This window comes from Leuciscus leuciscus (genome assembly GCF_965113295.1).
Source record: "Leuciscus leuciscus genome assembly, chromosome: 9".
Lineage (NCBI taxonomy): Eukaryota > Metazoa > Chordata > Actinopteri > Cypriniformes > Leuciscidae > Leuciscus > Leuciscus leuciscus.
In genome coordinates this window covers 44,007,725-44,079,813 of record NC_138733.1, presented here as the reverse complement: position 1 = coordinate 44,079,813, position 72,089 = coordinate 44,007,725, and the positions used below count along the sequence as shown (strand labels likewise).

The window sequence follows — 72,089 nt, the reverse complement described above, 5'->3', positions numbered from 1 at the left end:
GATTTGAAACTAGGCTCTGGCTCCGAACCAGCACCAGCTCTGCCTTGGTGGAAAAGGGGTATTAGATGTGCCCCTAATTATGACGAGTTCATGGAGGTTGTAACGCGAGCTGTGGCCAAACTTAACATTAGTTGGCCACAGGAAAGACAGGAAACGCGAGTCAGGAGTAAACTTGAACGTTTTCTGCAGCATCGCGCACAACCTTCACACCGGTCTCTTCCGTTATTCCCGGATTTACACAATGAGTTGTGTAAATCCTGGACCAGGCCTTTTTCAGCACGCCTGTCTAACCCTCCAATGTTAAATTACAGCAACATTGTGGGGGAGATAGACCAGGGAGATTAAGGGAGATAGTTAAGGGAGATAGACCAGGGTGAGGGTCCCGACGTCGACGATATCGCTGAGCTTCGCAAAGCCACAGATTTGTCTCTCCGTGTTACCAAGGAGACGGCCCGAGCCATCGGCCGCTCCATGTCAGCACTGGTAGCCACGGAGAGGCATCTGTGGCTTAATTTATCAGGCATTAAGGAAAAGGACAGGGCCTTTCTCCTTGACGCGCCTGTTTGTACCACTGGTCTGTTCGGCGAAGCTGTTAATGCAGTCGTCGACAGATTTCAGGAGACTAAAAAGCAGAGCGAAGCCTTCAAGCAATATCTCCCTCGTCGATCAAGGTCTAGGAGGTCTGCTAGGGAGAAGCAGCCTCAGCCCGCATCGAGCTCCTCCTACCGCCAAAGCCAGAGGGAGAGAGTCGCTTCTAGAGGTCCCCCTCAAAGAGCTTGGGACTCTAGACAGCGCTCTCACCCACAGCCTCCTGAAAAGGCGGATCTGAGGACCGTCATCCAGTCTAGGAAGGCGAAGGGAAAGAGGTCCTAACTCCTATTCTTCCTTTCTACCTAGCACTCTCCCCTCGCACATTCACCAAGTGTATGGATGCAGCTTTGGCCCCGCTGGGGCTCCAGGGCATCCGTGTGCTGAATTACATCGACGACTGGCTAGTCCTGGCCCAGTCTCGAGAGTTGGCAGTTCGGCATCGAGATGTCGTCCTTGGCCATATTCAGCGCTTGGGGTTGAGGCTCAACACGAAAAAGAGCGTGTTGACACCCGCCCAATGGACTTGGGGGTGGTATGGGACTCGACGACGATGCGGGCACAAATGTCTCCTGCACGTATCGAGTCCATACTGACCGCAGTAACCAGAGTGAAGCTAGGCCAAGCCATCACAGTGAAACACTTCCAGAGAGTGTTGGGTTTCATGGCAGCAGCGTCCATCGTGATACCTTCTGGCCTGCTGCACATGAGGGCCCTGCAGTGGTAGTTGAAAGCCAAGGGGTTTTCCCCAAGGGGAAATCCATTCCGCATGATAAGGGTTACGCGCAGATGCCTTCGTTCCCTATCAATATGGAAGAAGCCTTGGTTTCTGTCCCAAGGTCCCAAGTTAGGAGCGTCATGTCGCCGAATTACGATTTCGACAGACGCCTCCCTCACGGGCTGGGGCGCGGTCATGGACGGCTGCTTTACGAGAGGTCTCTGGCAGGACCATCATTCCTCATGGCACATAAATTGCCTGGAAATGTTGGCGGTGTTCCGAGCTCTGAGGAGTTTTCTGCCAAACCTCCATGGTCACCATGTTCTCGTGAGAACCGACAATACATCAGTGGTGTCCTATTTAAACCACCAGGGGGGTTTGAGGTCGCGTCCTCTGTGCAGACTGGCGCATCAAATCCTCCTGTGGTCCCAGCGGAGACTGTCGTCTGTCAGGGCGATGTATGTCCCGGGGGACCAGGACCAGGGAGCAGACATGCTGTCGAGGCAGGGGCTGAGGCCCGGGGAATGGAGACTCCACCCCGAGACGGTGGAGTTGATATGCGAGAGGTTCGGCCCAGTGGATGTGGACCTGTTTGCGTCTCGAGAGACGACTCACTGTCCACTGTGGTTCTCCCTCACGCATCCAGCCCCGCTATGGTACAGTCGTGGCTGAGGCTACGTCTGTATGCCTTTCCCCCTATTACTCTGCTCCCAGGAGTTCTGGAAAGGGTCCTTCGAGACGGGGTCAGCCTACTGTTAGTAGCCCCGTTGTGGCCGGCCCGAGTGTGGTTCTCGGATATCATATCACTCCTGGCAGGCCCGCCATGGCAGATCCCTCTGAGGAGGGACCTGCTGTCCCAGGCAGAGGGCTTAGTTCTCCACCCTCGGCCCGAGCTGTGGAAACTGTGGGTTTGGCCCCTGAGGGGGCACAGTACCTAGAAGCCGGCCTGTCAGCAGGAGTGGTTGAGACTATACTTACTTCCAGAGCTCCCTCCACGAGGAAATTGTACGGCCTGAAGTGGAATGTATTTTCCATTTGGTGCAGAGGGCGTGAATTGGACCCAGTTAACTGCCTGGTTGCTTCAGTACTGGAGTTTCTCCAAGACCGCTTCTCTGCTGGGCTTACCCCGTCCACGCTCAAGGTTTATGTGGCTGCCATTGCGGCTTTCCATGCTCCTCTGAGTGATGGGCCTCTGGGGAGGCATCAGCTGGTTGTACGCTTCCTACGTGGAGCCTGGAGGATGAGACCTGCGATTCGCACCAGGGTTCCCACCTGGGACCTGGCAGTGGTCCTCGAAGCATTGGTTGAGGCCCCCTTCGAGCCGCTGGAGTCGGCTGAGGCCAAGAACCTGACTCTCAAGATGGCTTTTCTCCTTGCCATCACCTCTCTTAAGAGGGTGGGGAGATCTCCAGGCACTCTCGGTATCTCCTCAGTGCCTGGAGTTTGCTCCTGGGAGAGTCAAGGCCATTCTGCACCCCAGTTTGGGCTACGTCCCTAAGGTGCCAGCTATTATGGCTAGGTCTACAGTTCTGCAGGCGTTTCATCCCCCACCTCATGTGACGGCAGAAGACCGAAGACTTCATCTGCTCTGCCCTGTCAGAGCACTGAGCGTCTACGTTCAGAGGTTTTCACAGTGGAGGAAGGCAGACCAGTTGCTGGTGTGTTTTGGGTCCCCCAAGAAAGGGCTCCCCACCTCTAAGCAAACCATCAGCAACTGGATCGTTCAGACTATTTCCCTGGCCTATCAGGTGCGCAATCTGCCTTCACCTATGGCCGTGAGGGCTCACTCTACTAGAGGCATGGCGTCCTCCAAAGCCCTCCTTTCAGGGGCTCCTATCCATGACATATGTGAGGCGGTTGGCTGGGCCACTCCACACACATTCATGAGATTCTACAGTCTGGACCTTCCCTCTACTCCCAGCGCACGAGTGCTCTCGTCCTAAGTGTGCCTGGAGACAGCTTCACACTGGGGCAGGCGGGTTTCGTTGTGGCATAGTGGGTATCTCGTTCCCTTAGTGTCGTCACCGACGCAGTTAGAGTTCCCTCGAAAGGGAACGTCTCGGGTTACGTATGTAACCCTTGTTCCCTGAGATAGGGAACGAGACACTGCGTCGGTTCGCCACGCCTCACCCCGCCTGGAGCGACTTGCTTCATAGCAAAGCTGATTTTTCTGTGTGCCGGCGTGCTTTTGTACACATCCGTATATGCCGTCACACGCTACGTCATCACGCAACGCCAATAGGATTGGACTAGTTTCATTCATAAATTCAGACGCGCTACGCTGAAGGGCGTTCCCTTAGTGTCGTCACCGACGCAGTGTCTCGTTCCCTATCTCAGGGAACAAGGGTTACATACGTAACCCGAGACGTTCTCTTTAGGCACAGGTTCTTCGCTGTTGTCATTTTCCTCACTTGTCTCTACTCCCGCCATTAGTTTTTATTTTCCACTCTCTGCTCTGAGCCACTAGGTTCCCCTTTGGGCCCGATCATAATAGCACCTACTGGGGAGGCGGGTATAAAGATAGTAAGGCCCCATTTGATTGGTCGAATTTGGATAAACAACCTATGCATGCATGCATTACACAAATGCTTGGCACATAAAATAAATGCAATTTATCGCACCTCTCTGCGATATGGATATCGCATATACTATTATCACGATAATGATAATTTTTCGATATATTGTGCAGCCCTAACCACTACCATTCTCCTATTAGGCCGGGAGGAGATATATACGTGGCATTACTACTTGGAAAGGATGCTCAAACTGCTCGCAACCCTCCCGCCCTCACCCATATAAGTATCAAGCATATTACTGTGCACCTTTTGGCTGTTATCATCTTTTGTTTCAGATTACCAAGGCTTTCAAGTCCTAGCTGTCATGGACATCATTGCTGAGAAACACTCCTCACAGCCAAGCTACAGTATTGACGTCCCGGGATTTACTGCCACCTCAACATATTAACACTGTTCTGCTTTAAAAACATAACTAAAGTCCCGTAATCATCTGCATATCACTCAAGCTGATGGTTCTATGGGGAGTTAATGCTTAAGCTCTGTATGCCACTAATTATGGAGCAAGAACCCCCATAAGGAACCATACCGCCAAAGATAAATGCACCCTCTCTTTCTTTTAACAGCACATTGATTGATTTAGTTATCCATGGCTTGTTATTTGGATGTAACTTTACAGACCTTTCAGGAATTATGTTATCAACACAATAGGACACATAACAGCTAACAACATCAGTAAGTTCATCTATGTGTCAGCACATGACTCTTTAAACATTTCCCAGTCAGTACATTCATAACACCCTTGTACAGTCGAAATGGAATCTTCAGTCCAGTTCTTAGACAGTCTGAATAAAGTTTTTCCCCTCCTTAGGGCTATACGATACACTGGGATACGCCCCGCCTAACGGGGGAAGAGGGAGAGATTTATATGCACCCTTTACAGAACCATAACACAAATCTAGAGTCTTATTATGTCTGGTTGGACGTGACGCATTGATAAAAGTCTCTCAAAGTCTTATCCAGCAAACAGTGGTTAAAATCATCCATTATTAACATTGGTGCATCGGGAGAAATAAGTAGCAATCTCTGGGTTACTGTAGTATACTCTCTGAGGCTCTTTCCGCATTTGCTCTCGGGTGAATATAAACAACAGTAACGAATATTTGAGGAAAGTCGTGTGGCAAATATGGAGGGCGTAATGATACTGACAGCAGTTCAACATCTTGAGTACAGTCTTTCTCTCACAATAACATTCTTACAATTCCTTTGGTTTACATTTAGGCAATTTGTATTTTAATTTTTTCTGGATAATAACAACAACAAAAAATACATTTATCAACCGATTTCAGTGGTTTGTATGTGGTGTACAAAAAGTTCCATCTCTAGTTATTAAAAATCTCGATAGTTAGACTTATAAAATATTTTTTTAATAAGGAATTGTCAAAGCTCAGGCTTGTCATGTATTTTAGTATTTTTATTCTTGGATGAGAATTGTGAACACCCCCATACTGAGATATAATTTAACTTTCACATTAAATGAAATAAAGTTTTCTTATTGTGGAAAAAGCATTTTCTGTCATTGACCCGATTTTAGCAATAACAAAGATAACTGATGGATCCTTTATGGTAATACATATGATATGTTAAAACTACAGTGCAATGCAAATATAAAGTGTAAAGTATAAAATAAAATATTATAATATAAGATAAAGATAAAGTGAGAAGTAATAGTAAATAGTTTAGTGTCAATAAAATAAACAAACAGTATACAGCAAATAAAATATTAATGAATAGTATATTATATAATATCATAAGTACAATAATATAATAATAATATATTGATAATAGCATATAGTTTATGTATAATACTATAATAATAGCAATAGAATGACATTACAGAATATAGACAATAAAAAATAATAAGTTAAATAGTAACAGCATAACTATAATTGATTGATCGCAAGTGGTATAATATTATAATAACAATAATAATAAGCAAATACAATGTAATATAAATTGCAGAATAATAGAGACAATATGAAAAAAAAATTGAAACATAATGTTGATCATTAAACTGACATTTAACAAAAAGAGATTTGTGTCATTTTATTTTATGTAGGCCTAATTTATACATTTTAAAATATTCTTACATAGGCTAATGTTATATAAAATAAAATGACACAACCCTGTCTCTTTTTGTTAAATTTCAGTTTTATTGATCAATAATAGCCATTAACAGTAAAATAGCCTAAAAGGTATAAGAAGCTATACAAGTCAAGAAATAAAGCAAACGATTCAGTCAAACATTCAGTCAAACACACTGCAGGCTACAACGTTAAAGTTAAATAGCCTTAAATTTGTTCCCTGGCAAATCGTTTTGGCTGAGGGCAAAGTGAAGTTTCATAACTTTATATATATAAAGTTATGAAACTTCACTTTGCCCTCAGCCAAAACGATTTGCCAGGGAACAAATTATAGATTAATGAGACCAAAGATCGCCCGTTAGATATACACAAGACGAATTATACCTCATGTTAAACCACTAGACTAGAGACGTCAGAGTCAGCGGCACACGTCAGAAGCACTAGCCGAGGTAAGGCTGTTCTCTGCGGGGTACATGAGCGCTGAGCGCCCGGTGATCGCCTCGATCTCACAACTCCGAAAACGTCTGATCAAATTTTTAAATAGGCGCCATCTTTATATATAAACCACAGATTTGAGCTTTAAACAACTACATTGTTGACTGAAAAACTCTTCGCGGCCTTTCTCCTCTGAAAATAAAAATAGTAAATGAAACAGTGACTAGCACCTACCCGAAACGAGTACTTGTCATAAAAGTCGGTTTTAAGAAAATATAGATGAATATTTAGATTTCAGGAAATTTACTTTATAATACAAAATATATTGTAAGCTAAAACTAAAATATATATCATGTCAACTCATGTTTCAACTTTCACAGCTAAGTTAACTAGCGACATCGCTAGCTATTTAAGTCTGATTGACTCCGGTGGCCAACTAATGTTACTATTACTAATTATTTCATGACCAAATACAACCAGAAACAAATGTTCAGTCTTGCTTGTGAAAGGTATTTCCCCGAGAGCTGTATTCAGTTGTGTGGTGATTTGCACAGCCCCAAGCAGCACACAAAGCTGGCATTTTTCTCAATTCCCGTTATGAGAGGTATGGGAAAGGTGCCCTCCGCAATATGGCGGCGCCGTTGACGTACGATCCAGCAGCCAATGGGGCGTTTATGTTTTTATTATGTCTATGGTTGTAACGGTCACCAGCTGGAGTGCCCTAGAGAGCCACCAGAGGGCACTCCACAACAGACTATTGTCATTCCCTCACAAACTACATCTCCCATAATTCTCAACCTGGACTCATCAGCACTCATTGTTTTCACCTGTGTCTCATCTTCTTGTTTGCTCACCCTATATAAGCCTGGGGCACGTTCAAGTTCAAAACGGTGCGCAACGTTTTGCTACGGTTTCCGGGTTGAAGGGGGGAGCCAGGGAGGGGAGCCAGGGAGGGGAGCCAGGGAGGGGAGCCAGGGAGGGGAGCCAGGGAGGGGAGCCAGGGAGGGATGGGAGGGTCCAGACTCCTGGCTGAAGACCAGGGTGGCTCAGACAGTCCATCGGGTGGCCAGGGCGGATCCGACTGTGCAGGCGACCAGGGCAGATCTGGCTGTGCAGGTGACCAGAGCGGAACAGGCGGCCAGGGCGGTGAAGCCCGTTCAGACGGTCATGGCGGAGAGAACCCTTCGGGCGGCCATGGCGGAGACGACCAGGGCGGAGACAACCCTTTGGGCAACCATGCCGCAGGAACCAACACAGGCTCAGGAACAGACACAGGCGCAGGAACAGACACAGGCGCAGGAACAGACACAGGCTCGGCGGCGGCCATCTTGTCCGGAGACACAGGCTCGGCAGACGTGCCGAGCAGCTCGGGCGGGGCCGGCAGGGCGAGCTGCTCGGGCGGGGCCGGCAGGGCAGGAGGCCTGGGCGGCGCGGGCAGGGCAGGACGCCTGGGCGGCGCGTCAGGGATGGCAGTCACCTCCGGGATGGTCTCTGGATTAGGAGCCACCGGAACAGGGACCACTGGATTCGGGACCACCGGACTCGGGACCACCGAACTTGGGACCACCGGAACTGGGACCACCGGAACTGGGACCACCGGAACTGGGACAACCGGGACAGCCACGGAGGGAGTCTTCCTTCTCCTCCTCCGTTTCGGGACCACCGGAACGGGACGGGACCAGCGGTGAAGGCTCAGCGCTGGACGGGACCAGCGGTGAAGGCTCTGCGCTGGACGGGACCAGCGGTGAAGGCTCTGCGCTGGACGGGACCAGCGGTGAAGGCTCTGCGCTGGACGGGACCAGCGGTGAAGGCTCTGCGCTGGACGGGACCAGCGGTGAAGGCTCTGCGCTGGACGGGACCAGCGGTGAAGGCTCTGCGCTGGACGGGACCAGCGGTGAAGGCTCTGCGCTGGACGGGACCAGCGGTGAAGGCTCTGCGCTGGACGGGACCAGCGGTGAAGGCTCTGCGCTGGACGGGACCAGCGGTGAAGGCTCTGCGCTGGACGGGACCAGCGGTGAAGGCTCTGCGCTGGACGGGACCAGCGGTGAAGGCTCTGCGCTGGACGGGACCAGCGGTGAAGGCTCTGCGCTGGACGGGACCAGCGGTGAAGGCTCTGCGCTGGACGGGACCAGCGGTGAAGGCTCTGCGCTGGACGGGCTCTGCGCTGGACGGGACCAGTGGTGAAGGCTCTGCGCTGGACGGGACCATATGCACCTGGCTGAAGAGCGATTGGACTCTGAAATGACGTTGGGGTTCCTGACGACCATGTCCCCCACTACGACCTCCTCGAGTCCCAGAGAATCTGGCCAAGCGGGTTCCCTCAAAGCGTTGCGGGTGAATAGGAGCTTTAGAAGAGTTGCCAGTCGCAGTCCTGGGCTTACCTCCTCTCAGCTGACCGCCATCTGCCATGGTCTTCTCAGTCCTTTGAGCGCACCTAGCGAAGTAGTCAAACAAGGAAATTGAAGATCCTTTATCCTTTCCCGGAGAAAATTTTTTCGCTCTGCTGTATCCACATATTTTGGCTGGTTCGTTGTGTCACGGAAAAGTTGAACGTGAGACAAGGATTCAAATGCAGAGGAAATGTATTAGTCACTGGCAGACAAGGTACAAAACTCAAAAACTCCGATAGCAAGCAGGAAGGAAACACCAGGAACAAGTAACTTGGACAAACGAACCAGCACAGGACTTCTTCTTCTTCTTTGGTTGCTTAACGGCGGATGCGGACTAACTTAGCGCATTACCGCCACCCTCCAGATAAATTGTGCCTGATCATCACTATGGCTTTTTTATATTCTATCAATGAGTCCGGTGTGCTTTAAAAATTCAATCATATATTTTATTACTCTATGATTGGAAGCCTTAGACAAAATATCTCTAAAGATAAAACTTTCCCCAATGTCCTCTATTTTCCTTTTAATTAAAACCCTTTCTCTATTAAATTTCCTACACATCATAAATACATGTTCCACTGTTTCTGGCACATTACAAATCTCGCAGTTTCCTGAATTATGTTTTCCTATTAGCTGTAATGTTTTGTTTAGTCCGGTGTGCCCTATTCTCATTCTTGTAAAAATTGCCTCTTCTCTTCGACATCTTATTACCAGACAACCCTGACCAACCTCAGGATTTACAATATAAAAACCCCTCCCTTTATCGCCCCTTTTCCATTTATCTTGCCACAACTTTTTAAAATGTTTTGTAATCATTGACTTTGCCTTTGATTTTGATATTTTACACTGAATAGACACATTTGTTGCTTTCAAAGCCTGTTTAGCAAACTTGTCTGCCAACTCATTACCAGCTATACCTACATGAGCCGGAACCCAAACAAACTTTACATGCGTCCCCCCATTTTACCAGCACAGGACTACAAACACAGGAAGGCTAAATAGGGGAACAAACAAAGGAGGGTAACGAGAAGGACAGGTGGGACAAATTAACCAATAATCAGATAACAAGATGGGAGGGGCTAGACAATAGACAGGAGAGCACATGGCACAAGGAAATAACATGACAGCCATGTGCTCACAACAGACCAGACTAACACAAACACATGACAAACCGGGAGTGTCACAGCTCTGTCACTAAATCAAGAGAAAACCCTGACAAGGGTGACAGAACTGTGACACCGACTTCATCAGGCTACGAAAATTCTTCACAAAGAATGGCCTTCTCAGCTGCCATAGTTGCAACTCTTGCGTCATCAGAACAGTGTGTTCAACGCATCACCACAGTGTGTTCAACGCATCACCGTTTCTGTTTAAAAAACGTTCTGCAACGTTTTGTCGGGGCTGAACGCAGCCCTGGTTCTTTCTGTCATTCCCTGTGAAGTTTTGTTTAGTGTTACACTGCATTTCTCTGGTTCCATGTATTTCGGTTTTTGGACTCTCTGCCTGCCTTTGGATTACCCGTTTGCCGCAGACAGCAAGGCAAGGTTGATTCTGCACTAATTTGATCTAATATTTAAAGGTGTAATTTTTTGTTGCATCTAGTGGTGAGGTTGCGAATTGCAACCAACATAAGTTATGATGGTCGACAGGACAAGATGTCGTCGTCTGAGACAGCAGAGTAGCCAGTTAAGCAATGAGATTTCTTTACAAAGATAAATTAATTCGGTTTACTTAATTATTCAGTAAAACAATGTTATTGCAAATATTATTGTTACTTGTTCATCATTGTGCCAGTGTTTTATTCGCTGAATTTAGCGAGCTTCTTTACACGAAGAACAACACAGTGACGAAACGCGTTTGTCCATTTAGGGCCACCGTAGAAACATGTCGGCGCAAAATGGCTATTTCAATGTAAGCGGACCCGCGGTGTGTGTAGATAGAAACGGCTCGTTCTAAGGTAATAAAAACTAAACAGCTCATTATGTAAGGTCTTTATACACCACTGAAAACATAGTTGTGTATATGATATTGCATTTCTGTCAACAGATCCTCCTGAATATTACACAATGCACCTTTAATTTTTTTAAAACGTTGTAGACAATAAGAATGTAACAAATGAGAATCGATTAAATTAATGTTAATACAGTATTTTGACACAAAGGTCGTCTTAATCATTTTCAGTTTTGCTAAAGGTAATTTAAGCAAGTTTTTCAATAATGGAAGAACATGTAAAAGTATGGTATTTGGGCAGGGACGGATTATGATTTGTAAAGGGGAACATTTGGTTTGACCAGTAAAAAAAAAGAAAATCTGTAATTTCCTATATACACTCTGCTTAATTGCCTTTTTTATTTGAAGGTGCATCTTTTACAGTCGTTCAAACAACTGTAGAGTGAAGGGTGTACGCTTTTACTTTTTACTGTTCAAATTTTAAATAATAAATATGCTAAAACATGCTCTCTCTAGGCCCATTTTTTTTGGATCATTTATAATTAGGCAATGTTGGACAGTTATGATGTTATAATAAATAGTTATTTTTCCAATACCTTTCACCAAACTGGATCGTGCTCCCTTTAACCCCTGCCCCAGGCCCACAAAAAAGTGCATCCATCATAAAAGTAATCCATACGGAGCACAGCACAAGAGTGCCACTCACTCTTAGAAGTTTTAGACTTCTAATTCATGACTGGTGTTTGGTTTTGCCCTATCCTCTGCACTTCTGCGTTCATCAGTACGTCATGCGTCAGGTCAGAGGTCAATCAAAGCGTACCACAGTCTGCCAGAAGCTAGTTATTATAGCTAATAAAGTCATAAATATGGATATTTTTCTAACACAAATGCATGGCTTCGCTTCAGAAGGCCTTTATTAACCCCCAGGAGCCATATGGATTATTTTTTATGATGGATGTATTTGCTTTGGGCTTCACAATCTCGTCCTCCATTCACTACCATTATAAAGCTTGGAAGAGCCAGGATCTTTTTTATATAACTGATTGTATTTGTCTGTAAGAAAGTCATATACACCTTGGATGGCTTGAGGGTGAGTAAATATAATAATTTAATATAATGTAATTTTCATTTTTGGGTGAACTATCCCTTTAAAATGATAATAAATACCTGACTGAATTTTCCATTTGTTGGCATGATATGGTTAGATTCAGATGGGAAATATCATACAAGTTGGGTGTCCACCTTAACGATAATCACCATGTTTACAGTGAAGCCATCATATTATAAAACTATAATTTATATAGTTACTATACTGTAAAGCTTTATTGAATTATTATGGGATCTCCTTCAATACTTGCAGAATATTTACTTTTTAAAATTATTTTGTCTGCATTTTTAAAATGAACATTTTAATGACAGTATATTTATTGAACAAAAATGAATTGTCTATTGATCAAAAATAGTGCAAACTTTGCTAAAGTGATTGTTTTGATCAAGTACTAACTTAGACATGATTAAAAACCTTATTTTAGCTGCAGTATTTGTATCAGTACTGTGTGTGTCTTTGCCCCCTGCTGGTTTTACCCTGTGTGCCTGTGGGGTTAAAGACCTCATTATTTATCTGCTGCATTACTGTTCAATAAAAACATTAATCATAGACTCATTCTGCAATCATACACCATGGGAATAGTGAAAAGCACATTTGTATAAGGCCTTTAGCCCGTTACACCCCACATCTGATCCTGCGCAGTATATCAACACGATGACAACAGCTGGTTTAACACGAGACGAACTGCTCGTAGAAATGTCAACACAAAGCAAGCAAGGAAAGTGCTGTGAGTATAGAGAGGGAGGCACACAAACCGTGCGATGACCCACAGGGTTTTCTGAGGAATTTGAGAGGAGCTCCTGCCGCGTTTCATTACGATTTAATAAATCCTTTGCGCAGCAGATCTGAGGAGACCAGAGCGCGCTCAAGCGCAAATCTTTCCACATGCACGCGTACAGTATCACGATCAGATGACTCTAACACGTGTTGTCATATCTCGCTGGCTCCAGTCCAAAATTAATCCAGGATTACACTTTAACACAGAGAGAACCCAATGACTAATAAACGCAGCTGACGGAGCTTTCACTTGCCGAGGACTTCTAAAGCAAACAGACTATAAGATAAACGGAAGACACGTACAGGCGAGATCTAAAAATGCGGTCTAAAGGAGTGTTTGTGCTGGTGTTACTGGGCGCGTTAACCGCTTATTACGTTTATTCACCAATCCCGAATAACATAGAAGAGAGATGGAAACTAATGCTCACTGACTCTTTCTTCAAAACTTTAAGCCACTTGGTAAGTTTGCTTGCATTTGTATTTTAAGTGGATTAAAGACTGACAGACATCATTCTGAAGTTTAATGCCAGTTAAACGCATGTGTATTGCGATATTACTGCCATATTGTTATTTTCGGCTGGGTTGATCAAAGAGTGTGATTACGCAACTTATCGCAGTTGTAACCTATTTGTTGTTTGAAGCGTTCGATTATTTTTTTGGATTTCACAAGTGTTTGGCACGACACTGCTCAAGAGTGTGTGTCTATAGAGTCAGGCAGATTTACAGTTTACAGATTATGTCAATTCTTAATCCGACCATTAATGTAAGCTTTGTGGTTAATAATAGAAGGAAATTATAGCAGGAAATGCCATTTAAATAAATACCTTAATGTGTAAAACGCACCTTAAATAGGGCTGACTCAGTGTTGTAACACTATTTGCTTTAGCGTCTGACTCTGTGTTGTTGCTGCTTCTTTATTCCCCCGTCTCAGTTTGTCTTACAAATTACAGTTGTTTTGAAATCTACATCTTGTAAATCTGATTAAGTGTAAGAATGTGTCACTGTTGTTACAACTACTGGCTGAGTTGTAGGTGCAGTGGAACACTAATACAAATATGGACATCAGTTTACATTTTTAAGTGACATTCATCTTGTTTATAAAATTAACTGAAAATTCATGATTTTTTTTAAACCATTCCCCATCACCCGACTCCAGTTTTCATTTTAAGAATTTTGAATCAAAATATCCAAAAACATATTTCTTTCAGTTGTGTACAATATTATCCTAAATGTTTCCAAGTAGTGGTCGACCGATATTGTTTTTTTGATGGCCGATGCCGATATCTTAGAGAGCAGGATGGCCGATATAAAGCCGATATTTTTATTATATACTTTATATTTATTTTAATAAATATTTAATACATTTTAAATAAATTAGAAAACAAATCTTTAAAATAAACATGCTTATACTTTAGATGGCAACTTCTTGAATCTGCAATCCTGTTACAGTATTTTTCACAAATAAAGTAATTGTTTAAAAATATCTGAATATGTGAATAAAAAAGGAAGTAAACACTGTGATATTGCACTCAGTAATCTGGTAATATTATGCGCACTGGTAATCATATTTTTTCAAATAAAGACAAGGGAACGCTAATATTACATACAGAACACAGTGGAAACGATATGAATATGACACAGTGGGCAACTGGATATGGCACAGCATATTTTAAAATTAAGGATTTAAAGTTTTTCGATCGCGTCTCCTGAAGCTGATCTTCTGTTCGCATTCACTCACTTCGCACGGACCGACCGTCGACAGGAAAATAACGCCATACATTCACACATTTATCAGACTACAAATGCACACTTCACAAGATATCACAGCTGGATTCCATTAAATCTGCAAGGTTTGTGAAATTAAATGTTTATTAGATATTCAGAGATTTGTTTAAATGACGTAGATGCGCATTTGCTGAATGTTGACGGTAAATGAGAAAGTATTTTGGCCTGATTGTTTGCCTTGTCTGTAACAAATAATATAAAAGCAACACTTTACTTTTTCGCATAACATTTACTTTCTTTGTTTACCAGTTCTGTCTAACAAAGTATTAGATATGACTGACAGAGATCGTAAACTATGAGAATGTGAGTGAGCGCTGTGTGAGCAGGCGCTGAAGCGCCACCCGTCAAAATAAAAGTCCGGAGCGCCGTCAAAATAAAAGTCCCGCTTCCAACACATCGGCCAATCAGAAAAACTTATCGCCGATGCCGATATTTTAAAAGTGCCAAATATCGGCCGATATATCAGCCTTGGCGATATATCAGCCGACCACTATTTCCAAGACTTTAAAATGTTGAATTTCTCTGAATTTACAAAGCAGGACTATGCAGTTTCAGGAATTTCTTCACTGTATTCTTGCTTTTTGCTCGCAGGTTTCTCTATAGAGCTCCCCCTACAGCTTCGGAATAGATATTTGACAACACTGTCGAAAAACTTGTTGGCGACTCTCAGATACCAGAGGCTAGTAGATCAACGACATCAAAGCAGATGGGACATTCTTTAAAACGTCTTCTTCATTCGGGTTCCAACAGCGTGAGGGAGCGCAATAATGACAGAATTTTAGCAGATTTTTTTTTGCCGTAAAGCAATTTGTTACATTGCGAGACCTGATATCACGCGATACTTCCTGACGCTGCGCCCTGGCGGCTCGCCGGCCCGCCGGCTCAAAGTTGCAAGGATGGTTTTTCGGCTCACAGGCGCTTGGGGGGTGCAAGACGACCACCATTCAACCCGAAAAAAGTCATATAACTATTCCAATGACTCCGAAGCTGTTCGGTTAAGGTAAAAAAGTTACTTAGTTCACCTTTAAATAGTGCCCGTCACTTGTCGCCTGTCTATGACATAATATCCGCGTTATCCCTGGTTTCCGCCAATACTGCCATAGTAACCATGGCGACAGACGTGGACAACTGCGTAGTGCATAACGTCTAGCGGCGCGCTCACGCTGTTGTTGTTTCGTTCAAACATTATGGATCATGGCAAGCAGACTTTGGGACAGAAGGAGAACTAAAACGAGGATCAATATCAGCATGGCGTTTTCGAGATGCCGAGAGCTAGCGTCCGCGGCTAACTTAGACTTGACAGAGGAGTTAATTAGACAGTTGAGCAAATGTACATAAAACAAATCAATGTGATATAACTCAACATGATGAAATGTTAGAATATGATCAGTATGTTGTTCTAATGTTGATCTAGCTCACTGCTAGTCTCATATAGCCAACAAACTAACACATAGAATAACATTATAACTTTAAACACACTCAAATGCTGTTCAGTGTGATAGTGTAGACCAAGGTAAAGAGCGCTGTGTTACCTCACAATTTTAGTTTGTTACATAAACTGCCCTGTGTGAGTAGTAATTCAGCACTTGCGGATAGTTCAGGAGATTGAAATGTCCTCATTCCTCTATATCCGCGGGACTCGCGTGTGGCGCTGATATCTGTCTCTCATTAGCAATCGCGACCTGCTTCATTCCACAGTCATGTTAAAAAACATTAATGTATTCACTCATTCATAAACATTATTTCCCATAAACATTATTAGATCCATCGGCATGACGACAAGTTCCATGATTCGGCTTATCACTGCATCATCAATCTACACCTTTGTCATTGTAAGAGGTTAGCGACCTCTAGCGGCGAAAAATAAATGACATAATGTAGCTTTAAACATTTCCATTTAGCAAATAGAAAACATTTAAATTGTAAACAAGTTTGAAAAAAAATAATACTGTACAAACACATAAAAACATGCCACAATGTCTTGTTATGCTGCATCCCAATTTGCCTACTTGTACTACGCCCCAGAAAATATGTAGGCTACTCTTTTTCTGAAGAAAAAGTACATATTTAGCAGAAGTGTAGCAGAAAACTAGGCAAATTTTGGAACATTATACCACGTCATAATTTATCATTTTTTTCTTGGCATATTTGTGTTGATCCTGTCGTTGTAAACTGGCCTGTCAATCATCTTGTCACAGTTAACGTCCACATAATGCTTCCTTCATGTGCTATTGGAAAATTCCTACTTCCCACTTATGAAGTCGTGATAAATGGTGCGTTCAAGTCCTCCTGGGAAGTTCGTATTTATGAGGTGGGAAGTCGTGTTTACGACAGCAGGCGTTCAAGTACTTTCTCTTAATGAATTACACAAAAACACAGCAAGAAAATGCAGAACAAAGACATCAGGTATGCATTGCTTTTTTATGTTTTTAATTAATGAAGCTTCTGCTAACTTTATCGTTGCATATTATGTTGTTATAATATAATGCCATCATATTCTGTGCAGGCAGTTCTTTTGTTGCAATGAACTGGCAACCCTCCTAAGGACTGTTAGTTTTTTTTTATTTAAAGCGCTACCGGATGAGTTTTGAGATCTATAGTCATAGACTTGACCCTCCCTTTGCCAGCAAAATATTTATCTATGACCCTTCAAAATGATCGTGAAAAAGGCATGACCCTCCCCGATAATGTATTGATTACTTATGTACTGGTTTACGCTTGGCAAAGATGTTCAGATAGCCATTGTTTTTTTTACAACCATGACAAACGACTTAAAGGAACACTCCACCGTTTTTTGAAATAGGGCTTATACACCGTCTTTCCTACATTTAGATAGGTGGACAAACGCATTTTTGTCTCAGTGCATGCATTGTTTTAGTTTGGCAGCGCCGCTGATAGCTTAGCTTAGCATAATGAATGGAATCCTTTGTTGCCAGCTAGCATGTCGTGAGTAAAAGTGATAAAAAAAATTAATAAAAAAAATTACTTCTTGTGGCCTGCGTATTTAAACCGAGTACAAATAGCGATGCAGATTAAGACTAGGCAATTTCCTAGGCAGATATTGACATGGGACTATATTGGGGGGGGAAGCACAGGCGAAGCACTGTGGTAGAGTTACACTCACAGGACACTGCACTTATTCGCAATCACAAAAGTGCATTATTTGCTTGCGCTTTAAAGCTTTGCCGGGTAAACATTTCATTGGCGTTCTGTTCTGACGTCATGCACTTTTTCTGAGTGCGTACGCCAGAAGCGCGCGGGCAATGTCAAACAGCACCAAACTTGACAGACCCATCTGCTAGCGATGGCTGATCGCTCTCGAGACTGAGAGAGCTACATGGAAAAATATGCACCAAACAAGCCACTTTGAACTTTTGCTGTTTTAATGAAAAGTTGGGTGACCCTTCCCCTGGACAAAGAATTAAAAGACATGACCCTCCTCTATTTTCCTCCGGTGGTTCATTCCATAAATACCGAATGGTCCCCTACCGTTCTTTTTTCCCCGGGCCGCGAAGGATAGAACGAGGAACAGCACTAGCCCAGAGAAAACGAGGCCGAGAGGAGGAGCTGATGGAGATATTTAGGGAGGACATGTCGTTTCAGAGAGAGATACAGAGGAGATCACAGGAAAGCATGAACAGATTGTTTTCTCTTCTTGACAGATTGGTAGAGAAATAAACTTTTTGGTTATGTGAATTAAAATTTGAGAATGAAACAATCGTATACATTACTTTTATGCAAGTTATAATTGTAAATGAAACAAATTATTTCTGTGCATTGTTTTATTTTTGTAATGCAAGTCACTACTTGTAAATGTAATGAAATTATTCTGTTCATTTATTTTTGTCGTCAATTAATTTGTAAATGAAACACAATAAATTGTTCTATAGGCACCATTTTTACTTCCAGTACGTTTTACAAGTATTTACAAGGTAAGTTACGTTAAAGATAAGAAAAACAAAATACATGTTTAAATTAATAGTATACATAAAACAGATTGGAAGAAAAAGAATTTCAATAAAAAGACATATTGAGCTGAGCAGGAGATCCTGGATAATCTGCACAATAGAGACGCTGGTAAGGCCTCTGCCAGTGGGATATCCTCTGGGATCAGTGCATATTTCCACTGTCTCTGGTTTGCAGAGCTCAGGCAGTCTCTGAGATCTTCAAAAATCCAACCATAAAATATTTTGACATGAAAAACCGTTCTATGAGCTAAACTGCGGCCCTCCAGCACGAGCATATTTTTAGTGTTTGTATTATGTTCTGTTCATTTTTTTTTTTTTAAACAATATCTAATATCAAAATCTAATATCCATGTGTAAAAAGTCAGTTTTTCATAAAAAGTACAATATTTGCCTCTTGAGATGAAGAGGAGTTGAATAACAATCTAAAATACTTCAAATATATACTTTAATCCAGAGTAAATGTATGCCGTTACATTCCACCACTGGTTATTTGGAAAATGAAACTAAAAAAATGTATTGTTACATTAATAAATTGTTGCTAGCAGTGTCCCGCGAGTTGTTCAATGCAATGGGACGGTCTGGTTTTGTCTCCTAGCAACTGGTGACCGCCGTTGTGTCGGGCGGCAGTAGGTTACCATATGTACTGGACTTTATATATAAGTTATACATACAGTATATAGTTATAACTGGCTAAAAACAAAACGGGGTTGAAAACCTATCTTAAAATGCTCAAGGGTCAATTTATGTATATAATAAAGTCTAAAGTGTATAAACTAGCCTATATAAAATCACATACTGGTAACATAAAAGTCAACATTTGAATCTTTATTTTTTTTAGTTTTCATTTTAATCATTAGATACATTCAACTATTCGATTAAATTGAAACCCAATACTTACATTTAAAGGGGTCATGAACTGGATTGTTTTATTATTCTATAATGTTGCCTGGGGTGCCCTTATAATGTTAGTATGATTTTTACATCAAAAATTGTCATAAATTTATAAATAAAAGCCATTTTTCCAAGCCTGATTTCAGCCTCAGATTTGAACGCTCTGTTTGAAGGGGCGTGTCTGCTGTGAGACTGCAGTGCAAATGCCCACTGCTGTGATTGGCTGACATGCTTGCATATGAAATAGCTAGTATTATATGAACTCTCTCGAAAACTTTTACTACGTTTTTACTATTACAGCTATTGAGACAGACGTTGATCGCGTGAATAAAGATCTTATCATTGCAACGCAATTTTTGCACTCTCACAAATGCTTACACCAAATCACAATGCAAACACGATGTGAATACACAGTAAGAGCTTCGTTGTGTAGTGTAACAGTGTCATTATTTCATCACGAGTTTGGTAAGTGTCCAGATAAGCTCTCGCGGCTCGCGCTGTGCTGTTTGATTGACAGCTTGGGCGACTGGAAAGGGATCGTTCTTTGATCGCTTTCAGTTTAAAAAAGATTATTTTCATAATTCTACGAGAAATTATGTGAAGTTGATCGTTTAGTCACTGATGCATAAACAGTATTGAACGATTTTAAGAGAAATATCTGAACTTCAATAATTACACAGAAATCACTGATCGCAGATCAGGCATTAGAATACACATGGTTACTTACATGTTGCTGGCAGATCCGTGTCGGGAAATTGTGATTGACTGATTTAATAAAGTTTAACCATGCTGGAATCCGAAGGAAGCTTATGCAGACTGTCTTCTTCCACAAACAGGCACTGCACAATATTTAGTAAACAGCATGTTTATTGCTTGGAAGTAGCTCGATCCGGTTTAGCGATTATCATGTCGTCCTATGTTATTTAGCATGTTTGGGCGAATCGGTGGGCGGGGCTAAACAGGCCGTGTTGAAGTAGGCGTTGATCTTCTTTTGTGGAGGCGGTGTTTTATCCTCTTTGACGTCATAATTCCCCACTTTGAAAAACGAGTCGTTTGCTGAGCCTGATGTCTATAAAAGCTTTTATTGGACTAACAAGGTAGTTTTCAGTTCTGAAACTTACAGGATATTATTATAGTATGATGATCTCTTATATGTCAAAAGCTCAAGGAAATTTTGATTTCTCAGTTCATCACCCCTTTAAAATTGTTATCTGGCAATTTCGTCTCCAGCACGCAGTGAATTCTGGGGTAGTCTAGGCTGCGGAGGATCCTTCTGATGTACCCTGCATTCCCGGGAAAAGAAGGACGCATTTGCAGGCCGCATTTTGAAGGAGCCTTCGATGTACCTTCTAATTGGGACAGCCTTTGTCGCGCCACGATGACGCAATCGGCTATACTTTCCCCTTTAAACGAGTCTCGGTGCGTCGGCCGCGCCTTCAAAGGATGCGGCCCCTGAATTGGGACACGGCTAGTATACCTTTAAGTATTGTGGTATTCCACCTTGTTTCTCACTGACACGCCCCCAACAAATTAAGATTGGGCCTTAAAGAAAACCCAGAGCTTCCTACTCATATCTACGACATTGTGGTGGCGTTCATGTGCGTTCAACTCGTAAATATGATGATCTTTACGAGATGACTTGAACACACCATAAGAGCTTGTCCCATTCAAGTGCTTTGTTGTCGGAAAGAACAGGAATCATGGAGGACACCTGATTTATTCATGCTTATTTATTGGGAAAATCTTATTAAAGCCAAGTACAGAAGCCAAGTGTGAATTCCAGCATGATATACTGCATTCTTAAAGGCTGATTTATACTTCTGCGTCGGACCTACGCCGGAGCCTCTACGCTGTAGGCAACGCGTTTGTTTTCATTTATACTTCTGCGTCGTTGTCCGCGTTGAAGCGCAATTACACATGCAGAGGGAGCTTCTGAAACCCGAGGGAGCGGTCCTAGCAGACCAATCACAGCGCTTGCGGTCTGTGTAAAACTGATGCGTTGTTACATTTTTGGAGAGGGGCACGTCAGGGTACGCTGAAGGGTATAAATTGGGCTTAAGAGTGAAAGAGTACAGAAAAAATTATGAAACCGTAATTTTGTCACATTTTGATTAATTGTATCTACATATGTGCATTTTAAAATGTCTGGAGGGTAAAGATTGGATAACAGTGGTCTTAAAACCATGTCAGTCCTTTTCATTTTCATCTATATCAGTGGAAAAAAATAAACGCGTAACGACTAGACCGATCAAACACACCATCATTCCACTTAATCTTTACAACTCCTCACCCAGGATGACTCTGTGATGTCTGGTTGCCCCACTGTGAGTTATCACCCTCTATTTGATTGTTCTCAATGAGAGAACAGTACAGGCCACATGCAATCCCATTTAAAAAGAAGGAATTCTCTCCACTAATTCATTGACAAATCTGCCTAATGAATGAACATGCATTTCCCCTGTACATTTTGTGTATTTTTACTGTTGTTTTTTTATATTGTATAGCTAATGTTATGCATGCCTGATGAAAGAAATAGTAATTAATATAGCTCCATCTAGGTGGTGTCTCCTATCAAAAAAATCCCTTATTTAATGACTCACACCTTGAATGAAGAAGCAATGGTAAACTTGATGAGTTAGTTGACTATGTTCTGGTCGAGGAAGGTACACATGGCTTGATGTGTATTAAAGGATTAGTTCACTTTCAAACAAAAATTTCCTGATAATTAACTTCAGTCAAAAAAAAATTAAGGTTTTTGAAGAACACATTCCAGGATTTTTCTTCATATAATGGACTTCAATGGCAACCAACGGTTTGAAGGTTCAAATGTGTGAGAAGAAGATCTGTGTAGGTTTCACAGATCTTGCTCTTCAATGAAGTTATCACCACCTTTTCACTTTAAACATATTGATTAAGGTCTGTGAATTTAGGCAGCGCCCACTCTAGAAAATGGCAGTACAGGCGAAGAGACTCGTCATTAAGGGAGTGAAAAACATTCTCCGCAGCCGTCAATCTGGCCTCGAGCCACTAGTCCGTGAAAAAAAGCCGGAGGGTTGTTTCACAACTTCGCTCAATGACAGCCATCTGGTCTGGGAGGGCTTCAGTAGTTTGTGCGGTTCAACATGGCAAAAGTCTTGAAATTCTCTGAGCTGTGTGAGACATTCTGCACTATTTTTGAAATATCCATAAATGTCTCTTATAGATGCTAGGCTGCATGGATGCGCAGGGAGTTCTTGCCCAGAATAGAACCATACCGCCAATCCAAACTATGCTAAGTGTCAATCGTATTCGACGATAGTGGTCCTGACAGAAAATAGCATTTGTGTTTTGAATGACAAAATTTAAAAGGTAAATGTTTTTAATTTGTAGGTTTGAGCACAGACCAGCCACGGACATACCAGTATACAAAGGTTACAGACACTTGAGGGTTTCTTTTAAAAAAGACAAGATGTATAAAAAATAAAAATAAAATACCAAAAAGAAGTAGAATTTATAGTAATTGCTATTTACAAATTTGTCACCATCAGGAAAATGTTACAGTTCATTAAATTCATTCACAATATGCACACATTCATTCTTGATCTTATGCTGAAAATGTGTCTTTGCATCCCTGATATTTACATTTCTGTCATAATATATGTAAGGAATAATTGACTTCAGGCCGTTGAATTATTAGAAAAATAATGCACACCCGAGGTGGTAATGCGGTCACGACGCGAAGCGGAGTGGCCGTTACACCTCGGGTGTGCATTATTTTTCTAATAATTCAACGGCCTGAAGTCAATTATTCCGCTTATACTACAGTTACCACACCTCGAAACATTGTTCAGATTATGTATTTCAAGACGTTTGTAAAGTTTTTGTCATTAAAACGTTCTTGTATGTAGGACTAATTTCTTACGCATCTAATCCCATGCCTCCGTTGCTAATTCCAAAACGTCATTTTAGAGTTAGTAACGGAGGTTTGAGCCGCTGATAGCAGACTAATGCTGAGTTAGGGTTAGGTAGAGATTGTAACGGAGGTTTGAGCCACTGATAGCAGACTAATGCTGAGTTAGGGTTAGGGTTAGGTAGAGTTAGGGTTAGGTAGAGTTTGTAACGGAGGTTTGAGCCACTGATAGCAGACTAATGCTGAGTTAGGGTTAGGGTTAGGTAGAGTTAGTAACGGAGGTTTGAGCCACTGATAGCAGACTAATGCTGAGTTAGGGTTAGGGTTAGGTAGAGTTAATAACAGAGGTTTGAGCCGCTGATAGCAGACTAATGCTGAGTTAGGGTTAGGTAGAGTTTGTAACGGAGGTTTGAGCCACTGATAGCAGACTAATGCTGGGTTAGGGTTAGGGTTAGGTAGAGTTTGTAACGGAGGTTTGAGCCACTGATAGCAGACTAATGCTGAGTTAGGGTTAGGTAGAGTTAGTAACGGAGGTTTGAGCCGCTGATAGCAGACTAATGCTGAGTTAGGGTTAGGGTTAGGTAGAGTTAGTAACGGAGGTTTGAGCCGCTGATAGCAGACTAATGCTGAGTTAGGGTTAGGGTTAGGTAGAGTTAGTAACGGAGGTTTGAGCCGCTGATAGCAGACTAATGCTGGGGACACACGACTAGCTGACACATTCTCTGACTGTTTTCATCGACTGCAGCAGATTTTAAACACCGACTTTGAACAGACTGAACGCGCTGAACACGCGTTTGGACATGATCAGTCATAAGTATCAAATTATATTCATAACCGGCCTTAAAGTGTGTTCCCGGCTTTATGCAGTTATTAATGCAGTTATTAGAGAGAGTTGTTGCAATAATGAGACAGAAAAGCATGTGCGTCAATATTATTATTTATTAATTAATTCAATTCGTTTTAATTAATTCGTTAATTCTTTTTTTTTTTCTATTATTGACAGATGACAGTAGACTAGCCAAATAAATGAAACCCAAAGCCCTTTTAACAAGTAGGCCTATCAATAATTATTTATTTGTTAAATTATCTGCAATAAAAATCCGTGCGGCAGGACTATCCATTTATTTAGCCTATATTCAGTTTAATTTTCTATTGATTATAGATAGGACTTTATAGTTTATTTATTCAAATTAAACTGCATGTTTCTATTGATTGTGAAGCTAGACATTGAAAATTGCAGATCAAGCGCACGGGGCGAAATGCTTTTTCTTGTTATGATTTGTATCCTATTTTCCGTTATTACAGTTGACTACGCGAAGTGATATGGAGCTGTAATGCGGTCGAGACCTGCCTGGAACTACTTTAGCCGTGCGTTTCCCTGAAAATAATGCACACCTTAGAACGTTCGTCAACCAATCAGATTCAAGCATTCAACGGCCCTGTAGTATAATAGTAAAATATTAAATATTTAGCTACTTGCATCTCCCGTTTTTGACCTTTAAAACAGAGTTGTCGTGAATTCACATAGGTCTCTGTAAACAATTAGTATTGGCCGCCACCTATGATTTGATTGGCCGTCTCAGTCATTTAGTTCTTAACAAGCACAGTTAGATCACTAAGCTCAGATGAGAAAGTTGGTTTTCTTGGTTTTGTACAAAATCTTTGCAGCACCAAAGTACAGTTATTATTATCCAGTTATTTGACAACTTTTATTCTCCACCTCAGAAAAATAGCATTGATACCTCGTGGGTTGGCCATGTTTAGGACAAATAGTTTGTGAATTATGCATCAGTTACCCTCAGGCCCGGCGTCAAGGGGGGGCTTGGGGGGGCTTAGCCGATCTTAAGATGATCTCAAGCCCCCCTTGCGGTGATCTGAATGATAATTATGTGACTGAGCGTTCGTGCAGGGTTCGTCTAAACACTTTATGAATAAGATAACAATAAACGAGAACTGTCTGAACTGTTCTTGACTTTAGGCTTTTAAACGTCTCACACACATGTGAGAGGAAAACCAGAAGACCATGACACCCCAAGTACGCAAACTATCTACGGCAAGCCCAGAGGGGAAAATGCATTGCACACACACATAGAACGAGCGCCAGCACATCCAGAGTTAATGCATCATAACACAATCAAACATAAGGTCTGTTACAATTATTATTATGAGGCTACTTTTATTATCAAATCAATATTACAATTAATTAGCCCCGCAATAATTTCATAGCGCATCACTGCATAACCGACACATAGCGATGAAGATGTTATATTAGTCCTCATTTAAAAAACAACGTGTTTAACACAAAATAATTCTCATTTTTTTCACCATAGGCCACAAGAGAAATATTAAGAAAATAAATTAAGGTTAGGCTTATATACGTTATCAGAACATGTTGAGTAGATTCAGCTCTCATCGGTCAGTTTACCTTCACTTTCTATAGTGAATAATTGAATGGGATTTGATTACTCCTTCACCAACATAACTCTCGCTGAACGTGCTCGCCTTCATAGTTTAAAACGCAAATATTTCAAATGTTGTGACGTGACATTTTTCTTTTTCAACAGTTGCGCAGAATGATGGACAACAATCACAATTCGCGCACGTCTTAGACGGGGTGGAGATAGCCTGGAAATCCAGACCTAAATCTGAAAGATTAATGGTCTGGCGTCGACTAATGAAGCTCGGCCAGCTCGAGGGGCGGCACCAAGCGTGCATTTGAAAATCTCACTGCACGCAATTGGATAACACTACGACCAATCACAACAATAAACCCTATACGCTAGCTACCAGCGGAGCTAACTGATAGATTTAGACTCTTACCATATCCGGTCGGCAAAACAGCAAAAACTTGCAAAGGAAGGATTCGAGCGGCGTCTTCTGTTCCTCTTTTAGATAAAAAGCCAAGTCTAACTCATTCATTGTAGCGGCCAAAGCCGTTTCATACAACTGGTGTTCATCCATAGCCATCTTGCAATGTTTACTAATGACTTTGAATAGAATAGAGGTTGATGATATTTACAATAGGCTAATATCCATTGGTGTAGCTATATATTGAAAATGGGTAAATTCAATAATTTTAGACATACTATACATAATTCAATAATTTACCCATATATGGCCTTTAAATTGTGAAAGATTACAAAAGAAATATTAAAGGGGACTGGATTATTGTATTATTTTAGAATGTTTCCTGGGGTGCCCTTATAATGTTAGTATGATTTTAACATCAAAAATTGTCATAATTTATAAATAAAAGGCATTTTTCCAAGCCTGATTTTAGCCTCTGATTTGAACACTCTGTTTGAAGGGGCGTGTCTGTGTGAGACTTCAGTGTAACCGCCCACTGCTGTGATTGGCTGTGAGACTTCAGTGTAAATGCCCACTGCTGTGATTGGCTGTGAGACTTCAGTGTAAACGCCCACTGCTGTGATTGGCTGTGAGACTTCAGTGTAAACGCCCACTGCTGTGATTGCCTGTGAGACTTCAGTGTAAACGCCCACTGCTGTGATTGGCTGTGAGACTTCAGTGTAAATGCCCACTGCTGTGATTGGCTGTGAGACTTCAGTGTAAACGCCCACTGCTGTGATTGGCTGTGAGACTTCAGTGTAAACGCCCACTGCTGTGATTGGCTGTGAGACTTCAGTGTAAACGCCCACTGCTGTGATTGGCTGTGAGACTTCAGTGTAAACGCCCACTGCTGTGATTGGCTGTGAGACTTCAGTGTAAACGCCCACTGCTGTGATTGGCTGTGAGACTTCAGTGTAAACGCCCACTGCTGTGATTGGCTGTGAGACTTCAGTGTAAACAACCACTGCTGTTATTGGCTGACATATTTGCATATGAAATAGCAAGTATTTGATAGTATAGTATATGATCTATTCCCATCACATGAAAGGTTGCAGTGATGAGCACTGAGCAGATGACAGACAGTCTGTTGATCGTGTATGAAATTACACCTCTGGCTTTTACCAAATAACAATGCAAACGCGATGTAAATACAGTAAGAGCTTCGTTGTACTGTACATTGTAACAGCGTCATGATTTTGTGATGATTGATTTCAAGGAGTTTTGGCAAGTGTCCAGATTAACGCGCGCTGTGTGATTGACAGCTTGGGCGATTGGAAAGGGATTGTTTTTTGATCGCTTTCTGTATAGAATTTCATCACAGTTTAAGTAAGATTATTTTCATCCTACTAAGAGAAACGAGGTGAAGTTGATCGTTTAGTCACTGGCTTGATTTACTGATGCATAAACAGTATTGAATGATATTTTGAGGGAAAATCTGTCTGAAGTTGAATAATTACATCAGAAATCACTGATCACAGATCAGGCATTAGAATAAACATGACTACTTACATGTTTGTGGCGTTGCTGGCAGATCCATATCTTTAAAAAATCTGTTTGTAAAGCCTCCGCCGAAATTGACCAAATAATCCACAGTGAAATCCACAGAATACAAACAAATAATGCACTGTTGAGACATTCACATTGTTGGGGGGGAAAAAAACACTATCCTAGCATTAGTATCGTTCGGAAGGTAATGGTATTGATCCTGTATCGATCTTTTCTCGATGTCACTGTTCACTAACGCTCCAGTGGGCGGGGCCAAAGCTGCCCTGTGATGTCACTGTTCACTAACGCTCCAGTGGGCGGGGCCAAAGCTGCCCTGTGATGTCACTGTTCACTAACGCTCCAGTGGGCGGGGCCAAAGCTGCCCTGTGATGTCACTGTTCACTAACGCTCCAGTGGGCGGGGCCAAAGCTGCCCTGTGATGTCACTGTTCACTAACGCTCCAGTGGGCGGGGCCAAAGCTGCCCTGTGATGTCACTGTTCACTAACGCTCCAGTGGGCGGGGCCAAAGCTGCACTGTGATGTCACTGTTCTCTAACGCTCCAGTGGGCTGGGCCAAAGCTGCCCTGTGATGTCACTGTTCACTAACGCTCCAGTGGGCGGGGCCAAAGCTGCCCTGTGATGTCACTGTTCACTAACGCTCCAGTGGGCGGAGCCAAAGCTGAAGTGTGACGTCACAAGTCTCCACTTCTCAGATCCTGTCCTTTGCTGGCCTTGGTTTCAATAAAAGCAGTTTTTGGAATAACAAGAAAGTTTAGAGTTTTGAAACTTACAGGGTATTTTTATAGTATGATGAACTCTTAACTGTCAAAGGATCAAGGAACATTTGCATTCTCATTCTATGACCCCTCTAAGAATAAACTGATTAATAATGAGAACATAGAAGGATATTGAGATACTTCTACAAGAGATACTTCTACAGTTACATTTCTAGTTTCAACATTATTTGTTCTTCAGAAAATGTGCAACCATTAAAAATGTGTAATTTACTCATGGGCCTTTAAAATGAAGAAACCAAAAGAGAAGTTTGTTAAGAATTAGAATCTAAAAGGATATTAAGATTTCTTTAATATGCATAGCCTACAAACTTTGGTCAAACAACATTTTTTCCCCCTGTAATCTGACTCCAAATCTCAGGTGAAAATGGTCATTTTGACCCCCCTTTACAAAAGAGCAAATTACTCAGTAAATATACATCCACCACATTTAATATTATGGCTTTCTACTTCATTGATGTTTGTTTTTCTTCATAATTATTATTATTTCTTTATAATAATTGATCCGGGAAAGTGTCTGAAATTTGGTTGATTTTTACACTAAATGACTCAAATGTGTTTGTCTGAGAACCTTTTATACATCTTTTATACATGCTCACCTACAGACACTGCAATCACATGCACTATGTGGTACAGAACAAATATTTTTGAGTGTTCCTTATTCTGTCCCTTATTTTCCAAAAAAACAACAAAAAAAAACACGATTGTTCCTGGCAACCCTAGTGAGAAAACATGCTTGATATAATGAACAAATCCAGCATCTGTGGTTGATGGTAAATTTTTCAGATGTATGTATAAAATACAATAGTATTGTACAGTTATGATAGAATTGTGTTATATACATTTAGTTTACAACACCATATATTGAATAAAACATAAAGGGAAAACACACCTGATAATTAATAATTTTGCAGAAGTAGAGCGAACCCTTGCTATTTGTTTTTTGTAGAAAAGGTACATCGCCATCTTGTTCTGGCCAAAGTTATTTGACCCCAATGATGTCATGATTTTGACTTCCCAACTAGTAATGAACTTCCCAGGAGAAATACACTATGAGAAAACTCCTTTTCTTGAGAATATTGAAGCCAAATATTTAAAAACGCAGTGCAGCTGCACAGCAGACACAGATGAGTGACTAGCGCTGTCATTGGCTGTGCTGCGGCAACTGCACGAACCTATGGCGAGGCGGCTCAGACGCGTGAACCAATCGGGCCACTTCGCGCCCTGGAGCGTCAGATAGCTGTATAAGCACTTATTCTAGCCAAGGAATTCAGGTTTAATCGACAGAAGCACAGTGGGTTACGCAATACTCGTTCCTTGATGTACTTGGATAAAATTGTATGAAGAAAAAAGTTTTTTTTTTCTTTAAAAATGTAATTAAATAGAAGTATAGTTGTTCAGTTTAAATTGCACTTGAGTAAAGTACAAATCCCCCAAAATAATATGTAAATATAGTAATCAAGTAAAATGACTCAAGTAATTTACACCCCTGCTAGGAGGAGTTGGACATTTTAGGTCTCAGACGAAGAATAAAAATACATTTAAATACAACATCAGTTGTTTTTTTCAAGTCTACAAAATAGAGTGAATGCATCACTGTTGTGACTTTGGCACCACTTTAATTTCACTTAAAGTCACTGTGCAGTTCGTATTTTTTGGAATATTGCAGTGTTTATTATAAATGATTTGTCCATGCACATCTTTTTTAATTCATGTGATTTCATCTTAAAGAAAACACATTACGGACATTACGGCACAGACATCATCACACGTGCTTATAAGAATTACACAAATCAACACAATAAAACATTTTGTGATCATGAGAAATGAAAGGTTCCTTACAACAGACTCAAGGATGATATGCTTTCATAGCCTTTGTGTTCAAACGATTTGACATTTTCTTAAAGGAAGTAAAAAAGGACTTTATATCAGAGGAGAACATACTAAAATTGTGATTATAGTGAATGTTTGAAAATTAAGATGAAAATTGAATATAAGTAATACTGTAGTAAAAGAGTTCACACAGTTGGTGTTCAACCAGAATAATACTTTATTTCAGTTTATTCTCTCTATTGCCTAATCTGCCATAGCTCATTTAGAACTGCTAGCAGATCAATTCAACTGAAACATTGTAGTTGAACGAATTCATAATCCCAATACTGATTTTACATTACCAATGTAGGCTTCTACCATTGTATCCAATTAAAGCAAAGTAGGCTAAACGTTAACAATGTGTGCCCAGTTTTTCTATAATTTAGAAAGGCTATGCATGTCAAGGTTCTGCGTCAATACTTTGTGTTATTTTAATTTGTTAGTAGGCCTAGATTTATGAACTGAAACATAACAGTGAAACAAATTATACTAAATGATCGTAAAATTAAAACATTGTCAGGACTTGCTAACTGATGTTAGTCGGCAGCATTTGTGTTTCAGCATTAATTAAGAATTATATAGGCTTTTCAGTAGATTGTTATGATTATCATAATTCTCTTTAATAAATAATGAAAACATTTCAACATAAACATTGCAATAGAAAAATGTCACATCTCACTTTGCATGGAAGTAAGACCTTAAGTTCATGCTCATGAAACAGTGCTCAGACGATAGCTGTGTGGTTAGAGCTTCAACATGAGCCTCGCTGTGCTTCAAGCGGTCTTAGTTCCAATCTTCATCATTTTGTTTCTAGTTTAATAGGCTATTTGTCAAAAATAAAAACTTCTGAAATGTTCATTTATTGATTCAAAACACTTTTCAGAGCTTTGTTATTCAATGTCTGACATTTTTATTAATAGACGTTTAGACGATAACATTGAAGCCTACATGCTGTTAACCGGTGTTGGCCGACAGCGTTTGTTTTACCGTTCTTGATGCTTAAATTGGTAACAGTTTATTAAAGTCAAGCGTTTTGTTTAATTAATAATGGCACATTACAACATACATTTGCTACATTCCAGTAGAGCCTCTGTTGCGCTGCACAGACCACAAAACTCGAAGGTGCTGTTGAAGCACCAGAAAATAATGATGAAGCTCGTCTTTAATCTGCTAAATTATTGTTTTGTGAATCATTCATGAAATTGAGACGATTGACAGTGATACTCGGCCATAGCAACGAAAGAAAATTTTCAAAACCGATCCATACATTGAACAAAATGAAAATAGTGCAACAGAAATTAAGATCAGGCATTTTTCTTTGCTTCTCTCTCTCGCGCTGGATCTCTTTTTAGCAAGTTTCTTTAGTCTCCCTCACTGCGCGCGCCGGGTCTCTGTTGAAATTAAATGTTTCAGGGTAGAAACACATCATGGTAAATGGACTGCATTTATATAGCGCTTTCATAGACCTATGGCCACCAAAGCGCTTTACATAGCCTCACATTCACCCATCCACTCACTCATTCATACACTGACGGCGGTGTCAGCCATGCAAGGCGCCATCCAGCTCGTCGGGAGCAGCTGGGGTTAGGTGTCTTGCTCATGGACACCTCGACACTTGGTCAGGTCATACATTTAATAATACTGTATTTGTTGCTGCGTGTCATCAACACCATATACAAAAAACAACTATAACAAATTATTTAGCCTTGTTGCTTCAAAGAAAAAGAACCCATGTTGAATTCACCTTACAATAAAACGAGGTTGATGGCGAATTACAGCGCTCTGTATCTGCTGCTCACTCGCATTCGTTTAGTTGGCATGAACGAGTTTCATCAACAGTTCATGTTTAGATAATGCCAGATTGTTGACAATCATACAATGTGCTCAAACATTCTAAAACTCTACAAAACCAGTTGAAACAACTGGATTGAACACTTCAATAAAACATTTTTTTAATGAAAAACCTTTAAATACATTAGCTATACAATATTTATAATTTAATTAAAATAGGGCCTATTTGTATAGCCTGACAAGCCAGACCCACATCAAGATGGTGTTTAGGTGTTTAACCCACATCAAGATTTTGGGTCTGGGAACACACCATTGGCAGAGCTCAATCCGAGGGGCGGGATAAACGGTTGTCTTTCAAACTCCCTCTGCACGCAATAGGACAGCGCTACAACCAATCAGAGCAACCAAGAAGGTGACAAAGTCAGAGAGATTAAACTTTTGCCGTATCCAGTCGGCAAAACTCTGAACACATCTTCCTTTTTTAAGAATGACTTCAGTGCCGTTCTTTGTTCTTTTCTCAAAGAAAAGCTTAACTCCAAGTCCGCCAGAGTCGCGACCAAAGCCGACTGGAAAGACCGCTGTTCTCCAGCAGCAGCTCTTCTCTGTTTTCAAGTCGCAGGGAATTCATGCGGAACCGCCACAACTCTGCCGTCATTATGTTAAGCCCGCCCACCGACTCTATACACCATGTGATTGGCCTGACTATAGTTTGGTTTTTCCAGCTCGCAAGCCAACAGAGAGTTGCTAGACGATCCTGGCTGCAAAGTACATGCGCGAGGTAAAAGTGCGCAAGCAGACCAACTACGGGACAAGCCGGATTCACCATATCTTGTTTGTGTGCTGTGTACGTGCGTCTCTGTGTGTAATAAGCAGAGTGTATGCGCATTGTGGACCCGCCTATAGGCACACATTACTATCGCGCTCATTAAATAACAAAAAAATACTGCGCCATTGACTTTAGACCAGGTTTCAGTCGGTCAATGGCTCAGTCTATTTCAGTTCCTCAAAATAGCAACACGCCAACAATGCGCCTGAACACACTCCTCGTTTTCAGACCAGCAACCCATGGGTGAACAAATGAGCGCAAATGCATTTGCTATTTAAACAACGTGGCGCAGGATGTTAAAATTACTGAAAGTACCAAACAACACTTGCATGGCGCTTGGTGCTGCATTGCGCCGGGTGTAAGATAGGGCCCTTATTGTGTTAACACGATAAAGCCACTGAACTGCCCCTCCAAACCCATCTTTTCATCTTTCCGTCGGGTTGGATCTTTGGATCCTTAAAACCAGGGTGCGATTTGTGAATAAAGCAGAGGGCGGTTATTTTTATTTATTCAAATAAATATCGAACCACAGTGGGTATTTTGTTCTGCTTTTAAACTAAATAACATTTATAGAATAATTATGAACTTAAATGAAACAATCTCGCAACATTTCGACAAAGAAATTATTTGATCTGTTTTTACATTTGAATTCAGGGTGATTTTTACGTTTAATTAGAGCGAGATTTTCACTCTTGCATTGTCCTTTCCTCATTGAGACGCGCTCACACACATGATAAACATGTTCGAGTAGATCCTCTGTACCTCTCAGTTTCATATGGATTACATAATCAGATAACGTTCTTTAAATATTTGAACATTTAAAGCTTTAGACATATTTCTTATTGTGACTGAGCTGAGGCAAGTGGCTTTCGGTTCATTTTTGTGACACGCAGTTCCCGGAGACAGAGACCACAGAAAACGTTTTGTCTTTAGCCTATTGTGAGTCTACATGAATAGAAGTTTACAGTTTTGAATGATGTAGCCTACTCTTATCTTTAAGACCAAAAAATGGTGGAGTATATTAAGTTGTTTTAGCAGTTATGAGAAAAATAAATCCAAATGAACGCGCCGCCGCGTCTGACGAACACTAATTCAACATGCCAGCATAAAATAATAAAATTAAAATAATTCAGCAGAAGCAGGGATATTTAGACCAGAAGGAAATCCCCGCAATATATGAAAAAAAAACAATATATTGTTGTCATCTCTATTTTTAACTTTTGATTCTATTTTTCTGTTCTAAAAGTTTGTTCAATTCTGTTTTGTTTGTTTGTTTGTTTTACATATTTAATCGGTCTCATTTTTGTTGAAATAATGAAAAAAAGTTTTTTTTTTACAAGACCTTGTGCTGTGTTTTAAAAAAAAATAAACAGATAGCCTACAAACAGAGATATATTATAGTTCACTGTTCGTTCAAATAATTGTATGTATTGTTTGTTTAAACAACATTAACCAGATTTTCTTTCTTTCTTTAATAATAAAATTATTACTTTATAACATGCAGTTTCAACCCCAGTTTACTTTTTTCATGTTTGTTATAGGCCTATTTGCAAATGACCATAATTGTAGTATTTCATCCTTACTGTTAATTGACATTAGCCCCACTTATGTTTCAAAATGCGGCAATTGCAACTGTTTTGCAATATGTCCCTTTGCGCCACCTGGCGTTCATTTAGCGAATTTCGGCATTCTGGTTGACAACCAATTGTATGTTAGGGCACGTAGTCTTTCTATATGAAGTGACATCGCCAACTTGTCTGGCCTGCATAATACAGTGTTATTCGTCGTTTTCACAGATCCGTGTAAATGGGGATCATTTTGATAACGTCATCTGTACAAAGAGAAAACTTTTCCATTTTTAGCACATCGTTGTCGTGTAAACGTACTCTAAAGCCTGGAACACACCAAGCCGACGGTCGGCCGTCGGGCAGTTTCCGTGCGTCGGCCGACTAAATCTTCTCAGTGTGTTCCGCACTGTCGGCTGAAATTGGTCCTCGTCGGCTTTGTAACGGCAGATTCGACATGTTGAATCGGCGTCGGGCCATCTGTGAAAGAGGGAACTCTGATTGGCTGTTCAGCTTAGTGACCGAGTCAGTGCACGAGAATAATAGCAAAATAGCGAGCAAAGTCAAACGGTACAGATAGAAGGCTGTTCTAATGATATGTCATCTTATCTGAGTGTTCCTTGGCGAATATTTCAATATTAACACGAGAGGAGTGGAATAAAGACAGTGTTTAGCAGGACTGATATTCAAAACGGTAAGCACGCACTGCTTTGTTTACGGTTTGTGTAACTGCAGCCGGCAGCGCCGGTTTCCCTTTTTTGAATTACGAATATAGACGAATATATCTGCAGAAATAGACAGCTGTCTCATTTACACGCAGGCGCAGAACGCGCATTCTAGCTGACAGTCGGCTGTAGTTCTCTCGGTGTGTTCAAGTGCAGCTTTTTACCCCGACGCGAGGCGACAACACAGTCGGCTTTCATCAGCGCTAGTTCGTCTGCGTCGGCTTGGTGTGTTCCAGGCTTTAGGGTGATCCACAACCATTGGAGTCCCAACATGGTTTATAATACTAACCTGCAAAATATCAAAAGCTATTACTTTAAAGAGATTTTAAGTTGACATAAAATGGAAGTTGCGATAGTCTTCTCTTCCCTATTGAGTGAAACGCTTCTGAAACAAGAAAAAATGTAGGGTGGAATCTGATTTTATCCATAAAGAATTGGTTGGATGGTTGTGGTTTGCTATTGGTGGATCTCATGTGAGTGACAGGTTGCCCCGCCCACATCATCAGAGAAGAGATGCCGCTGCACAAGAAAAGGGATGTTATTTTGATTAAAGACTATGAAGACAAATTAATTAAAAATAAATAAATGATGTGCATGGATACATCATTAATAATAATAATTCTACAATATTTCATAAAAAATGGTGACTTTAAGACTTGACTTGGACTAGTGACAAGAGATTTGACTCAAACTCTGCATCAAAGACTTCTGTGAACATGCTGGAGTAACATCATGTAACATTACGTGGCTAAACAAAGGGCTGTTGTGCATTGAACCAAAGGTTTAGGTGTTCTGGCTATTAGTGAGATGATCTCAGCTGATCAACCATGCGTCTGACTTGCACATAGCCTTTGTGGGAAAATACAGCCATGCATCATGTGGCAAGCTATTAATAACCCAAACACTGCCGTTTCAATGCATTTTAATTTTTTCTGTCTTCACAGGCAGAACTTAGTGAGCAGGTGGGACTTCTGGACTTTTGGAGAGTTATGATGTTCATCACCTTTGCAGAGCGAGTAGTAACTGTGTCAGATGAGAGGGTGCAAGTGGCAGATGAGATTTTTGATGGTGTAGAGGTGATTGTGTATCAGCCTACCCAGCAAGAAGAAACTGGAGAGCTGAGAAGAGCCATCATTTACCTGCATGGAGGTGGATGGTGTCTTGGCAGCTCCCGTGAGTATTAACCACACACTCCTGTATAACGGAATGTTCTGGCTTTCATATCTTAAGAGTAAGGTAAATGTATTTCTATTCAAGTGATTTAAGTACTCAGGGATTAAAGTTCTCCTGTTGCTGCGACAAATTTTTGGCTTGTATGAGATCAGCGCAGATCAGGGTTAGAAATTAACAGGGGCTTGGGGCAATAATTCCAATGCCCCCTAAATTCAGGATGCAAAAAAATGATGACTGTCGAGACTGGAGTGAAATGCGAAAATATATGAAAAGTGTTGATTACAGCATTCACATTTAGATCATGTTGCATCAACCATTAGAAGGTATGCTCATCACGCTCACTGACTGAATTCTGCACCAGAGTTTCCGCTAGAAAAAAATGGTGCCGGTCAAAGTGACCGGCAGAGATTTCGTTTTCCGGACATTTTGATGATATGCCGGTCAAATATTGCCTCTTAATTAGTCAAGTTGAGGAAAACTGGAGGCAGGCTATATGTAACTTAAAAAAATGACATAATCAGGCCGTATAGAATGCAACATGTTTATTAGCCTAACTTTCAAATAGACGGAAAAAAAACATGAACGTCCGATTGGCGTCAATCAACGCCAATTGTTTTTACTATGGTTTCACATTCATAGTTTAACAAACCAATCCTCCTTCCCAACATAAAATATCTGAATATCTCGCGGTGTAAATAGCCGCATTTCCATTACAGATTTGCGCAAATGTTTTGCGCTATTATCTAAATATCGATAAAAAAAACTATTGCGAAATGACAGCGTTTCCATTAACCGATGTTGCGACTAAACGTCCTTTTTTCTCTCACGATAAGTAGGAATTTAAAAAATCACGGCAACAGACGTTGGTTTATATAATATCACAGCCACCACATTAGACATTATTATTATGATTAATGGAAGGAGACGTGGCGTGTTATCCAAGCATTAATGGCAGGGAAAGACCCTTATACTGCGAACGACACATAGAGTTTCTGGGTGTTTCGCCCTCATTTCTGCTCCGAGGTTTTGATTGTGGCATTTATTTGAGATTTAGAATCCAGTATTCCTATAGGCTAATTATTGTTTCTTTTATGAATTTAATAAAGAACTCTGTCTCGTATTCTGTCCAAACGATCCATGTAGGCTACTTTTGTCCATTCGTTTTTCCTTTTTTAACCCGTAATTGAAAAACGAAAAATTAACGGTTGTTGTCTTTTTAAAACGCAAAGATGAACACCAAAATTTTAATTTGAACTGGCTACACAAACTGCTGCGCAAAAAAAGTAAATACCGACGCATTTTCTGATTTTTGTTTATGACTTTTTGCCCCTTTATTAAACATTTAAAATATTCACAAATTAATATGAAAAACATGTCGATTTTACTGGTTTTCAAAGGCCAAATTAGAACCTGGAATTGATGTTTTTTTCCCGCAGTGCTGAATGAGAAGAGCCATTAATATTATGAATAAACTATTGTTTTCTAAGTGTCGGCTAAAATCACATCTCCATCTCCGCTGTTAAGCAGATGCGCTTTTAGAGAGAAATGCACCTTTCATATGGATTAGGTACATAATCAGAAGGTATTAGCTTTCGATTCGAATTTGTTCGTTTTAAAGTGGACATTTCAAGCTTTAGCCTACATAGGCTATATTTTGTTTCAGTTCTCGCGCTCCAGTTTATGGAGATCAGCATGAAAGTGCGTCTGATTGTTTTATTTTATTTTACAAAAGCACAACGTTTTCTTGTTATTGTGAGTTTACACAAATAAAAGTAGTTGAGAATAATGTATTATTATTTTCTGTATGACCAGAAATGATAAGAGTATTTTAAGTTGTTTCCACTGTTAATAGGAAAATGCAAGTGGTCACGCCCGCGCCTCCGTGCCATGCAGTGCGCGCTCCACACTCAGCTTTGTTCCTTTTTTGCATAAAAGCGTCTTCTAAATATAGCTTATTAAATGTTATAATATAATAAAATAATATAAAATAATTATTATTTGCGTAGCTATACATGGACCTCAAACACACCGCGTCTTCTAAGTCAGGTGACTGCAAATGCGCAAAAACTGTTTCCATTGCAGTTTTGCGAAATATTCCTTTTTCGAATTGCCTGAAAAACCACCTCATGCGAGCATAAAAACGTTCTTGCGATAAACGGGAGTTTTTGCGAAATTAACGTGTTTCCATTGTGCGTATTTTTAATTCGCAATTTCAATTTGCGCAATTTGAAGGGTAGCCTAATGGAAACGCGGCTAGTGTCTCTCCACAACTTGCAATGCGCATATAAGCCGCGTAACCTTGTTCTCCGCAAGGCGACTTCGCTGCTTCGTCTTGATCCGATTCTGCTTTTTCTCCGGTGGTGGTGGAGCTGTCTGGACATCTGAGGCTTCAGGCGTTCCTGATTCACCATCGTCCGTCGCGTCTGGCCTCTGAAAAAGTCTGCCTGGGCCTGGCCATATTTGAAACGTTTCACTCATTCGTTCGTTGTTTAGGTCTATATTACAGCCGTTTTAGGCGTGCGCTTTATTTGAAATGCAGCATGCGATGTTGTTTAATAACTTTCAAACGGTAGAGCCTGTTCCTGTATAACATAGCCAAAGGTTGGTGTATTTTTGTTTTATACATTTTAGGCTTATTCTCAAATTCAGATTGTGTTAGGGGGGCGGGATTATTAGGTAATTTTAATCGGACAATTTGACCGGAGAGATTTAATTTTGTCGGACATTTCATTTTTTTTTCGGCCAATGTCCGGCAATTACCGGACAACGGAAACCCTGTTCTGCACTCTCGCAAATTCAATTATTATAATCAACAAAGTCCGGTATGATGTACATGATTCATTTAGCAGTGTAGACAGCTTCAGGGTGTCACGTAATGTAAATAATAGAAACTCTCACGTCAAGGAATACTTCAAGTAGACAGGCTTTAATATCAAATACTCAAGATAAACGCAGGGGAAAAACCTTATATACATTGACGAGAACACAGGGACTAAATACATGGAGCTAACAAAGAAGCTTGATAAAATAATTAATGAACACAGGTAGAGACAAATTAACAACAGGGGAACTAGGGCAGAACTAGGGGGCTGTTTACACGACACTGTTTTCAACTATATATGTAACACATTTTAAGCGTTTTGGCCGTTCGTTTACATGACGATGTAGTGTTTTGGGTGCCTGAAAACGCAAACCTTTGAAAACGGGTTTCAAAGTGCCAGTTTTTGAAAACGGTCTCCATGTAAACAACAAAAACGCGAAACTCTAAAGACGATGACGTCATACACATGCGTTCAGTTTATAGTGTTACATCGCCATCTAATGGCCTGGCAGCAGAATACAGGATTTTTTGTTGTTTTCGTGGATCTGTGTGAATGGGGACCGTTTTGACAATGTCTGTACGCATTTTTAAGCATATCGTTGTCATGTAAACGTACCCTAAACTGCTTAAGTGATGAGAATGTTCTCTTCTCTTCATTATACAATTTATTTCCAGTTTGAATGACTTTTGATTTTCATGCTGCTAAGATAACCAATGTGAAATGTTGCTTTTGTAATGCGTAAAAACAAACTAAATGTTGATTATTTGTATAACTAAGAAAGTGTCAAATATTGCAATATCAGTTTTATTTCATAGATTAAAAACCGCTTCAAAACTGTACAACCTGTAGATAAGCTGTTCTAAAACATCTTCTATTAAAATGCTATTGGTCTCAAGTATTAAAATAAAGTGATGGATAAAGGAATATGACCTAGCCTGGAAAAGGTTAACATCCAGAGGATATTTGCTTTGATCCCTGAGTACTTCTTCACCGGCTAAATTAAATAAAAGTCAAAAAGATTTTTGTCTTTCTCACCATAGGTATGGGCCCGTATGATCTCCTAGCCAGGCACATGGTTACAGAACTCAACGCAGTTATTGTATCTGTAGAGTAAGTATCTAATGTTGTTTATTACAGCCACTAAATCGTCAACTCAATAAAATCATCTGTAACCCGGTTTGTAATAAAATAGTAATATTTCATAACAGAATTCCCTTCAATTTCTTTTAAGCAGGTCCTTTTTTTAGTAGCTTTATCAGAATTAATACTAAACATAAATATGCATAAAATGTGATGGGCAACAAATGGTTATTTTCAGCAACATCAGTTGAAACCATCATGTATTCTTCTCAACAGTGATGGGAAGCCCAATACTTTTCCGCAAGCTGGTTCTTTCGGATCGGATACCTGTTATATTTCCAATACCTATAATTTGTTATACTTTATGCTTTTATGAAACCCTCGGCAGATAGTTCTCAGCATGTCAGACATGCCCTAAAGATTTTTCTTTTACAAGGAAGGGAGGAAGGTTGTAAAGGCCGGGACTTCACTTGTTATAGACCATAGAAGCTTGGGTATCTTCTACTATTGGCAGATATCAGCTTAGAGAGTGGCACCACTATCTTCTACTATTGGCAGATATCAGCTTAGAGAGTGGCACCACTATAGTCTATATCAGTGTTTCTCAACGTACTCGGTTACTAACGTAACCTCGGTTCTCTCTAGAAGAGGGAACGAGTACTTGCGTAAGATATCTTACGCTAGGGGAAAACCTCTTTTCCTCGAGATATTGAAGCCAAAAATTATCCTTAATTTTGCAATAATGTAAAACGCATTGCAGCAGCATGCAGACATGGGCGAGACAGCTCGCGCGCCCATTGGCTGCTCTGCGGCAACTGCACCAGCCTATCGATAGAGGCTCCTCATGACGTCAGAACCAATGAGGGCGCTTCGCGCCCATTACGTCATGTCCCGCCGAAATCGGGTGGGGCTAGGGCTATAAATACGGCCCAGAGAGGCTGGTTTGGTCAGTTTTTCATCGCTGAAGCGAATCAGAACATGACGCATGCAATGCAAGATACGCAAGTACTCGTTCCCTCTTCTAGAGAGAACCGAGGTTACGTTAGTAACCGAGTACGTTCTCTTACGAGAGGTCTCTCGTACTTGCGTAAGATATCTTACGCTAGGGGAACACAATGTAAAACGCCGTGCGTGCTTGAGACATAACACTAAAGTCCCAAGGGCAGGTGCCCGGGGCTCATACAGTGCCTAATCACAAGGGACTCACAGAGAATCCGGGAAGAGGGGCTAGAATAGCATCATTCCTGTAATATGGAGCTCTGATAAGAGCATGTTATATCAAGTGTTCCACACAGCCAGGGCGAACTCGGCCTGGACTGGTAAATATGGGGGACTTACGCACTGCCCACAGAAGTATACAGACGATCAGTGATCGACGCTCTAGCAGTTTCAGCATCCTGAGCCGATAGCATCGGGCGGGCAATACTGAAAAATTAAACCGAGAGCAACCTAGCTTGCAAAGCGGGAACCTCGAGGTTATAAAACCTTATAAATGTAGACGGGGAGGCCCAGCCTGCCGCCATACAGAAATCTTGCAAGGCAATCCCACTGGACCAAGCCCACGACGAGGCCATGCCTCTTGTGGAGTGCGCTTTGACACCTATCGGGCATTGCAGGCCCTTGGATGTGTAAGCTAGCGCTATAGCATCAACTATCCATCTGGATAGACTCTGTTTTGACGCAGCTAGTCCCTTAGAACGTCCGCTGAACAAAACAAAGAGCTGCTCCGTCTGTCTGAAAAACAGATGAGCGAGACACATAGGCTCTTAACGCCCTGACCGGGCAAAAGGAAGCCTGCGTCCCCTTCCTCTTCAGATACCGGCAGGGCCGACAGGGAGATAACCTGTGCCCTAAACGGTGTATTGAGGGATTTAGGAACATATCCGTGCTTTGGTTTGAGTATGACTCTCGAGTCATTCGGCCCAAACTCCATACACGTCGCGCTCACTGAGAGCGCTTGCAAATCCCCTATGCGCTTCACTGAAGCGAGAGCCAAAAGAAACACTGTTTTGAAAAACAAGAGTTTCAGGTCTATTGACTGTATTGGCTCGAATGGGGCACCTTTCATGGCTTCCAGAACCGTGGAAAGGTCCCAAACGGGAACTGAGGGTGGTCTGGGAGGGTTCAGCCTCTTAGCTCCTCTAAGGAAGCGAATGACCAGATCGTTCCTTCCTAATGACTGGCCAAGCGGTGGTTCAGCGAACGCTGCTATGGCCGCCACATAAACTTTGAGCGTGGATGGGGTTCTGCCCTTATCCAGAAGCTCTTGTAAAAAGGAGAGAACCTCCGGCACCCCACAGCGTGAGGGTGAAGTGCCACTCGCTGTACACCAGCTAGTGAACACAGACCATTTTGAGGAATAGCGCTGTCTCATAGATGGAGCTCTAGCCTGTGTGATCGTGTTTAACACTCCCGCTGGGAGGTTAACGGGTACCCGTTGATGGCCCACACATGTAGGGACCAAAGCTCCGGGCGAGGATGCCAGATCGAGCCGTTCGCCTGCGAGAGGAGATTCCTCCTCACCGGTATCGGCCACGGGGCGGTACTCGTCAGCTGCATCAGGACTGGAAACCAGACTTGGTTTGTCCCAAAATGGGGCGACGAGTAGCACTGGGCATCTGCTCTCCCTGATTCGCTCTAACACCTGGGGTAGGAGCGTGACAGGGGGAAAGGCGTAGAGCGGGCAGCGGGGCCAGACGTGAGCCAGCGCATCCCTGCTCTTGGAGAAGAATTCCCGACAATGAGCGTTCTCTTGAGACGCAAATAGGTCTATTTCCTCTCTGCCAAATGTCCTCCATAGCATTTTGACTGTCTGTGGATGTATAGACCATTCTCCTGTCGGCAGATTGTTTCTGGACAGTCTGTCTGGTCCCACATTCAGATGGCCGGGCACATGCGCTGCCCTTAGCGAGCGCAGATTGTGCTGAGCCCAGACCAGGAGGCGTTCCGTCAGCCTGTGAAGGATTCTGGATCTGATACCTCCTTAGTGATTTATATAAGCCACCACCGACATGTTGTCCGAACGGACCAAGACGTGGCGTCTTTTTATCTGGGGACAAAAACGCCTCAGCGCGTTGTCGACTGCCATCATTTCCAGGCAGTTTATATGCAGAAGCTTCTCCCGTTCCGACCACTGGCCGAATAACGGTCTGCCCTCGAGCAGCGCTCCCCATCCCGAGGTTGAGGCGTCCGTAGACACCACCTTCACACTCGAGGAAGTCCCCAGGCTTACACCTGACCAGTACCAGTCGGTCACTGTCCAAGGTTTCAGAGCTGCGACGCATGTCTGATCGACCTTGAGGCGCGCGAGACCGGAGGTCCAAGCTCTGCGCGGCGCGCGCGCCTTCAACCAATACTGCAGCGGGCGCATGTGAAGCAGACCCAGCTGAAGCACCAAGGATGCTGAAGCCATGAGACCCAGCATCCTTTGAAACTTTTTGAGCGGGACTAAAGCGCCGTGGCGAAAAGTCTCTGTCATGCGCTGAATACTCAGTCTGCGCTGCGGTGACAGCTGTGCTGTCATAGACAGCGAGTCCAGATCTGTGCCCAGAAAATATATTTTCTGACTGGGAGACAGCGAACTCTTCGCCCAATTGACTGTGAGACCTAAATTCTCGAGGTGATCGAGTAATATGGTCCTGTGTTCTATGAGCTCCGACTGTGATCAAGCTAGAACCAGCCAATCCTCCAAATAATTCAGCACTCGTATGCCTCGGAGCCTGAGGGGTGCGAGCGCTGCATCCATGCACATCGTGAATACGCGAGGTGCCAGGGATTGGCCAAATGGCAGGACTGTGTACTGATATGCCTTGCCCTCGAAGGCGATCTATCGACATGAACCAGTCCCCTTGGCAAATTTGCGAGAGGATTTTCTTGGTCGTGAGCATTCTGAACCGTCGTTTCAGAAGTGCTTTGTTTAGCCGTCTTAGATCGAGAATGGGTCTGAGACCCCCGTCTTTTTTGGGTACCAGAAAATATCTGCTGTACGTGCCCCCTTCGCTCTGAGCTTGTGATAAGGGTTCTATAGCCCCTTTGCTCAGTAACTTCGCTATTTCGGCTCGAAGTAGGTGTGCTACTTCCTTTTTTTACCGTAGTATCGATTCGCGCCGCTTTGCGTTGCGGGCGTCGACCGAACTGTAGCGAATAGCCTCTTTCTATAATGTTCAGCACCCACTCTGATACCCCGGGGAGCTCTGCCCACGCTTTCGCGTGAGTGGCTAGGGGTAGAATGATATCTGGGCTCTGGTCGCGACCTAGTGGCGAGCAGAGAGCAACGGTGTGCTGTAACATGAGCGCCGCGTTTGCAGCGTGTGAGACTGGGTGTGCGCTGATCATTGCGGGCAGCCTGCCCGCGCTCAGTTCTCCTGCAGTGGTGTGCTGAGAGAGAGCGAGCGTGGTGAGCCCCGTGGGGTTTAATATGTCTGTGAGCGAATGAGGGCGCGGGACAACGGGCCCATCCATAATGCTGAGAACACCGTCTGTTTGTGCAGACTGTATGTGTGTTGGTTTCGTTTTTACAGAAACTGTGAGACATGTAGCATGTAGTGTTTGTGGGCACTGGGCACATTTACCACATTTAATGCGCAATCGATCTGGGTCGATTTCATGTGCGCGAGCCCTGTGTGATGGGCTGTGTTTCTGTGTAGGAATGAGCACTGGGCAATGGGCATTTTGTCTACACTCATAACACCATCGGCCGTGGCCGGAACACCCGAAAATACACTCTTATGGGATTTATCTGGGTAGCCGTAAAAGCGGCGTTTGTATGCAGGCAAGCGGGCTGTGTCGCCGACTTGTTTACTGCAGAATACACTGGAACAGTCGCATTTACTGGAACTGAACGAGCGAGAAGTTGCCATAGAAACAGAGAGCATCAACATGCTGGCGTTTGTTTGCAGGCGTGCGTGTATTACAATAGGCTCGTCCACTGCAATATTGACATTTCCAGAGAAATGTGTGAGAATGGAGGTAGATCCAGCTGCAGCTCTCTTTTCTCCTTTCGCCAGTGACGCACGGAAACCATAGAAACGGTGCTTGAGTGCAGGCGAGCGGGTTGTACAATGCGCTCGTTGGCTGCAAAAATACACATCTGCAGTCGCCTTTTCAGGGAACTGACAGAGCGAGCATTGACGGCATAATTTTATCTGCCGGTAGACCCGGGATCGAACACAGGTCTCTCGCATGAAAGCTTGAGAATCTGCCACTGGGCCACAGGGGAAGACACATAAGCATTTAGTTAGCGCGAATATTATCAGAGAGCGTCAGCATGCTGGCATTTGTTTGCAGGCGCGCGTGCATTACAACAGGCTCGCTCACTGCAGTATTGACATTTCCAGTCGCCTGAACTGCAGAGGGGAATGAGAAATGTGTGTGAGAAATAGAATTCGGCCCGGCCGCAGCGGGACATAAACTCTCTTTTCTCCTTTCGCCAGTGACGCACGGGAACCATAGAAACGGTGTTTGGGTGCAGGCGAGCGGGTTGTACAACGCGCTCGTTGGTTGCAAAATGCACGTCTGCAGTCGCCTTTCAGGGAACTGACAGAGCGAAGCATTGGAGGCATAATTTATCTGCCGTTAGACCGGGATTCGAACACCGGTCTCTCGTGTTAAAAACCAAAGATTCCGCCACTGAGCCACAGGGGGGGACTCAAAGGCTTTCAGATGCACGAGCATATAAGAGCGTCAACATGTTTTCCTCGGCGTTTGCTTGCTGCAATATTTATATTTCCAGTCGCCTGATCAGGGAACTGAGAAATGTGTGAGAAAATTCTGATCAGTCCAGCTTCGGCGGGACTATAAACGCCCTTTTCTCCTTTCGCCGGTGAATGACGCGTGAATGGGGCGCAGGGGCGGGGTAGCTTGCTTGTACGTAAAGAAAAACTAACCCCGACCGTCCGCTTCCAGCCTCCCCTGTGAACGGCGCAGTTTGCGCGGCTCGAACAGAGGGAGAGAGAAAGCTAGCCCCGTGACCGTCCGCTCCTGACATCCTCTGTGAACGGCGCGGTTTGCGCGGCTCGAACAGAGGGAGAGCAGGTATCATCCTCCAAGCAGGCAAGGCAAGCGGGCGCACCGGCGAGCTTTGCGGGTGGGGGGCGGGGCGGAGGCGCAGTCTCGGAGAAGGATGCCAGGTGAGTCCGCAGAATCACCATAGGCAGTAACTAGATCGCAGTGAGGGCAGTCGCCGTCAGCGAGCGCGAGAGCTGCGCGTCCTCAGGAAAGGGGGGTCTTGAAAAAGACGCCCGGCTCTTTTAGTGCAATGAGAGTGTGTGTCGCGGCAGCGAACACACACATACACAAAACACAGTAGCAGAGAAAAGGATATGTACGCCGGAAAGCGTCAGCAGGAACGGCGACTGAAGGCGGCGAGTTGTCGACCGGCAGCTTCAGATGCAGACTAATCCCGCTGGGTGCTTGCAATCAGACGGCGCGGCTTCCTCTCAGGATCCAGCGATGCGTGAGCCCGCTGAAGAGATGAAAAACTAACCAAACCAGCCTCTCTGGGCCGTATTTATAGCCCTAGCCCCACCCGATTTCGGCGGGACATGACGTAATGGGCGCGAAGCGCCCTCATTGGTTCTGACGTCATGAGGAGCCTCTATCGATAGGCTGGTGCAGTTGCCGCAGAGCAGCCAATGGGCGCGCGAGCTGTCTCGCCCATGTCTGCATGCTGCTGCAATGCGTTTTACATTATTGCAAAATTAAGGATAATTTTTGGCTTCAATATCTTGAGGAAAAGAGGTTTTCCCCTAGCGTAAGATATCTTACGCAAGTACGAGAGACCTCTCGTAAGAGAACTGGTGGGTCGCAGTGTGCAGTAAAAGAAACAACAACATTGTACTTTGTGTGTTAGTTGGGAAGGATTTGCATGCAGGTACAGTATGATGTTTATTCTATTCATCAGGAGCTTCTGTATGTTTCAGTAACAGTTCTTGTTAGTATTGTGTATTTACCATGGTAACTGTTGTATCCGTAACCCCAAATTGAATTTGAATATATATACAGAGGTCCCAAGCAAATGGTACACTAATCAACATTATGGTGACTTCAAAACAATTGCAGTGGTAAAGAATATATTTATTACAGTGGCATGATCAAAGACAACATTATAACGTGAAATCACAATAAAACAAGAGCAGTAAATTAATGTGATGGCAGAATCATTCTGCTGTTGATTCAAAATAATTTGTCTGAAAATGACCCAGAATGCATTGATTTCACAGTAAATTTCTGACTAATGTAATTTATTGTAAAATAATACTCTTTAATCATGTAAATTCCTGGCAATTGTGTGTAAGATATAATTGAAACAATGTAACTCTACAGTTCCTGTCAGATATATTGGAGTAAATCAGATCTTGTAGCCTATCCACCTTATTTTTCAACACAGAAGTAAACAAATTTCTTGGAATGTGCAAGACCTTGGATTAATTTAGCCATTATTGGTTAATAACAAAAAAAAAAAAAAAAAAAAGTGGAAAAAAAATTGCAGTAAATGCAAATAAAATGATAACAAAAACCAGTATAAAGCAGCATGGCTGACTCTTTCTCTACAGGTAAAATAACTGGAAACGAATGACATTGTCTCTTATAAAAATAAGGTGGATAAATGAAATATCTTTCAAAGTTGTCCATGCCACAGGGGTTGATGATTTCCACTGATGATCACTGATTGTCCACAGCTGTTTCTCATTAGTTTGTTAGCTCTGTATATAAAAGCCTGGTCCACTCACTCACTTTTTGCAATGTCTTGTATGTCTGTTAAGCTGCAATGCTGAGCCTTTGAATATTGTCTCTCCCATATCTTGGTTTTTGGTTCGTTTGCATGTTCTCTGGATTTTCCCTGTTTTTTGCTTGTGCCCTTGACTTTATCCTTGTTTGGATTGTTTATCTGTGATTTGACCTTTGACTGGCTTTTTGGTAGTGATGGCAAAATGAGGCTGCAGTGAACTGTTACTAGTTTTAGTGCAGTGTAGTGCTTATGGGACTGGGGATATGGAGCAAACCGCAACACAGCAGTTTGGGGTAGGTGACCTCTCCACCCTTGGAAAAGATTATTTTGCAAAGAACAGAGGATGCAGGGGAACATAACAATGCCAGTGCCAGCTGGTATAAGTGAGGATACTTAGGCCTGTCACGGTAAATTTTGCTGGACAATAAATTGTCCAAGAAATTATTGTGATAAACGATAATATTGTCGTTCTGAGACCATTTTCATCTAATATAATGACAATGGCATAATAATGCTGGTACACCTTTTCAAAGATCTATAAACTTTTATTTATAAAGAATATTAAACATTGAAAACGGAACACATTTTAAATATCCACAAAAAATGAACAAAACAACCAAAAACAATAAAAGCAATGGACTCTGTCTGTTAACCAAAAAAAATCACTTGAATATATACCAAAAACAATAAATAAAATGGATGTAAACAAAATTGCACTTAAAAAAAAATTTAATATTAGGCTCAGACATAAATAGTGATACATTCCATAACAGGCAAAACTGCCAGTTAGTGTAAACAAATAAAATAAAAAAGCCTCAACAGGCCATCACACCATTTTGCACTGTCCTCCTGTTACTTTGTCGACTAAACTCCCGAGTGATTGTGTACTGTCGGGAAGACGGAGACGCACTTTATTGCGTGTATATGCTACGCACTGAAAATACTTGGTTAGGATTAGGGGTGAGGAGTGCGTGCGTATTACACGCCATAAGGTGCGTATCATATGCACGCAAAAACTATTTTTTGGCGTATAAATGGTACGAGAAATAACATTCGTGGTATAGATACGCATTTTCATGAGATCGGGCTCGACATACCGGCTCGCTCAGGGTTAAGTGGTTCACCACGATCATTCGGTTTGAATCCAAAGTGCTCCCACACCGGCAGCTGTCGCGTTTGGCTTTTAAACCAATTCCATCTTTTTCTTTTTTTTCCCTCCAACTCACAACTAGCGTCTTCTCTCTCTCCCGGCAGTCACCGCAAGCAGTCCCGCCGGCGCTTTCCCATACAAAGACCATGTGACTGACAAGCGCCGCGCGCCGCCTCCCCACACAAAGACCATGCAACTGACAAGAGGGAACTGAGAGTGGTCATCCAGTCTCTTTGGTAGAGAGAGAGAGAGACGAGGAAAACAAACAAGCATGCAAATGGAATTATCGCGGCCAGAAAAATGATCGAGCTCTTTTTTTTTTTTTATCGTGTGATTAATTGATTTATTGACTATCACGACAGGCCTTAAGATACTGATGCTTCTTTTGAGCCCAATATACTAGTGGATCCTCAGATCTTGTGAGATTCACTTTCGATAAATACCGGTCCACTTCAACAGTAGCATCTGCTGTTGCACTTGAGCTCCTTCTACTGTGATCAATCGTGCTATCCAGCAGATGCCAAAGGTCACCTAATAATAGAGGTACAAAGAAAAAAAACTCCATTAACAAAGGTTCACAGTACTAATCACTAATGTGAAAAATCACACAACAAAGAAACATACTACTTCCTGTTTTTGTAGATTGACCTCCTTCTGAAGAGGCTGGCAGCTGAGCTGTGGTTGTATTGGTGGAAGCAGAATGGAGACCAGAACTTCTGATTACAGTTGCGCATTCAGATTTTAATCTCAATGTCGCCTCTTGCAGTGTTCCTTTACTTAAGACTCTAATTGTTTTAACTCTGGGATCCAATACCGTGGGTATGGACATCACACTTAATGATCCTAAATGTACTGCGTTTTCCCTGACCCTCCGGACCAGGCTGTCACCCAGCTGCCTTGTTAAATTGGACTTGAGGCCTTCTAGCTTAATCGTTACAGCATGATTAAGCATCTTCATCAAAGGTATCACTTTGGAGGTAGACACCCTTTTCTACCTCCAAAAGCTCTACTGTAGCCTGGTGAAAAGGGGCAAGAACATGTAAAGCATCTTGGACTGCCTCATACTCCAGGGCTGTAGGAAGGGTGACGTCGATTCTTAGAGAGGCCAGGGCTGCCCACATTGGCTCTCTCAGCTGATAGAGCCGTTCCAGTCGGTGTCCACTTCAATGATTAACTTCAGACCTGGTCTCCCCATCTGCTCCTGTACTTCGGCAAGTCTCTCTTATGCTGTAGTGCTGGTTCGGAAAAAGGTAACAAGTTTCCTACAGTTGGATCAAATTTCGTTGAAGCTACTGATGTCATCAAATTACTTCCTCACAATAAGATTTAGTGCATGTGCAATGCATATGGCATGCCGAACATTTAATGATCGTACACATGCTATCATATTGGCTGCAGCATCAGTTACCAGACACGTCACTTCATCTTTTATGCCCCACTCCTCCATGTATGTCCATATGTCCATATTGATATGTCCAGTATCCAAGTTCTCAGCAGTATGGCTCTTAGGGAAATGCTCTACACCTAGTAAAATAGTGCAGATCTTGTCATTGTCATCTATAAAATGGCAAGTTACTGCTAGGTAGGCATCCACGTTTAGGGATTTTCACCTGTCAGAGGTAAGGCTTATAGCCGCAACTTTCTGCAACTGCTCTCTGACCTTGTATTTATTATTAACCATGACCTTCAAAGCCTGTGGATAAAAATAAATGCAGTTACTCTTAATGTTAACTACTAATATAATGATGAACAACTTTATTAATCACATACCTTTCTAGTTGGGATAACAAAAGCGGGATCCAACACATGCACTCCCTAAACCCAACATCTTCCACAATGAAAAAGGGTTGGGAGTCCTTGATGACCATGTTCACCAGGGGCTCATTCTCCATTTCTTTTTTGGAATCTATAATAAAATACAATGTTGGTGTATTGTAGGAGCAATTACACATTATTTAAATAATGATTTTTTTTTTTAATTATCTATTACTTTGACTAGTGTGTGGATTGTCAGTAGTTTGTGCATGCTCATGCAGTGATCGATAATGCCTGAGCATGGAGGTGTTTTATTGCAGTATGTCAGCTCCTTCAGGCACAGCAAGCATTTCACATTTAATTCTCGACACAAGCTCCGATTCCTCTTTTCAAATGTCACATCACTATTTTTTGATTTACATCGTTGGATTGCACCTCAATAAATACTGTGTTTGGCTCCTCAGCCTTCATGTCTCCGTGCAGTACGTAACAGAAGACATTGCCAATACGGATCCAGCATTAAGTCTAGTCCACCTTCGTCAGGGAATTCGCTTGCTATAGGACCACATCCAGGACTTCCAGGGGTACCATGCATCAAGCACAGAGGGCCACGGAGCTTGGCCCCACCACGGTCACCAGCATGTTCGGTTTAATGGTCGCTAGTCCTGTGTTTCCAGTACCTTCCTGTCCTGTGGTTCCCACACCAGAACCAATTCGCCTACTTATACTATGCCCTAAAAGTATGTACTCTTTTTGTGAAGAAAACATACATACTTTTGAGTGTGTAGCAGAAGATTAGACAAGCTTTGGGACATACTATCACATCAAAAAATTGCGTCTTTAACGGTTGCTCTCTGTCGCGTCCTGTTCAAGTAAACTGGCCTGTCAATCATCTTGTCACAGTCAAAATCCTCCACATTTCATTTAATTTCCTACCGTATTGGAGAGAAATGTAGGAGCACGTTGATTTGCAATCTTTCATGCAGAGGCTCCACATATTAATGCATAATGATGCATTTAAAACTTAATGGGCAAACGGATCTTTATAAAAGTCCACATTGTTATTGCAGATGAAATATAACACAAATAACATTAAATAAAAACATTTTTTATCAGGTTTAACTTTGATTAGTCACTCAAACCTTTATCTAAATGTCTCACTGTCGGTTGTGCATATCCACCATGTTTTGTATTTTCTTTCAACCCTTTTTACTTGTGTTTGTAGTTCCTCCTCCAAAGCGCAATGGTTTGAGGGCAATATTAGCCTTAGAGTGTGCACGGATCAACACTTCGAAAATCCACTGGAAATAGTAGACCATCTGGGGACTTATGGCATACTCTTTTCGACATACTATGCTTTGGGACACACTTATTTTAATCTCACATACTGTTTAGGTTGGATAGTATGGACATTGAGACGCAGGGCCTGTGTCCAGTTCTTCCACTCCATGGACCTGGCCCTTCACCCCGCCCCCTGGTCTGCCTATGCTCCGCCCCCCTCCTGGATTTCTCTTACCATGTTAGGAGCGTCTGGCAGCCGCTATAAATGAGATACCCACCGGTCAGGTGGAGTCAGGCTTCTACAGGCGTTATTTTGTTGTGACCAAAAAGGATGGTGATTTGGGTGCGATTTTGGACTTAAATCTTGTGCTCAGAGTGAGAAAATGTTAAATGCTGACGTTAAAGTTCGAACCGGAGATTGGTTTGTGACCAACGATCTTAAGGTTGCGTACTTCCACATCCAGATCGTAAAGAGACACAGAAAGTTCCTCAGGTTTGCTTTTGAGGGCAAAGCTTACCAATAACATGTTTTTCCATTCGGACTGGCTCTGGCTCCTTGAATGTTCACAAAGTACATTGACGCGGCTCTGGCCCCGGCCCCATTGCGGCTCCAGGGCATCCGGATCTTGAACTACCTGGACGATTGGCTGATATTAGCTCAATCTCGGGATTTGGCAATAGTTCATTAAGATGTGGAACTCTGTCATTTGAGGAGACTAGGCTTAAGCTTAAACCTTCAAAATAGTGTGTTGCTGCCACATCAGCAAACGACTTTTCTGGGTGTGGACCTGAATTCTCGCATGATGCAGGTAGGACATCTGGTCTACGTGAGTTTATGCTGCAGACTAATGGGTCATATGGCAGCATCGTCCCCTGTGGTTCAGTTGGCTGAAGTAAGGCCGGAAAGGGAAGCGCAGATGAAGCGGCGTCGCTGTCTCGTGAGAGAGCTAGCCGTGTTCGCAGCACGGAGATGGGCATGCTCTCGCAGGTCACACATCCGCTGGCAGAGAATGCATTCTCTGCATGGTTGACTCCCAGGCATGAAATGCAGCTCGCGTGTCCATCGGCCTCATGCAGCTTGCCTCCGCACGTGGCACAGGATGAACGAGGCATTAGAAATATCACTCAAACACTAGTAAGAAAGGATATAGCGTTGTCGCCGGATAGCCACAGGTGAGATGGCGTCAGGAGAAAACGGCTGAGAAGGCGTAGTCTGCTGAAAATGATGCTCGCTCAGGCTGAAGGGCTTGTTCAAACGGCGAAGCTTAGTAAAACAGTCAGAGACGTGTAGTTGTCGCTGAAGGAGTAAGATCTGCTATAATGGTGAATTCGGGGGACTATTATAGGCTAAGGCCACGCCCCCTTGGAGGGCTCTGACGTGTAATGACGTAGGGCTAACTCATTGGTCGCGCGTCAGAGGCGCCCGTGCCATTGGATGTGCAGTTGCTGCAGCACAGCCTATGAGCGAGCCAGACGCTCAGTGTGCTAGCTGTGCAGCTGCAAATGCGTTTTACATATAAGCTTCAGTAAATCGAGGAAAAGGAGTTTCCCCCACTGTGTATAGCTACGCAATATGAAGTGACCGTTCGAAAGGGACTCCCTCTGCCGACCCCAGGGAGTTAACCGTTGACACAAAATGCTGCTGCAAGGTTTTTAACAGGTACTCGTAAGAAAGACCACATTACTTCTGTTTTGGGTTCCTTACATTGGCTGAATAGAATAGAATAGAACTGATTTTAGTTTATAAATCACTACACAATTTGGCTCCTCCGTATTTGGTGGAATTAAGAAATATGAGCCGAAATGACCAGCTGGCCTTAACGATTCCTGGGACCCAGCGGAAAATGGGTGGAGATCGAGCATTTGCGGCGGAAGTTCCTAAACTTTAGAATGATCCCACGGCAAGAGTTTAAGCGCAAGTTAAAATAATATTTCCTGCATTTCCCAGCATTCCTAATGATTCCCACTCCATCAGCCATCACCTGATCTGCATGTCATCATCACTGTGTATTTAAGTTCCTCCTTGTGTTCACTTCTTTGTCTGGTATTGTTTGTGTTTAGCACACTGTCTCGCATTGTTGGCTCTTTTGTTAGTACTTGTTTAATAAACCTTGGATCTTCATCTTCTTCATCTTCGTCTTCTGTGGATATCAGTGTTACAGAATACTGGACCCTAAAGATGAGAAGCTTGGAAACTGCTTCTATAAATGTTGGCCCTTTGAATGGCAGAAGGATGATGGAAGGTACAACAGTTTTTATTTTCCAAAATAGAAGAAGCCTGGAGGAATATGTCATGGTGTTCATCACCTTCAGTCACTGAGCCACTTGCAGTGACCTCACCCTTATGGAGGGATTTTGGTGCGGGCTGGATGATGAGATCCGCTTAGTGATGCTGCGAGGATACCCTGTATGGACGCTTGCAAGTTATGTCAACTTTGCACTCTGTATAGATGGGTCCTCGTTCATCGTTGGCAGAGCGGAGGAAGACGTCATCGTCCAGTCTCACCTCACACCAGTAAGGAAACCAAGCTCCCTGACATGGTTCAGCCTGGAGCCTCCTTTCAAGATGGCCGCCGCCGTTCCAGAGCCTCGTCCCTTCATGGCTGCCGCTGTTCCAGAGTCTCGTCCCGTCGAGACCACCCTTCCAGAGTCTTGTCCTGTCGAGACCACCCCTCCAGAATCTCGTCCCGTCGAGACCACCTTTCCAGAGTCTCGTCCCATCGAGACCGCCCTTCTAGAGCTTCTTCACGTCAGGCTTGCCGAGCCTGAGCCTCTTCTTGTCAGGCCTGCCCAGCCAGAGACTTTTCACGTCATGCGTCTGTATGTGGTTCGTAAATTTGTACAGCATTTTGTTCGATGGAAATCTGTTTATAGTAGTACTTAATAAATAAACAATACAAAAACTGAAGCGGAAAGAGTCAATAAAAGATTGATCAAAGATGTGTCAGAAGGAGGAAAACATATCAGCTAACTGCTGTATCAGATATCGGCATTCAATACAGGCATACTGTAAAAAGAGGTCTTACCATGATAGAAACTAAGTTTCTGTAACACACCCTTCATCTGAAAAAGGCAACTACAGCGGAGTCTGTCAATAAGTAAGGACTCATTTAAGGATTAAAAAATAAAAAAAATAAAACGTGGAGTGTGCATGAGAGCAGTTTCAGTACCTCCAGGATCAGGGTTGGGAAACACTGCTATTGTGTGTGTTGTAGGCCTTTGTTTTGTTGGTTGTTGTGTTTGATCCCCTCCATTTCACTTCCATGCTTTTCTCTCTCCTCTTCCAATCATCAGTCAAAATTTCCAGTTTTACATACTCAGTTTTTGAGCCTTTTCCAAATCTGAGCGAACGATTAGTGCTAAAATGGGATTTTAGGCCCCGTTTACACGAAGGGAAGACGCAGATATTTCCCGGCCGTTTGCCCTCTCATTTACACGAAAACCCTGTTTTTATCACAGAAAACGATTATTTCTAAAAACTCCAGCCAAAGTGGAGATTTCTGATAACGCCGATTATGTGTTGCCGTGTCAACTGGGAGAAACAGGGTTTTAGGTTCTCAAACGTCACATAATGCGCCAGAAAATGCTTAACGTCATGTGAGCTGAGGATTCTGATTGGCTTGCATGGCTTTATCCTTCTCCCTACACTGCCGCCCACAGGTTTGGCATAGTTATGATGGCGCTCGACGGCATATTTATGCGGGTTGATGTAAATGACAACTTTTTTGAAAACGATGTTGTGTGCACGATGTTATTATTGAAAACGGAGGGGGGGGGGGAGGTATTCGTTTCTCTAAATATGTGTATGTGTAAATGTGGCCTTAATGACCCTTAACAAACTTGCATGCCCTAATATCTATGACAGCACTCACTGATTGGTATATCTATATCAATTATATCTTCCTATAACTGCCCTAGTTTGCTGACAAAGCCGCATGATGCACTTCCTCAGCCCTAACTCTGTTGGAGCATTTTCAACAAAAGGACATCAACAAGTTGATGTCCTGTTCTTATCAAACAGAGGCTCTAGGCTGTTCTTGCTGTTCACATATTAATTTTTAGTCAAGCACAGCAGGAATGGTAGAAATGAATGTGCTGTTGACTCAGCTGTGATCTGATAACCATGAACAATGAATCTGCAGTGAGAGTAAGCCCTATCTCCACGTGACAGCGCTACAACATTCTAAATCAGAATCCCTGTATTATCATGGACTGCAGCAAAAACAATGGATCGTAGGAAAGAGATAAAGTTGAAACATAAAAGCCAAAACAAACTTAGTGAAGTAACAATAAAATATTTGATAACCTTCAGACCAAAAGTTTGATACATTCTATTTTATCTTCTTTACATATACACGTAGACTTGGCTGTCTGGCTTTCTGCTGCCAAACTGCCTGCTTCTGTGAAACTGTAAACAATTCGACTGCTTGCCCAATGTCCTACTGTCAGAAACTATAGTGGAATATATAATGGACTACAGCAGGGGTTTTCAAAGTGTGGGGCACGCCTGTGAGGCACGGAGGGGGTACAAATTATAGTCTAATAATTAGTTTAATAAATTAAAAAAAGTTAAATTGTTGTTATTCTGAAAATAAGGCCTCGTTTACACTGCAGGTCTTGATGCCCAATTTACCGTCCGTTAACACGTTCTTTCAACTGTATCCGATTCATGTGTTTACACTTGCCATACTATCTGAAACATCGCGCATGCTTAAAGGGTTAAATTATCTTGCACAGATGGACGAACACGAAATATGCTTGATGCTAGCTCTGCGATATAGGCCTATGCTAAGTTTGCCAAACATCACCATGATTTTAAGGGAGAGGAGGACGAAAAGTGTCATTATTGCAGCCAGCACATATGCTTCAGTTATTGTGTGCGAGAGAGATCTCAGGACTGGTGGGAGCATATTCTGCTTAAATATTGGCTTTAACGAGGAGCAGTGGGTCCGAAATTTTAGGATGAGCAAGCCAACTTTTGATATGTTGTGTCAACGTTTGTCCACATTCCTCTCCTACAACGACACAACGTTTCGTCGGGCCATGTCCCTTTGCAGATGCGCATCGGGGTTTCTCTCGTCATTAGACCACGGAGATGTTGGCTAATGCCTATCCGATCTGCCTGTTTACATGACAGTCGCATTGGAACATATCTGATTTATATCTGATTTATTTCCACATATGAATGAGGCCTGAAACCGATCTCGAAATATCCGAATGTATGCATTGGGGCATTGGGTAAGTTGTGTCAAAAGGGAGGCCCACTGTCTAAGACTTTGAAAACCCCTGGACTACAGGACACACAACATTTTTTTGTTCTTCAACATTATTTGGCCAATTAATGTTGGAAAAAATAGTGACTGAAATCACAAAGAGATATCTAGGAATGCAGATAATGAACTAACTTGAACCCAACTCAGTTTTCCAGACAAATACTTTGAACCTTGATACGGTCAAGGCTCTTGATATGGATTTGTTCTTGATACGGATAATATATATAGTATATATAGAGGTCCTGATTACATAGTTGAGCAATGAAAATTTCTATCTATTAGTCCTGGCTAAAATGTTTGCATATGCAGCGCCTTAATGGCAAGCATCTTTAGTACTTTGTATAACACCCTTTTGCTGTTATGACCTGCTGCAAACGAGATGTACAACCAACACCAGCTTCTGGCAGCGTTTTTGAGGAATCTTAGCCCATTCCTCATGAGCAATGGCCTCCAGTTCAGGAATATTCTTGGGTTTGTGTGCTGCAACTCCCTTCTTCAAATCCCACCCGAGATTTTCTATGGGGTTCAAGTCAGGTGTCTGTGATGACCACTGTAGACTCTTCCAGGACTTCTTCTGCAACCAAGCCTTGGTGGAATTTTAGGTATGCTTGGGATCATTGTCCTGTTGGAAGGTCCAATGACGCCCAAGCTTCAGCTTCCTCAGAGACGGCATGACGTTTTCTCCAAGGATTTCCTGATATTTCAATGAATCCATCTTGCCTTCCACACGCTGCAGGTTTCCAGTGCCAGAGGATGCAAAGCAGCCCCAGAGCATCACCATGCTTAACTGCAGACAGAGTGTTCTTTTCAACATATGCTTCATTCTTCTTCCTCTAGACATCCCGCTGATCCATAGTGGCTTTGGGTCAGTAGTGGTGTACGCATGCGTTTAGTACGCGCCTTACTGTGCAGCTGAAACCTGTTGCCTGTTGCCACCAAGTCTTGCTACTGGTCTTTTGCAGTCACTCGAGGAATTGCTGAACCTGGTTTCTCAGACATCTGGTTGCAGCCTTTGATAGCTTCCTTTTTCTGCCCTGTCCAGGTAGTGTAACCACTGTCCCTTTGAACTTGCGAACTATAGCTATAGCTGCGTTTCCACCCCAGGAACTAGGAACTCAGGGGTGGTACTTGGTGTGTTTACACCGCAGGAACCCGGGTCTAAATTAAGTTCCGGGTAAATATTTCCCCCTCCGAAAGTCCCTGCTCGCGAGGTAGTACTTTTCCAAAGTTCAGGAACTTTCAGGGGTGGGACTTGGGCGCTGAACATGCTGATTGGTTGAGTTCATGCCGCATTTTGATTGGTTGACTCCACGCAGCATTTTATTTAACCACCATCTGTTGAGGTGCGTGCAGTAACAGTCGTCTGCTATTAGAATCAACAATGGAGTTTAAAAAATACGTCCGATGGACCGACGACGAGGTTCAGGCTTTATTAAGCTTAAATTCAGAGGATGAAATCCAGTGGGAACTGTAAAGCCGCGCGCAGTCCTACGTCACCGTACTATTTGCCTAATCTTCACGTTACTTTAGGCCGTGGTGGAAAAGCGGCTAGCAACAGGTCTAGGGGAAAAAAAGTTCCTGGGACAAATTGTTCCGGGTAATTTCGGTGGAAACGCGGCTTTCAGTGGTGTCTCTAGGAACATTTAGTGCCTTCTCATTTGTGAAGGGTGATGATATCTTCTCTTAACTTTTTGGACCATTCTTTTGATTTTGTCACATTTTGACTGCATCTCAACACACCTAGCCAGTTCAGATATTTCAGGTGTTCTAGCTGAAGCACACCTGGTGCAACTAATGAAGTCTTTGATTAGTTGCATCAGGTGGCTGGAGACAACACATGTTTTGCAGATGTGTGCTGTTTTGAGGGATTCAATAAGGGGTTGAATAATTTTGAGACTGCAGAAGTCATTAAAATTTGCATTCTTTAGTTGATTTTGCGGAAACCACTTGAAACCACTCGGAACCATTTGTTGTGTAGAGCTATTTCAATTACTTTTGTTTGATTTGTTCATTGCAAACAGCTGAAAGTCTGTAAATTTAGCCAATAATTTTTATTACAACTGTAAATCACTGATACTGTCTACCATAAGTTTTGCTGTATTTGATTGTAAAGCAGAGGCGGACTAAAAACTCTTGTTGACTCCTGCTCTTGATATTGCAAACACCTTTCTTTTAAGTAAATTTTCGTATATTGATTGTAACCCTTGACTCCGGGTCTTCATTCATCTATTGGTCTTAAAGGGATAGTTCACCCAAAAATGAAAATGACCCCATGATTTACTCACCCTCAAGCCTTCCTAGATGTATATCTTTCTTCTTTCATACGAATACAATTGGAATTGTATTAAAAAATGTCTTGGCTCTTCCAAGCTATATAATGGCAGTGAATGAAGGATGATATTTTGAAGCCCAAAAAAGTGCATCCATCCATCCATGATAAAAGTAGTCCATTCGGCTCCATGGGGTTAATAAAGGCCTTCTGAAGCGCAGTGATGCGTTTGTGTAAGAAAAATATCCATATTTATAACTTAATCAACTAAAATAACTAGCTTCCGGCATACGGAAGAGTTTCTATATGGGCTTTAGTCAATTGGCACACCTAGGGATGTTTCCATTGCGCCAGCAACTGATGCAGCATCTCGTTCCCTATTTAGGTTACAAATATTCCATAAGAAATAGAGACATTTCCTAAGCTTTGTTTAGCAAGAAGTGAGAAGTCTGTTGGAGATGGCAAACCAACAACAAACACAGAACAAGCTTAGTGACCTCAGTTACCAGTGGGGGAAGCTCAGCCACTAGTACAGATGGGATGCTACTTGTTTGTCCTTTCTATTCATTTATTAAATTATAATAAAACTGCAACATATGTAGTTTGTGCTGACTATGAACAGCCATGCTAGCCACAACATCACTTCTACTCATGTGATATTGCTTAGGTTAATCAATTTTTGAAGAATTCATTTATCCTGACAGAAAAATAAATTAAGAGGAACAATACCAGCATGATTTGCTCTGTGCAGGTATCGTCTGGCCCCAGCTTATCATTTTCCTGCCCAGTTTGAGGATGTGTATCGTGTGGTGAAGTACTTTCTTCATGTTGAGGTCCTGAAGGGCTACCATATCAATCCAGAACGGATTGCTGTGTCTGGAGACAGTGCGGGAGGCAACCTTGCAGCTGCAGTGGCTCAGCAGGTAAAATCTAAAAAAAAGTTTACTTTAAAAAAGTGAGTTTAATTTTTATAGATATGTTTAATATTTATGTATGTATAATCAGTTGCAGAAGGACCCACAACAGCATGTCCAGCTAAAGGCCCAGGCTCTAATCTACCCTGTCCTGCAAGCCTTGGATCTTAACACTCCCTCCTACCAGCAGAACCAATACATGCCTATACTGCCTCGCACACTGATGGTGAGGTTTTGGAGCGAGTACTTCACCAGCGATAAGTCATTTTTCAGAGCCATGATGGCAAACAGACACAATAACCATGAATCGGCTGCTTTGCTTAAATTTGTCAATTGGAGTTCATACTTGCCTGATTCTTATCGCCAGACATACAATTACAGTGCTCCACCTGTGGCCACTAGAAAAAGTCCAGTGCACTCTATCAGTCTCCATCATTCGCTTGCAGATCCACGAGCATCGCCATTGCTGGTGCCGGACACAATGTTGCGTTTCCTGCCTAAGGCCTATGTGTTGACCTGTGAGTATGATGTATTGCGGGATGATGGTTTGATGTATGTCACACGTCTGCGTAATGCTGGAGTTGATGTCACACATGAACATTACCCCGGTGGATTTCACGGTGCACTAATGTTCACTATGTGGCCCACAGACTTTGATATTGGACACAGGATGGTGGACAACTATGTAACATGGCTTAAGCAAAATCTATAAGGTTAATGTATAATGCAACAGTGATTTATGCATCAGTTTTGGTTGAACTAGGTTATATATTTTGTTTTTATTTATTTCATTTTTTTTTTCTGTTGTTTACAGTGCAACACTTTTTGTCTTAAAAAGGGCACACTTTTGATTGTATTAATCCATTATGGTACAGGCATTCCTATTATGACCAAATCTGGTTTTAAGAAACACTGGACTATATTATTTGTAAAGGTCAATCATAAATGAAGAGTGTTGATGATATGTATCCATTGTTATCCCTTAACTATGTATGTTACTAATGAAGTTGTTCAACACATTAGCATGACAATAATATTTTTGTTGATCAATCTTCTTAACATTACACTAATATTGTTTTATTATTTATTATTGTACTATATATTGTACCATTATTATTTCTCTAAATCTTTTGCAATTGTCACTGATTGCTTGACATTTTGACAGGTTTGGTTTGATATGCAGTAAACTGTCTGATGAATTTCCTGGTTCTCTCTGAATTCTTATCTAGCTACGTTTGATTTGTATAAACAAATTAATACTTAGTAACTTATGTTTTAGAAAAAAGACAGGCCAGTTAGAAAAATCATGGAATGAGAGACAATACTTATAAACAAATCTGAATTATGCAACCATGCGTCATAGCATCTCACAAAAAAATTGTTCTTAGTATATTGCCTACAAACAATTTCAGTCATATGATGCTTTGAAACGGCAAGAGCTAACTAAAACAACAAGCATCAATATCAACCACACAGTAGTGGTAGTGTAGTCCTAACTATGTTTCTGCTGAGTGACTATTCGTTCTTCACAGCTTATAACATTTCTACCTTCAGAGAGCTATCCCCTTTTCTTCCATTGCTTCACTGAATGGTTGTTCCCAGGAGGTCTTGTATGACATTACATCCTTCAGAGTTTTCACAGCCACCTTTTGTATACTTGGCTCATCGTTCATTTTTAATTGTGCTTTCACATGCAATCCCTAGCATTAAAGCATGTCAGCATCCCATAGCAGTGTCAAATACATTTTTGGGAAAAGTCGATATATGTGCTAATGCCATTAAATTGTGCAAAATGCAAACATTATGCCAAAACATGTTTACCTGAAAGTGCTTTTGGCCAACCTGAATGCAACCAACATGCTTGGTAAGTTGTTCAGAAAACCTATTGTTTATTGCAACATTGTAGTGGTGCAACAGGTTTTGCATGGAGTTCATACTGCGACAAAGGAACACGTGTTTGTTGGCTTCATAGCATTTACAAAGTAGTTGTTTTTTCTCGTTCAACTGCTCAGCACATAGAGAATGAACTCTTCCAGCCAACTCAGGAACAAGCTGTATTTTTCTAAGTTTATTGCAAAATTCCTTCATGTTGTTTTCATGAAATCTGTCGTAAAGCACATAGTGTTTGTTGGAGATTTTCCTTTTCCTCATGTAAAAGTCTGTATTGCTGTGTCTCAGACAGAAACCAGGTTAAATCAGGTCAAAGGGTCTGTGTGGATGTAAAGTACCTAACAAGCTCAGAGAGAAGATGTGTATAGACCCTTTTACTGTTTGTACACAATGATGCCGTATGCGCGCGCACATTGGCAACGGAAGTATGGCGAGAATCAGCAGCGTGTCAAGCTACGCGAGCGGATTAAACAACAGACGCAAGCATTTTTTATTATGTCCTCGCTCCAATCAACACGTTTAATCGCCTGCAGCCACTCTTCTGAAACGGCCGTGATCCTGTCGGAATAATATAAAACTTAAGCCCCTTGGTGGAATATCGATTAGGGCAACCGTAAACGCAACAACCAGACATTTTGATGCTGGGAAACTGTTTTGATAAACTTTCGGAGTTGCTAACACGTTAGAGCCAGTGGGGAGAAACACCACTTCCGTTGCCAAAATGCGCGCGCAGCTATTTGATCACGTGGGCTGTAAAAGGGTCTATAGGTGGTTGATACAAGATGGTACTAAAAACATGTTAATTAAGACGATGGATGGCACCGGACACTGCAGAGTCATGTTACCGGAGATATTTTTTAAAAATGGGTGTGGCCAAATATTTTTCCACCAATAAAAAGATGATTCTAACGGTAACGAGATCTCGAGGCGGAGCAAAAAAGACTTTGAATTTGCCTCAACATGATTGGCGAGCGAAGCCAGGGGTGGAGAAGGGGTCGAGGAGTGACCGGGGACGGCTCGCTGACAGAGGTCTCACAAAACAAAGGCGCGCCATAAAATAAGGTAAGCAGCTTTTTGCTTATATTTACTCGTGGTAAGCTAACGCCTGGTTGGTAACAGCCTTAAATAAAAGACCCCACCAAAAAGAACCTGAAATTGATAAGAAATCAAAAAGAGGGTAATTTCCAGGTCTCAAGAAGGAGCGCATGCGTAAGTACAATAAAGCAAGAAGTGCTTAAAACGCAAGAAGTGCGTCAGTTAGATGAAAAATAAGCAAGAAGTGCTTGATTTATTCCCGAAATAGAGCATACAATTGTATTTCAGAAAAATGTATAAAAGGTTAGGATGCAGAGATAAAGTTTCTTCTGGTTGTGCGGTGTATTTTGCCTGATCACTGCGCTGCTTTGAACTGCCTTAATTGGGAGTGAATTCTTGAGATAAGACTGATTGAGAGAAGCTGAGACAGGGAAAGTGTGTGAGAATATTCTGCGAGACCTGTAAAAATGGAAAGACGAGAAATTCAATGGACAGTGAAAAATAAATTGATGAAAAGAAAATGGAAAATTATACGTAAAAAAAAAAAAAAGGAATATTCCCAAAAATTGGCTTTATCGTCTATTTGGCCATTCTTCTGATTGCAAGAGCTGTGATCCGGCCGGAGAAAATCAGCCTATCCTGAACAATAAATCAGCTTTGTCTCTCATTCATCTGATTCATTGTTACAAGAAAAAATAACGAGTAAAAGTGTGTGTGTGTGTGTGTGTGTGTGTGTGTGTGTGTGTGTGAGGAAGGAAAGGAGTGAGACAGAGAGAAAGAGTTCAACTTTTCTAGTTCTGACTTAGCCTGGTTAAAACCAGACCCTTCTCAGTTGAAACTGAGTGTAGGGTCTGGGGAAGCTATGTAGACAAATCATTTCCAAAGGGGCGTCACCAACCGACGTAGCTCAAATTCCTCTGGGCGCAATTGGATAGTCATAAAACCAATCAGATCGATGAAGGAGATGACGTATGCTTCGAGTGTTGTTCTTTGCTCCGGTTTTAACGAAAACGGTAAGTTTAAATCGCTCAAAACAGACGCGATAACTGATTCGTTTATATACTGTCTATGATTCGAACGAGTGATGTTCCACGGCGGCATCCATCTTTGTAATGAAATCTCCTTCAGCGTCGCTGCGCTGTCGTCATCATGTAAATCCCTCCCCAAACGTTTCTGATTGGTGCCGTGCCAGACTATCCTGGAGAGAGAATTAAAATTCGCCGGAAGTAGTCTGGGTTTTCCCAGGCTAGTTCTGACTAGCATATAAACCAGAAAGTGAGTAACCATTTCAAACACACACTTTGAACAACACTTTTGAGAGATTTTATTTGTAACTGTCATCCCCACCAGTGGACCTGTAATAGAGGAACTGCATTTTTTTGTGGCTATGTGCAGAGACACTGAATCATTCGTAAAAAATTAATAAAAAAACTGGTGGCCATCAAAAACACTGGAGTTTTCTCCTCAGTATAAGTGGTTTGTGCAGTTCCCAGAGGAAATTTTAATAATTGACAAAAAGGATTAAAGAAATATCTGACATTTAGAGATAAAAATATATATATTAGAGTCGAGAGAGACATGCTAGATGTGGGTATGACTGACCTGTTATATAAAGACATAGGCTATGAGGTTTGCATCTTGTTGTCCCTGAGACAGTTTTAAATTTGATCCATTGCAATTTTGAGATTTTTGGATTGTGTTACTTAAAATAACTTGTGCATTGTGTTGAATGAGCAGGATTGGGTGCATTGTGTTGAATGAGCAGGATTGGGTGACCAAGCTAAACAAACATTTTTAACAACCGTACTGTGTTATACACATTTTACAGTAATGAGACTCATTGATTTAATCCTAAAATGCTTGAGAGAGAAGGGATTGATAAAAAATACTATATAAGTGACTGAAAATAAGGCAACTCAGAAAGACTGAAAGGCTGCTATTTCCTGCAAAGAAGAACTTGCTTTATTAGAATTGCATGGGGAAACTGCTGTTATCAGCCAGATGAGACTTCTGAAATTCAGGGACAATTGAAAGAGATGGTTGCAGAATTTATAAAGGATGAATTTGATTCATGCGGGTCTCTGAGTGTTCAATTTCCAGATGACACCAGACAGCTTTTGGGACGGCTGCCTCAACATAACCAACAGCAACTGGACTGGGCAATAAGTGAGAGCAAGAAACATTAGGACACGGCTGCAGAGAAAAGAAGAGGCGTTTGGTTGGTGGGCCTTCATCCCCTCTGAAAGAGGAAGCTGAAACTTCTGAGGGGCTGATATGGACAAAGACTGTGTTGATGCAGAAACAACCAAGAAAAACATCCTGCCATCATGCAAAATCGCCTCCTCCGTGGCTTGGCCAAAAGCCAGACTGAGGTGAGGCAGAGAGACAACAGCATCCAGAGTCAAACCACTATGTCCCAATATGACACCAGACCCTTGAATGCCAACAAAGACTGACAGATCAAATGCATCGGATGAGGAGGGAAACACTCAGGGCGCTTTCACACTGGCAGTTTAGTGCGGACCGGGGCACGGTTCGCATGAAAAATCGAGACTACCTGGAGGAGGTGGTCTGAGCTCGGTTGCTCCCGAACCGTGGTGCGGTTCGCGTTAATGTGCAAGCAACACGGACTCGGGTGCGTGCTTGTTCAGGAAGTATAGTATCCCGCGCATGCGTATCACTGTCGATATCATTGTTTGATTGCGTTTGCGATGACGTAAGATCACTGCAAACGCACCTGGGTTCGATACAACTAATTGAGTGTGAAACCAGACCAACGCTGCGGGGGTCGCCGGGAACTAGCGCACTCGGGTTCGGACCGCAGCAAACGAACCCAGTGGAAAAACGCCCTCAGACAGCAGCCCAACCAGTTCAACTGATCGCTGGTCCAAGCAGAAGGGCTTCATCCTTTACTAAGTGTGCACAGGTGATGCGTTTTCAATGATCACTACAGAGACCGCTTCAAATTTCATTGATTGGCCATATTAATTGTATTTTGCTTATTCACTGGTCCAGCAGCAGTTCTCTATATTCTGTGAAGCTGACACTCTCTTTGCTTTCTTTCAATAGACATCAGTCCAGCTGCAAGCATTAAAAAAATAATAAATAAAACAAATTTAAAAGAAAGAAAAGAGGAGGGGAGGGGAAGTTGAGCAAGTTGAGTGTTTGCAATAATTAACTAAAGCTGAGGCTGGACTCAGCAGAGTGAGGGACTATTGCATTAACCATCTAGGAGTAAATGCATAATTAGATAAGTGATGATGTTGTCCATTGATCAGAGAGTTTTTGGGCTCTGCTTTCAAGACAGAGCTGATATAAGCTCGAGTGATACCGAGCTCTCTATTAAGACAAAAAAAAAAAGGACATAATGTGTTCAACAACAAAAATGTGGATGATAAAGCTATGGTCCTGGTCACTCCATCTTGGTCAATATTTTTTTTTTTAGGTTTAGAAATAAAATAGTAACTACACAAACTACAAACACGTGATAATCACAAATGCTGTCATTACCAGGGATTATGCAATGTTAATATTGTTGGTCATGAATTCAAGATTATGATGAGATCTCCAGTCATTTAAAAGCGCAGCTCATAGGCAACAGAAGAAAAGATTATGATGATAAATTAACAGATGAATGACAAATCAGATTAGAGAAATAGTTATTTCAAACGACAGCATTTCCAGACCTACCAGATCATTCGATCTATTAGATATTGAAAAATGTGGGGTTTATGACAGCAGTGTTTAACACAATCAGATGGCAACTGATATATGGCAACTGATATCGGCCAACTGTGTTACTCCAAACATTTAGACACAGTCACATGGGGAATGCCACATTGCCTACATTCAGTAGCTTTTGTCATCAGAGTTGTGTTACCAATTTAGAATTGGTTGTATTCGCACCTTGAAATTTAGGATAGATAATTGAATATAAAATGAAGTCTATATCGATAAGTCAAGAAAGCATAAGCAAAACCCTCAACTTCAGACTATTGGACAAATTAGGTATTAAAGGACAAATAATTACACTAGCAACCCTTTTTACTATTTTAATTTCAGATGTGTGTGGTTTTGACTATCGCACAAAGGGGGGAAGTGAGTAAAAAAAAATTAAAAATAAAAATAAAAAAAAGTTGATGATAGATAATTTTTATAGAAGATTGATAGATAGCCGAATGCAAAAATTGTGTTCAAAACAATGTCAGAAAAGGTGTGTATAGATTTGAATGGTCAACCATGGGGAATACCAATTGAGTTTAAGCATAGCTTTAAGCATGAAGTACAGTGGGTACGGAAAGTATTCAGACCCCCTTAAATTTTTCACTCTTTGTTATATTGCAGCCATTTGCTAAAATCATTTAAGTTAATTTTTTTCCCTAATTATTGTACACACAGCACCCCATATTGACAGAAAACCACAGAATCGTTGACATTTTTGCACATTTATTAAAAAAGAAAAACTGAAATATCACATGGTCCTAAGTATTCAGACCCTTTGCTGTGACACTCATATATTTAACTCAGGTGCTGTCCATTTCTTCTGATCATCCTTGAGATGGTTCTACACCTTCATTTGAGTCCAGCTGTGTTTGATTATACTGATTGGACTTGATTAGGAAAGCCACACACCTGTCTATATAAGACCTTACAGCTCACAGTGCATGTCAGAGCAAATGAGAATCATGAGGTCAAAGGAACTACCTGAAGAGCTCAGAGACAGAATTGTGGCAAGGCACAGATCTGGCCATGGTTAAAAAAAAAAAAAATCTGCTGCACTTAAGGTTCCTAAGAGCACAGTGGCCTCCATAATCCTTAAATGGAAGACGTTTGGGACGACCAGAACCCTTCCTAGAGCTGGCCGTCCGGCCAGACTGAGCTATCGGGGAGAAGAGCCTTGGTGAGAGAGGTAAAGAAGAACCCAAAGATCACTGTGGCTGAGCTCCAGAGATGCAGTCGGGAGATGGGAGAAAGTTGTAGTAAGTCAACCATCACTGCAGCCATCCACCAGTCGGGGCTTTATGGCAGAGTGGCCCGACGGAAGCCTCTCCTCAGTGCAAGACACATGAAAGCACACCTGAAGGACTCCAAGATGGTGATAAATAAGATTCTCTGGTCTGATGAGACCAAGATAGAACTTTTTGGCCTTAATTCTAAGCGGTATGTGTGGAGAAAACCAGGCACTGCTCATCACCTGTCCAATACAGTCTCAACAGTGAAGCATGGTGGTGGCAGCATCATGCTGTGGGGGTGTTTTTCAGCTGCAGGGACAGGACGACTGGTTGCAATCGAGGGAAAGATGAATGCGGCCAAGTACAGGGATATCCTGGACGAAAACCTTCTCCAGAGTGCTCTGGACCTCAGACTGGGCCGAAGGTTCACCTTCCAACAAGACAATGACCCTAAGCACACAGCTAAAATAACGAAGGAGTGGCTTCACAACAACTCCGTGACTGTTCTTGAATGGCCCAGCCAGAGCCCTGACTTAAACCCAATTGAGCATCTCTGGAGAGACCTGAAAATGGCTGTCCACCAACGTTTACCATCCAACCTGACAGAACTGGAGAGGAACTGCAAGGAGGAATGGCAGAGGATACCCAAATCCAGGTGTGAAAAACTTGTTGCATCTTTTCCAAAAAGACTCATGGCTGTATTAGATCAAAAGGGTGCTTCTACTAAATACTGAGCAAAGGGTCTGAATACCAGAGGTGGAAAGAGTACTGAAAATTTGTACTCAAGTACAAGTACCGTTACATTGCTGAAATAATACTCAATTACAAGTAAAAGTACTGGTGTCAAAAAAGTAATTAAGTAAAAGTACAAATTACTCTTCTCAAAAACTACTCAGAGTACTAGTTACTAATTACTTTTTAGCTGGCGATAGTTAATGCATTACCAATAAAAATATATTCAACAAAATCATAGATTTATGTAGAAAATAGCCACTTTTAACACGTTTTTACCTTATTGTCAAAGGACATTAATTAGTGGATACTGGAATTTCTAACTTCAATATGACACCTTGAAATATGTCAATATTCAGTAGGCCTAGCCTATAATTTTTAATACCATCGGGAAAACTACTAGGCTACATACTAAATATTTTTATATCTAAATTTTTGTCCATCCATTTTGTCAAGGCAATCATTATTTTCAAGCATTGAAAAGCACAACACTCATTGTAACAGTAATCTATTTGAATGGAAAAGTTTAATTCAAGTCTTCTAAAGAGACACGTCCACTTTATAAGGTGAGATTTTAATTTAGGCTTTTGTTTACATATTTAAACATTGATCAATAACCATTACAATAATCTAATATTTACTCACTCAGTGTATTTGTCTTTACAATAGGGTAACGTGAACTGTTGCAATAGCTCACACACAGGACAAGGAAGCTTGATTTCAATTCAAACTGAATTTAATTTGCAAAAAGACTAGATTTTTCATAACTTTTGACAGCGTTTAATTCAAGAGCATGGAGAGATTGGAGCTGGACGTCATTTGAGTCTGCAGTGAGAACCACTTGGAGAGATTCGCGATTGCACATGATATGACACACAGTCCGAGAGCGAACACTCAATATCCGAGTCCAGTTCGTTCGTATATTTGAGAGCTCGCGTCCAGTTTTCTGCGATTACATGAATGTGCCCTCGCGTTATAATATTGTTCGTGACATTTGCCATTAAAATATGCCATAGAAACTTGCAGGTATTAATAAAATTATGCGTAATAGGCCTAACGTTACCTGCAATCCCGCGCTGAGAGGAGGCGGGTGTGTCAAACTCGCTGTCGTTGAGATGAGAGAATGAGAACGCGCAGCTGGTAAAATATAGATATTTTGACAATACTACTATGTAGTTTGTTGTTCCAAACTTTCAGTCCAGCCATTAATCACTCTGAGCTCCTCGCCTCCTTCATGATCAGCTCTTCAAAACCTGCTGCGACTGCGGCGGCTTTCATTCAGTCCAAATTTCAGGGGTTTTATTGGTCCGTTTACGATCGAATATTTTTATTGGCTACCGAAATGCCATTCAAAGATTTGAATATCAATTCAAATTGTACTCAGTAACGAAATGTGATTTTACAAGTAGCGAAGTAGATTACTTATCTTAATATGTACTTGAGTACAAGTAAAATTACAGATTAAAAAATATACTCAAAAAAGTACAAGTACCCAAAAAAACTACTTAATTACAGTAACGTGAGTAGTTGTAATTCGTTACTTCCACCTCTGCTGAATACTTAGGACCATGTGATATTTCAGTTTTTCTTTTTTAATAAATGTGCAAAAATGTCAACAATTCTGTGTTTTTCTGTCAATATGGGGTGCTGTGTGTACAATAATGAGGGGAAAAAAGGACTTAAATGATTTTAGCAAATGGCTGCAATATAACAAAGAGTGAAAAATGTAAGGGGGTCTGAATACTTTCCGTACCCTCTGTATATCAGGCTTTGAGGATATTTGTATGCATAACTTGATAAAATGAAGAATGGATGAATTACATTTATTGCAATCAACAGAAGATTGCATTAACACACTGAAGGCACATTTACCCCTTTTCCACCAAGGCAGAGCTGGTGCTGGTTCGGAGCCAGAGCCTAGTTTCAAATCGGTTCTTTGTTTTTCCACCGCCAAAGCACCAGCTCCGAACCAGTAAAACTGGTTCTTAAGTAGCACCAAATCATTGCAGGGTCTAGAACGGAGCCAAGAAAGAACCGCTTGCGTCAGAGGCTGGGGCGGGGTTACCGTGGCCAACAAGACTGAAGAGAAACTTGTGACTGCCATTTTTAAATAGCAGCTAGTCGAGCTAATAGCAGCTCGATTATAATATCCGTCTATGTAAGTTACGGCGAGCTGCACGAACGCGTTGGATTCGCCGTGTTTGGATGCCGATTTATTTTCGCAAACCCATGAGCATCCATAGTAACGCAACGTCTATTATTGTTGATGCCTTGTTCGAGATGCATCGGAGCAGCGTGGACCGATCAGAGCTGCGGGAGTGTTTGGAGATCATACGACTCCTTGTGCTTTTTGATCGCTTTGATTTCATGTGCTGATCGTTCTGCGAGAAGCCGATGCATCTCGAACAAGTCTGGTGTGTTTGTGTTTGCCACTAGCGTTGCTGGGCAACATCATACGTATGCAGTGACGTAAGATATAGCTCTGTTGTGGCTCTCTGGCCGGTGGAAACGCAAACCGGTTCGTCAGTCGAACCAACTCCGAACTGGCAATAGCTCTAGCTCTGAACCAGCACCCGGTTCTTGTTGGTGGAAAAGGGGTAATTGAGAGCCTTGGGAGAAGAGTTGGGAACTCATAAGCGACATGACATGGCAAAACAGACCAACATTATATTGGTTATTCACGGAGAAAGAATGTGTTGTATAATATTTAAAGCTCACTGTTTTACTTATGTTCCAAATAATACAGCTCCTGATGAACTATTCACAGAGGCATTGAAGAAACTGAATAATAAGGGTCACTGAAGTCACTGAAAATAGGAGATAAGCATATTGGGGACTAGTTATATATTTGGATCATAGTGTAAATGACTTACTAAAATGGGAATAATAACAGCCACAGTAATTGTTATTTTTCTGTTGCTGTTCTGTTGTTTTGTGTCTTTCCTCAGATCTATGCTAGCCAACGCAGCCGCC

The 72,089-nt window shown here is 42.0% G+C and overlaps 2 protein-coding genes across 2 annotated transcripts; one reads left to right on the top strand and one right to left on the bottom strand.

Annotated features, from left to right (window-relative positions):
* The first annotated feature begins 12,166 nt into the window (after positions 1-12,166).
* On the top strand, positions 12,167-61,706 carry aadac (arylacetamide deacetylase). Its single transcript, XM_082179186.1, has 5 exons — positions 12,167-13,082; positions 36,006-36,234; positions 40,097-40,166; positions 60,345-60,516; positions 60,599-61,706. Exons 1-5 carry the CDS (start codon positions 12,942-12,944, stop codon positions 61,217-61,219), a joined length of 1,233 nt encoding a protein of 410 aa, XP_082035312.1. The 5' UTR covers positions 12,167-12,941; the 3' UTR covers positions 61,220-61,706.
* On the bottom strand, positions 41,145-49,530 carry LOC309505722 (uncharacterized protein). The gene is made up of 2 exons (XM_082179187.1): positions 45,521-49,530; positions 41,145-42,925 (listed from the first exon to the last, which is right to left on the bottom strand). Exons 1-2 carry the CDS (start codon positions 45,583-45,585, stop codon positions 41,821-41,823), a joined length of 1,170 nt encoding a protein of 389 aa, XP_082035313.1. The 5' UTR covers positions 45,586-49,530; the 3' UTR covers positions 41,145-41,820.
* Positions 61,707-72,089: the final 10,383 nt, after the last annotated feature.

Bases quoted from the DNA above. Each gene is read 5' to 3' on its own strand.
- LOC309505722 (XM_082179187.1), bottom strand. From the start codon at position 45,585: ATGGTTCCCGTGCGTCACTGGCGAAAGGAGAAAAGAGAGTTTATGTCC. The intron at 42,926-45,520 runs ATTCTATTTCTC...GCTATGGAGGAC, and splicing joins TCCCGCTGCGGCCGGGCCGA to ATTTGGCAGAGAGGAAATAG.
- aadac (XM_082179186.1), top strand. From the start codon at position 12,942: ATGCGGTCTAAAGGAGTGTTTGTGCTGGTGTTACTGGGCGCGTTAACC. The intron at 36,235-40,096 runs GTGAGTATTAAC...TTCTCACCATAG, and splicing joins ATGGTGTCTTGGCAGCTCCC to GTATGGGCCCGTATGATCTC. The intron at 60,517-60,598 runs GTAAAATCTAAA...ATGTATAATCAG, and splicing joins CAGCTGCAGTGGCTCAGCAG to TTGCAGAAGGACCCACAACA.